Source organism: Papaver somniferum, unplaced genomic scaffold (genome assembly GCF_003573695.1).
Source record: "Papaver somniferum cultivar HN1 unplaced genomic scaffold, ASM357369v1 unplaced-scaffold_76, whole genome shotgun sequence".
Lineage (NCBI taxonomy): Eukaryota > Viridiplantae > Streptophyta > Magnoliopsida > Ranunculales > Papaveraceae > Papaver > Papaver somniferum.
The window spans coordinates 1,651,711-1,723,799 of NW_020650526.1; the positions used below are offsets into that span (position 1 = coordinate 1,651,711).

The following is a 72,089-nucleotide window of genomic DNA, read 5'->3' on the forward strand; positions in this document are numbered from 1 at the left end:
ATGGATCGTTGAATATTGATTGTTGAACCAATATTCCTTGGTTTGAGCAAATATTTATCATCTGAGCAAGTTTTTCTCATATGATGAATTGTTGAATATTTGATCGTCTGAGCAAATGTTTCTCATCTGATGGATTATTGGCAGCGTGACCAAAATATTAATTAAAGTAATGGTTGTTGAACTGAGCATAATTAATAAGATTAATGAGCATGAGGTCGTCGTAAAATTATTAAGGTTGGAATCTGGAATGATGATCCTTGGATTCAGAAACCCTAATTTGATCAATTGATGATCAATTCATGGTTCGTCAGAATTTTAACCATGGAGAGAAGGAGGGAGCGACTACATGGGACCGTGGATCAACCATATAGTGTCCATATGCTCACGTGAGCAAATATAAATAACTCCTGAAGAGTTGACGATTTGTTGGTGGAAGAATGATTAAATGTTGGCTTAATCATTTATTCAAAAATGCTCGTCTGAGCCTTAGGTGAGAAAATCTAATTAATTATGACGAGGCGAGGGACCAACCATGGAGTCATGAAACCGGACCTGGGTTGTCACGTGACTTCCCGACGATTACTTCATGAAAATCCAAAGTGTTTGGAAGAGTTTTGGACCTAATACGAGCAATTGTGCAAATTAGGTCAAAACTGTGAAAATTGATGGGACCGGCTTCCGTGAGCCAAAGATCCAATCTTGGTCGGTCAAGATAGCGTGCTCGTGTCCCCAAGGCGTCCGCATCTCAGTCCTGAGAATTTTGATATTTTCTGGCGTGCAATTGAGCATCCATTCGAGAAAATATGCCAAAATTAGGGTTTCGACGAAACTGAGGAAAACACCATGAGATGATGAAAAATAATTATAAAATAAGGAATGAGGAGGCGTGGACCGCCGTGGTCAAGGCATGGTAGGACGTTCGTGACCACGGTCCCGTGGTGCCTTTTTCTTAATTTTATAATATTTTGATGATTTTATGAAAAATTCATGAATTTTGAGAAATTTGATGAATTTAGGGAGTTTCCATGAATTGAAGGAATTTTCATGAGTTCATGGAAGCAAAATATTAAAATAATAAAAACACGGGCGTGTGGGACCATGGAGGCATGGCCGGCCGGCTATGGACCGGTCCCCACGAGTTTTTCATAATTTTTAAATATTTTTAGGTATTTTTGATGATTTGAGGGAATTTTTCCTAATTTGAGAGAAATACCATAAAATCAAGGAATTTGATGAATTCAAGGAAAAATAGGATAAATAATAATAAAATAATAAAGCAAAGGGTGTGTGGGACCTGCTAGGGCATGGTCGGCCGGATAGTGGCCCGGTCCCACAAGTTTTCATAATTTTATTTTATTTTATTTTTATATGATGATTTGTGCAAAAAATACCATGAAATCAAGGATTTTTTTCATGAAATTAGGGAAATAATAATAATAAAAAAATAATGAGGAACCGTGAGGTGTGGGGCCGGCTGGGACTAAGGCATGGACGGTTGGCCAACGGTCACACCCCATTCTTCTTTCCTTAATTTTATATTATTTTTTACGAATTTATGAAAATACCATGAAACCGAGGATTTTCCTCGAGATGAAGGAGATTTGATAAAATGAGAGAATATTCATCAAATTATAGAAAATAATAAAAATGCATTAATAATATAAAACTGGCGTGGGATTGACCGCGACACGGTCGGTCGGTCGGTCGTGTGTCCGTGTTCCCAACACCTTGGTCAATACTCGTTCGTGCGGTGACTGTTAGTGTATCGTCGTTGAATACACTTTCACCATTTGAATCGGGGCTTACTTAGAGGTAGCTCAGACGCCCGGTTGTTGATTATTTATTACTAATTGTGGAATTCAGTGGAGAATAATTCACAAAACTGAGTAATAAGATGTTTATTATTAATTCATAGGATCAGCTGAGGATTCGACTACGAAATCAGAATAATAAAGTGAGCATTACCATTCCATGGGATCGTAGATTCGACCATAGAATCGGAGTAATTAAGATTTATCTATTACCATTTATGAGACCAGTTGTGGATTCGATCATGAAATCGGAGTAATAAGATAATATAGTTATTGTTATTCTATGAGATCAAGCCGTGGATTCGATCATAGAATCAGAACAATTGTTTATTGCCATTCCGTGGGACCAGTCGTGGATTCGACCATGGATAAGATCAATTTTTATTGCTATTCCATAGGACCAGTCGTGGATTCGACAATGGAATATGAGCAATTGTTATTGTCATTCCATGAGACCAGTCGTGGATTCGACCATGGAATAGGAGCAATTGTAATTAGGAATAATTAACTTTGTGGCTCTATACTAGTAGAGCAAGCTGTCTATGAGCATTAATTATCCCAATATGATCTTGTCGGTAAGTCATATCCTTTATATAGTCAGGGTAAACTCGTTGTTTGTTCCTGAAGATGTTATCGATCTATACTAGAAGAGCAAGCTGTTTAGGAGCCGTCCATTTCGTGATACTATATAGAAATAATCACTGAAAGTATTCGGTATTCATGAGATATGCCGTTGTCCAGTCGTGAGACTACATATCTACATGTACTCTGAGAGAAAGTACTCTCCGTTGAGAATTCGATGAGAGACCCGTGTCTCAATACTCACGTCTGATTGCTGGATCGGAGCTTCGTATAATTATGAGTTTACGATTTTATCCCTTGTCGAAAATCCACCATCTACAATGGGGAAATACTTAGTGGATGACAGCTAATCTTTCCTTTATTTTCGGATATAGCTTGCGACATTCTCGCAACCTTACAAATGTTAATCTCACAAACTCTCTAATTTTCGCAGAATCATCACATCTTTCTCATGATTTTAGCTGATGTTGTTTATTATATTATTTATGAAATTATTCTGCGACGCTGTTGTGTTGTGTTATTGATAATTTAGCTGAAATATTATTGCTGCGAGATTCTGATCCTACATCTTTCCTCTTCTCATATCTTCTCTGCAAAGTAGAGAATGATGTGAGAAATGCCGCAGATGTCCCTCTCTTCATATTCTGCATTTATCACATGTATTTTTTCTTCCATCCGTTTCTTGACACATCTTCTGTAACCGCTGCTTTTTAACCGCTCATGTCTTTTCGTCTTAATGGTGTTTATTTCTTCGAGTAAAAAATCTTCCTTATATATTCTTCTTACTCTTCTTTTTACTTTCTTTTTACTTTCTCTTCTCTTTTAATTCTCTCATCTCTGCAACTCTATTGTTCTCCCGTAAATTCCGCTACTGTAGTTCTTCCTTCTTCAATCTTATTACTTTTTATTCATTCCCATACTCTATATTCAAATATGCCTCCAAGTGGTCATAAACATGAGAAAAACTTAAAAGACGTCCAAAAAGATCTTGCAGAGAAAGGTTTCACACTTTCTACCATTCCTGGTGAAAGTGCCAAATCAATTCTTTCTATTAAACTTTTTTATGATCAATATTGTGATGATCAATCAATCATAACTTCTCTAGGTAAAATTCTCGCAGGTCTCCCCATTCCTATTTACGACCCAGATATCCCTCTGTTATATGAAATTCTTGCTCATTCGGGATTTTCGCGAGCTATCTTCCAGCTGAGTGGGGATTGCATCCGTCTGATGCTAGAGTTCTCTAATCGTGGTGCTGGTAAAGGATCTCTGTACTCCAAAGAACTTAGGGATCCTAAATTCGCAGACTTAGAAATAATTGCTGAGAAATATACAGTAGCGAGCTTCTTTGAAAATTATGAATTGATCTCCATGAAGAAAGAGAATACTCGTTGGGGTATTCGTTTGAAAAGGAAAGATAACATTGATGAAGCGAAAATACTTATGCAAGATATTGATTGGCATTATGGTAAGAACACAACTTCTCGCTAATCCAAAGATGATAAATGGTGTGTTTTTCCCTTGATGCTAAGAGGGCTTTATATTGCTGGATCAAATATTCTTCCTGAGAATCTCGCTACCTATCAACCTTGGGTATTCTCTTGGCCCGAGAAGGAGAAAGAGGTATGTTTCTTCCAGTTTTGCTCACTTTGTATTTCTTTATTTGTCTTTATTCTTTTGTTCGCTGACCCTTGCGATATTCTACATATCCAAAAACTGAAAGATAGTTATAACAGGACTGGGAGGACTAGTACCTTGTTAGCTCTTCGCTCATATACAGATGAGGTAAGAAATTTTCTATTATGATTTTAAACAGTATACTGTTGCTTCCATTTCTTATTTCTATCTGTGTGTGAAGATTATTGCTGAAATAGAAGAACCTGCCGATGTTGCGAAGACTGGTGATAAAGGCAAAGGTGCTCTTCCCAGGGAAAAATCAACTACCCCTCCTTCAAAGAAAAGAAAAGTTCGTTCTTCTTCTCCTTCAAATTTTCTTCTCATGAAAATTCCGAAAGTGACAAGGATGATGAGGATAATGATGACCTTGCCGCAAATGAAGATTCTCCACCTGAATCTTCTATGGCTAAGCTCTCTGGCCTCTTTTCTGATTCTTTGCAAGGAATGGGAGATAGCCAATTTGCTAATACCTGCAAAGCTCTCGCTACAATTTGTGATGTCCCTTTACTGGATGGTGATAGTTCTCTCGCGGAGTTTCTAGATCAGTGACTCCCGACTTCTTGCATTCTCTTAATAGTCTGGTATACTTTCATCCTTTTACTTCTTCATTGTTGTAACTCAAAATATTTTGATGTATTAATATTTTTTGTATTTTCTCGCAGGCTGGAAAATATTCTTTCGCTGTTGCCTCAGATCTAGAGAGGAGACGCGAAAATCTTGAAAAGAAGAATCTTCAGTTTCGCACAAAAGATGAAGAATTGGAAGCTGAAGTCAAATGTCTTCGCGAGAAAAATAGACAACTAGAAATTGATTCTTCTTCATATAAGAACAAAATCTCTAGTCTTCTGCAAGCTAATAATCATCTTTATGGTATGTTACTTTTCTCCTTTCCCTTCATTCATTCATCCTGTTGTTTTATCTTATTTAAATGATCTTTTTTGCAGACATTTATGGTCTTTCTGATGAAGCTACCCGTCTTCGTTCATTTCCTAATGCCTTGGATAATGATACCCTTCTTGAGCATCTTAATAATTCTTTAAATAGTTTCTCAAATGATAGAATTTCATCTCTTTCTCTAGATGAACTTAGATCCAAATTTCGCCTCTTGGAAATTGACCATAGATCTAGTTTAGGCTTGGCCAACCGATTTAAACGTCTCCTCCTTAATTCTAAAGAGAAAATCAATGAGTTGAGAACCAAAATTAGCAGTCTTATAGATGATAAGGATCGTATCTCTGATCAAGGTGCTAAGGCTTTGGCGAAATTCCAAGAGACTCTTCTTGAAGTTCAACTTGAACGAGATGAGGCTAACTGCAAGAACGTCGAGCTCTGCGAAAGGGAAAACCAAATTCGTTCTCGTTTTCTTATAAGTAATGAGGATGAATTTATTTGGGTTGCGAAAATCTTAGATAATGCCAGAAAAGATTTAGGTATAAATGTTAGTCTCCAAGCTGAGCATACAGCCTTGATTAGAGATATGATTTCTGAAAGAGAAGGTTATTAACTGCTCTTCTTTACTAATCTTTTGTTTCTTATGAATTTTCATCAAGTTAATAATTGATTTTCTTTTGCTCGCAGATTCTGAAAGTAGATATCGTGAAAAGATTGAAGCACTTAAAGCTGAAAAGGAGGAACTCGCAAAGACTCTTTCTTCTCGCAACGACAAGTAAAGAATCAAATCAAGATCACTGTTGCGAATTTTAAGAATGATGCTATGTATTTTCGCAATCAAACTATCCAAATGGTTTGTGACGATCATAGTATCCCTCACTCTGATTATCCTTATCTCCTGGAAGAGATCCCACAGAATACTCCCAGTCTGATTATTTCTGATAGCGAAGCTGATGATGAAGAATCTGATGGTGATGAAGATTCTGACGCAGACGAAGAAGGGAACAAGTCTGATGAAGATAATGAAGGATCACCTAAGAAGTAGTCTTTGTTTATTTCTTTGATTCTCTGTAATACTTGTACATTTATTCCTTCTTTCTGTATATTTGTGTTTCTTTCATTTTGACTTGCATTCATTAAAACAATTCTTCCTTGCAATACAGTTAATCAAATATGACAAGCCTTAATATCCTTGCGAATAAAAAGTTTCATGACATTTGCGTCTTAAGACACTTATCAACTCCCTAATGGAGGGTGCCACCCTTATCTCCCCCTGGTTTCCCCTTCAAGGAGGCGTACTTCTACCATACAAGGTTAGCTCCTCCCATCCAGTCTTAACAACAACCAGTTGTTTTCGCAGCCTCTTATCCCTTTTACCTATAGGGCTTATGGTTACGAGACTGCACCCTAAGTGGGGTTTTCTTCAGTCCGAGTGCAGTATAAGCCAAGACTTGTCAAGAATGGCAAGGTACGCTTCAAACGCCCCTGGCACTCTTGACTCAACCGTGTACCTCGGCGCCTTGATCAGATCTGCACTCCTTGGGAGAGTCCTTATTACCTTAGTGGCCCAACCCAAGTCATATGCTTAAGCTAAGAATCTAAGGTGCCTCTCCCGGATGGGCTTTATTGACCCCAAATCTCCATGACTCAGGTTCCGGTGGCGGTGTAGCCTTTCCCTGAGTCATGCAACAGGTACCCCCTTATATGACGTACTTTAGGTCTTACATTTGCCTCTTGCGAAATTGTATTTGCGAACTAGGGTGTACGCCATAAAGGTTCGCCCCTTTCTCTTTTGTCATTTTTCTCTGATTGTCTTCTCTAAAATTTATTATCTATGCGAGAGTCTCGCATATCATCATATTGTATTTGCATTTTGCAATCTCAATTTTGTCATTCAATAAAATGTATTGTTGAGAATTTTACTTATTGCGAGAGTGTCGCAACAACTTAATCATTCATACTCTTGTTTTTATTACCTTTGCCATTCTCTGCTTCTTTATTATTTTCTGCTACTGCTTCCTTGGTAGTGGTATGTTCATCACTTTTATTCTGAGCTAGCATTAGTTTCGCAACATTTTTTCTTCTTTTCTTTCGGTTGCATCCACCATCAACCTCTCACTTTTTTGTGTCTCTTTGATTTTGTGTCGCCAATTTTCCTTCTTGTTTGCTCTTCCTTCGCAAGATTCTATCTCAGTTTCGTAAGACCTCTTTCCTTCAACCCAATCTCCCTTTATGATTCCTACACCGCTGGCGTGAGGGAATTTGATGCACTGGTGTAAAGTTGAAGCTACACCTAGAATCCCATGTAGCCAAGGTCGACCAATTAATGCATTATAGGGTGATTCTACATCAACGACACAAAATAAGATTTCAGAAGATATTCCCTTCAATGGAATTCGCATAGTAACCTCCCCTTTAGGCTTGTTAGCATTACCATTAAAACCATATATCTTATATGTTGATGGTATAAGATCATTATCTCTTCCTCCCATAGTTTTATAAGTATGATAAAATAAGATGTTCACATAGCTTCCAGTATCGATTAGAATTCTATTAATTGCCCATGAATCTTCAGCTTCATCATCCTCATCTTCTTTCGGTTTTGGATTAATTTCTAATTTTACTACCAACGGATTATCATGCACCTCTTCACCTTCGGGAATTTCTTCTGCGGTAAAAGAAATGACCTGTTTCTGCCATTCCTCTAGTGGCGAGATTTTCGCAATATTCATAATTTCTCTTTCATCGTTATCTCTTGCGAACACTGTACTCAAAACATTGTCATGAAAATCTTCGATTGTCTTATATGAATGTACGATAGAGTGACAAAATAGATTCTTTGATTTTGCACCAACTTCTATGAAGAATGTTTCCTTTTTTTTCATCGTGTTTACTTTGTGATGCTCTGTAAATGGTTGAGATTGTGGATTCCCTACCAAAAAGTGGTTTAGTTTTCCTTGATCTATCATTCTCAGAATAGTTCTTTTTACATTTCTGCAATCATTTGTTGTATGTCCATGAAAATGATGATAAGAACAAAACTCATGGCTTTTGTGGTTTGGAGGTGGTTCCGTTCTCATGTTCCATGGTGTTGGTATATTCTCCATCAAAATTATAGCTTCCCATATTTTCTCCACACTTGCATTTAGAGGTGGCATATTTATTTCTTCCCATACTACCTTGTGACCTCCTTGTCCTCTATTATAGTTTTGTCTTTGACCTCCATAAGTTTATTGTGGTTGATCGAGTCTTTGAATCTAGTTATTTCCACCATGATTGTAGAAATTTCTTTCTCTTTCATAATCCTCTTGATCTCGGCTTCCCATAGCCACTAGTTTCTGTTGATTGTTACCCGTCACCTTCTCTTGTTGTACTTGCGAAGTATTCACTACTATGTTTATTAGCTTGGGTAATAAGCTTGCATTCGCTGTTTGTGAGCTGGTTTTCGCAACTGGATATGATTCCATTTCATTTTGCCTTTCCTCTAGAGAAATGTATTCTTCTTGAAGTTCTCGCAATTCAGTCATTGTGATCGTATTTTTGACTCTGAAAATTTGGACATACAATAGGTTTGTTTCAAACATAGCATTGATAAATGATAATATAAGATATCTCTCATCTACATGGCCAGCCATTTCTCTACACATAGTTCTCCATCTTTTAGTCAGGTGCTTCAAACTTTCTCCAATCCTCTGTTTTAATCCAAACACGTCTTTTATACCAGGTCGCGAATAATTATTACTTATATATGCCCCTAGGAATGTAGTCTGCAAATGATTGAAGGATGTTATTGTATTCTTTGGTAGACCTTCGAACCATTTTAACGCCTCCCCTGTTAAGCTGGATGCGAAATATTTGCATAATACAACATCATGATTTTCCCATTGCAACATGCACCTCACGTAGGCTTTAATGTGTTGAATTGCACAAGTTTTTCCATCAAAAATGCTGGTCAATGCGGGTAAATTGCATTTAGGTGGTATTCCTCCTAATTGTACTTCCCTTGTAAATGAAGTTTTTGCAGCTTCTTCTATAGCTTCATCCAATTGTCTTCCGCCTACTTCTCCTCTATTATTTAGCATTCCTCTCATTTCTTCTAATTCTTTCAAGATTTGTTTATTTACACCTGAATTTTGATCCATTGGTCTTTTTAATTTCGCCTCTCTTCTTCTGCATTCATGTCTTTCTTCTCTCGCGAAATTTTGCATTTCTTCTTCATTATCCTCATCTCGTCTTCTTCTGCGAGTTTTTTCTTCATCTCTATATTGAATTCGCAAATGATTATGTCTCTCATTTTACCCTTCATGATTTTGTTCATTTCTTATTAATTCCATTCGCTGCCTTTCAGCCATCCTCTTTATTCTATCGTACTCTTCATTGATATTATCGTTATTCCAGTTATGTGTATGCCTTTTTTCTCGATTGTCGTGATTGTTCTGGCGAATTGTCTCTTGAAGCTCTTGTTCTTCCATTTTCGCTCTCAATCTTTCACGTTCGCAAATTCAACGTGCTTGTTCAGCATAATGTCTTTCAATTTCTTCTTCAATCGTCCATTGATTTCTTTGAGTTTCTCTTTCATGTAAAATTGTTCTTCCTTCCTCTCGATTTCTTTCGCCATCTTGGTCATTTCGTCCCTGACGTTGTAAGTTCTCTTGATTACCACCATTTTGCCCATCATCAAAAGTTTCATTTTGTGGAACATAACGATCATCATCTCTTTCTCTATTTTCGCGATATTCTTCATTAGGATTTGATATTTCTTCTTGAATATTGTTTCCAGCATTAATTGTGGGTGAGTTTCGCCTCATTTCTCTTCTAGTCGATCTTGAATATGATTTTGTAATACTTCTCGATCTTCTACCCTGTAGTCTTATATTTTCCATCCTCAATTCGTGATTTTTCCTTATTAGATTTGCATGTTCTTCTGCCTCAGCTCTTCTTTTTTCATGTATTCTTCGTCTCAACGTTTCTAACGCTCCAATTTCCTCATCTCCATGAATTATTCCTTCATCTGCTTCTTGATTTCTCTCCACCTGTCTATGGTTTCTAGTTTGTTGCTCTTCTTATACTTCTTCTGCTGAATTTGATTGCCAAGTGTATATACTCACCCTATCATAATCTGTGTTCCTCCCTTGTACTAGTGTTTGTTGAATTGGTGGTTGAATTTGATTTTCTCTATTACTTCTCATTCTAGTAGATTCTCCCATTTCACTTCTTTCTCTCCCAGCAATTCTCGTGCTTCTTCTAACAGTAGTCGGTTGTTCAGATGTATTTCTTCTTCTATCCATTTCTTCAATATTAACAAATTTCAAGAAATTATGTAAAACTCTTAATCAATCACTCTAAATCTTCACAAATCTCAATATTAATCTTCAATTTTTTCTAGAATAATCTTCAATACGTCCCTGTTTCTAGCGCCATTATGTAGTTACAGGAAATCATACACTACACCCCTCATATGATTTCATTAATACTCAACTCATTTTTAGATTTTCAATCTTAATTTTATCGATGAATCTTTGAATATTCTTACAAGAAAAGATAAAAGAATCAAGAATAACCTCTACTCTAGACTTTCTCTCTCCTATTTACTTATTTCTTTCTCAAAAAAAGATCTCTCCTCTTCTTCTCAGTTGAACGACTATTTATAGGGAAATACTTAGTGGATGACAGCTAATCTGTCCTTTATTTTTGGATATAGCTTGCGACATTCTCGCAACCTTACAAATGTTAATCTCGCAAACTCTCTAATTTTCGCAGAATCATCACATCTTTCTCATGATTTTAGCTGATGTTGTTTATTATATTATTTCTGAAATTATTCTGCGACGCTGTTGTGTTGTGTCATTGATAATTTCGGTGAAATATTATTGCTGCGAGATTCTGATCCTACAGGAAGTCTTCTATGTTTCTGAACGAATGTACAATTGAATTACAATATAGGTTCTTCGCTTTCGCGCCTACTTCAATTATAAATGTATTCTTTCCTTTCTCCTTTGAATATACATTTCCTCCCGGTGGTGGTGGTGGTAAATTCTTTGGTTGTTGTGCTAAGAAATGATCCAATTTTCCTTGTTCAATCATTCGCAATATGATTTTCCTCACATTTCTGCAATTACTTGTCGTGTGACCATGAAAGAGATATTATACACAAAATTCTCTGCTTCTCCTCCCTAGTGGTGGTTCATCTCCTACATTATGTGTGTAGATCCCCCTAAGCTAGCAGCTGACTAATCCAAGATATTAACTAAAATATAGAGGCACTAAAAATCTAAATCATAATCTTACACCCAATTCTTCAATTCAAAAACAACTAACACAACAGGTACCCAATCTCTATAACAATTCTTAAATGAATAAAACTCAATTCAATTGAGTGATCAAAGATTACCTTATTCACAAATTCGTCATATGTCAACAAAACAATCTCCACAGCTAACTTAGCTCAACCCCATTCGAAACCGAGTACCCATCAGTTCAGTACAATAATCTTCAAATCATCATTTCACCGTGAACTTCAGAATCACTTCTCAAACCCTTATTATCTATTCCAAGTTAATCTCAACTCTAAACCTCAATACACATCAAACCCGTCTCTAATCCTTACCCTAGACTCTCAATTTCATCTTCCACATCTTTTCTGAGTTTATCTTACAAACCCTAATTCTTTGATTCCTCCTCCACCACAACTAAAATTTAACAATACCCCCTTTGTGTCTTCATCTATCTATAGCTCAGTTACTTACCAATTTCCTCGTGAATTCATCATAGAACACAAAACCCTAACTTGGTTATCTCTGTTTTAACCCGTCAATCAGTAATTGACTTCCTTCATGGGTTACCACGTCACCATCTCCTTACTCATTCAAACATCCTCATCAATTTTTCTTGATTTATTCCTCTCAAGAAAAACCCTACTCTTGATTTATAGCAGCATCACTTTCTCCTTCTCCTAAAGCTCAAACAACTTCAACACCATAACAGACAGTTACTACATAATCCTTCCCCTCTTTATTCGATCTCCCAGTCACTAAATTGATTTCTCAAATCCTCACTCGACCGAAGAACAAAAGAAGCAGAGAAGAGACGAGAAAAAGAGAAAGACGAAAGAAGAAGAAAAGAAAATGAAAGAGAAATAGGAAATCCTCGACCTTATCGAATTTCTTTTGAGTTATCCAAAGAGAGTGCCCTGAGAATAAAATATGGTTGCCTTGATAGCATTTTATTATGAAATGACCATTTTACCCTTTACCTAAAATAACAAATATCTTTTTCGTCTGATGTCCGAATGACACGTTCGAGTAGTCCATTCTGCCTAACTTTTCGAGATCTATCCAACGACACTAGTCTCGTATCTAGATCGTTGTTAGATTAATTTCTATTAATTAACGTTCGTGTTAAACTAATCGATTCATTAGCGGCTAAATCGTCTCTTGACTGGTCTAATAGCGTTGACGAGCTTGAGGGTCCTTACATTCTCCCCACCTTGTACATTTTCTTCCTCGAAAATCAAACCATCCTTCTGGTCTTGAAAAACTCCCCACCTTATAGAATAATCTCATCTCTTGACTAAGCGCAAACAACATGAAACCAAACACAAACCTATATGCCTTTCTACTACTAAAATTTTTGGCTCTAGGTTCAAGTACGCTGATTTAATTTCTATCAAATAGGTAATTCTAAGTTACTTACACTGATCTTTATAATAGAAAACTATAAATTTTTGTCTCTAGGTTCCTTACGCTAATTTTATTTTATAAAATATCTAACTCTAACTTCAAGGAAGGATCCTACGAATCTTTCTAAGTGGCACTAGTACAGAAATGGCCTTTTGCAACAGTAAAGATTACAATTATAGAAATTATTTCCTACAGATAGATTATGTTGTGTCGAACAAAATAATGGTATTTTTTTAGAAAGTTGATGATGATATCACCTCCGCATATTAGGATAACATAAACGTCCAACATACATCCATTTACTGAGCATAAAGTATAAGAAAACGTTCCAATTACTGTTATTTACAAAGCTAAAAACCAAAAGGAAAACAGTTTCCAAAGCTTATGAAGGAACTCAAAAGGTTTAAACGACAACGAGATGTAAATAATATATTGGCAGACCTCAAAACTTGAACCTCTATCTAAATAACAACAACCTAATTCTGATGAAGTTCATGCAGAGTCCGAGCTGCAGATTAAGCAACCACTTCTTGCTTTGGTTTCGATGCAATTCCAGCATCTTGCTTTGGCTTCAGTACAATTACAGTTTCTTGAACTTTAGTATCAGTTACAATCTCACATTCAAGCATGGTGTTTTGCAGAGACTTCAGATTTTGATGCTCTACGAAGGATCGACCATTGGATGATGAGATGGATCCGATCTAACGGTTGAGAATGGGTATGCCAAGCCCATATCTTCTTTAAGAACAATTCTTCCTTCTTGAGCCCATTCCTAGCTTTTTGGACGTGCGCTCCATTCTTTGCGGCTTCCTTGCGTAATTCCTACCGGCTTTTCACTACTCTTCAGCTCTTTTCTGCTCCGCAAGTCATCCAGACTTTATTTATTACCTAAAAATGCAAAATTAATTAAGAAAAATATTTATTCTTGAAAACAATGAAAATACAGAATATGGGATAAAATGTAGAATTAATGCACAAAAGATGAGTTAAATGCCAACAAAAAGGGATAAATATATAATATTTGGCACTCATCAAATACCCCCAAACCTGAATTTTACTTGTCCTCAAGTAAAACAAAACTAAGGAAATCCTAACTATACCACTGTCGCTGGTCTCTCGAATGCATTTAGCGTATGCACTAAGCCTTTTAAACCACTAAGTGTCCCTAGTGGACGAGTTGAAGTCTCGTGAAGGTTTGCTTAGAACGTACCTACAAAGTTCTAGGTCAAAATATAAGCTCAGATTCCATCAAATGTGACATGTGCAAAACAGTTTAAGCTCACAGCAAAATGGAGATGTCAATCTAGCTATCAAAGGCACAATCCTAGCACTGATAACAAAAAAGACATGTGATAAGAGTGTAAAGTGTATCTACACATGTGTAAAGAAAGATCTGAAGTTATGACTACTAATCACCAAGAGATAGTTTCTCAGGCTAAGAACCAAGGTCGAAATCTAGCTAGCTGTCCGGACTTTACGAGAATTGTGAATGAGTTGGAGGTATTTCACAATTACTCGCGTTGTACATCAATGGCATACACCCTCCTTGCTTATTACAAGAAACAACAAAATGACTATTTACATGACTCTTATTTACATTGACTACTCTCTTTTATTTTTGGAACAAGAGATGATGGAATTGATAATACTTGATTTTTTTGTTTTTTCTGATATTTTTTTTTTTTTTTTGAATTATACATTTTTTTTTTTTTTTTTGAAAGGAAACACTTTTGATACAATACAAAAGGAAACAAAAGATTACATGACACTTTGCAAGAGGTAGCCCTTTTTGATGCACCCAGTTAAATTCGATGGTTGTCTTTCTTAATGTAACCTCCACCTTCTATCCCAACCAACCAAAGAACAAGCTAGTCAAGTTTCGTTCAGTATTCTAAAGTGATTGGCAATCGTAACTTCCTATCAAACACCTTGAAGATCGAGGCCATACATGTATTGGTAGATCGTGCGCGTGCAAATTTCTTATCACTATGTGAATTGTGCTAGAATCAGGGTGCCTAAATATCTAGACTAAGACTCCTAAAAAATACATATTTGCACAAGAGTCAACATTTCAAGGTAAATGAGCTCCATTTTTATGATTTTTTCAATTTTTTAATTTTTTTTGATTTTTCAATTTTTTTTTTTTTGGAATTTTTCAATTTTTTCAAAAAGAAGAAGGAGTTCGTTTTCAATTATGGCAAATTATCATGGTATCTACTCTATACCCCCAAACCTAAACTAAACATTGTCCTCAATGTTTCAAAATATGGAAAGAATTAAAATGCAACATATGGAAAGGACATGCTGAGTAGAGTAAAAGGAGAGAGAATACCCGATTTCGGCGAAAGCAGAATTAAAACTCCGTTATTCAAGGCAAAAATCCAACATATTTCAGCCGAGATCATATTGGATTAGCAAAATATATACAAAAGGAACAAAAGGGTTTTTAAGAAATTTTATCTACTGGATTATATACAAAAAATTCACCATACACTAACAATCTAAAGAGTTGAGGATCAACCCAAAAGACAAAGTGTAAGGTTTCAACAGCTTCACACATATATAACAGGAAAGAAACGCAAGTGAAACTGTGAAACAAAATGAGCTACCCCCAAACCTGGATTTTACATAAATATTTTGAAACAAAATCGCAGTTTGGGGGTTCATCATGCACAAGGTCTAGCTCAAATGAACTGTGCTAGGGACGGGCAAACATGCAATTCCAACTGTGGTTCCTCAAATGTATTATACTTAGAAGCAAAATAGTCCAAAGGACTTGGGAAGCACACAGTTCCAAACCTAGGTTGGGCATTCTCAGAAAAATTGGTTTTACAATTGGTACAAACCAAATCTAGGTTGGGTGGAAGGCCAACAGATTGTGACTCATGTAGGAGAATAGGTGCGTCATTTAATCAAATCAAAATCTCCTAAATCATCTACACATGTCACATCATGCTCACAATCATCAATCATTAGCAAGTTCACACTCAGAATCATCAACATCATCAACAAATTTATTCTCATGCATCGGCAAATCAGGAGAAATATCACAATGTGACCTAGGTAGAGAATCAGACACATCAAATATATTTTCATGCATATTAGTGTCTACAGAAGATTCAACTATTCCTATGTCATGCTCATCTTCACAGAATAATTGTACGAATCCCATGTCAATATCAAAATCATATGAATTACAATGAGTATTAGAAAAACAACATTCATGAAGGTCGAGGGCGAGAAGCCATATGTTATTGAACCAACAGGTTCCACAATATTTTCATGTTCTTCTAACAATCATCATCAATAATCATCATCATGGTAGCATGCATATTGGTCCTCATTAACAGTGGTGGTGTCATTAGTCGATTCATGTTCCTCTAAATTAGGTTCATATTCAACATTATTTACATGAATGGGACTAGACACTTCATTAGGGACAACATACATTTCCTCATGAATTTCCTCCTTTTGTAGGTGAAGCAAAATCTGATCTAAATGTGCATGAATTCGTGATGTAGATCTATCATAGTCTTGCTTGCAGAGTCTTAAAGCTTCTGTGGTGGAGTCTAAATTCATGGGAGTACAAAATTCTTCATGTTCAAATTGTGGTGAATGGTACATGTGTGCATGGTCATTAGGGTTTACAAAATATTGATCGCAACCCTCAAAGGATTGATTATGGTCCCAATGACTACCATTCTCACAATTTATGGGCATTTCATACTTGGATTTTCTCTAGATTGCCTAAAATTATGCAAAATATGACAATTCTCAACAGGGTGGTCTAAACTACCACATGCGGGACATGCATAGATTTCAGGTTGCCTAAGAAAATTAGATGTGACAGATTCCTCATGTGATTGCATTTCTAAAGCTGTGATTCGAGCTTCTATTTGATCCATAAGTGATGATTGTGTGAGTGAGGCACTAGCAAAATGTTCATTTTCACGTTGCGATGAATGATGCATGTATGAATAGTCATTAGGGTTCATGTATTGCGGCTCGGGACTTTGAAAATGTCCATAATAATTCCTATGACTATTGACATCATGGTCCGTGGAAGGTTCATAACGTGGCACATGCCCATAAGCAAGTTCTCTAAGAGTTTTATTTCCATCCCCAGGAGCAGACCAAAATCCAGACATGATTGGCTCAAAAGCTAAGTAAAAATGTACAAAGCTCAAATTTGGTTTTTAAAGGGTTTGGATTTTTGGGAAAAATTTGGTTTTGGTGGGAGACATTTGAAAATTTGGTTTTGAAATGGGAGTAAAATAAACTTTTGGTTTAAGATGGGATAAAGAAGAAAAATTTGGTTTAAAATGGGAGCAAGTAAAATTTGGTTTTGAATGGGAGAAAAGTAAATTTTTTTTTTTTTTTTTTTTTTTTTTTTTTTAAAAGAAAATAAAATTTGGTTTTTGAATGGGAGCAAGCCCACTGTTTGTTTTGTTTGCTTTGGCTCCGCTTGGTTGAAAACTTTTGGTGGAACTGAGTCCAAAATCTCGGCCTAGAATTTGGGTACTCGGCCCACTAACGAGTTCAACTAGCGTGATCGGTTACAAGCTCAGCTGGGTTTAAAAACCCAGAATACAAATACAAGTCCAAATTAAACAAGCTCACAAAAATTAAATACAAGCCCACAAATTAAACAAACAAGCCCACAAATAAATTATTACAAACCCAACAGAAAATAAGAGAAGCCCAAAAATTGGCTTTAATATTACAAGCCCACAATTAAAAAATGGAAGCCCACAATTCGGGTTCTCTTAAATGGGTTACCTTTTAAGCACAGCCCAGCTGCTCTGATATTGTTGCAAAAACCCAGTTGGGCTTTGGTTCTTTTCCTTGGTGGCGTCCCAGCAGAGGAAAAACAGGTTCAGAACAGCAGGTCCAACAGAAAATGAAGTGAAGCAGATGCAGATGCAAATGCTATGCAGTGAAATGCAAAAATAGCTAATAAAACTACAAGAAAAACACAACACCAATCCCCGGCAACGGCGCCAAAAACTTGGTGTTTTGCAGAGACTTCATATTTTGATGCTCTACGAAGGATCGACCATTGGATGATGAGATGGATCCGATCTAACGGTTGAGAATGGAGGCGGGTATGGATATAGAAAATGGGTTTGGGTAAGGGTTTTGGGCCTTGGGTATGCCAAGCCCATATCTTCTTTAAGAACAATTCTTCCTTCTTGAGCCCATTCCTAGCTTTTTGGACGTGCGCTCCATTCTTTGCGGCTTCCTTGCGTAATTCCTCCCGGCTTTTCACTACTCTTCAGCTCTTTTCTGCTCCGCAAGTCATCCAGACTTTATTTATTACCTAAAAATGCAAAATTAATTAAGAAAAATATTTATTCTTGAAAACAAGGAAAATACAGAATATGGGATAAAATGTAGAATTAATGCACAAAAGATGAGTTAAAATGCCAACAAAAAGGGATAAATATATACATTATTTGGAACTCATCAAAGCACGAGGATGCCGACTAAACATTTAAACACAATCAATCACCTGAAGCTCAAATTATTTATTATCACAGTAACCAATTTCCACAAAATATAAGGTCTTACTTTTTTTTGTGTGTCTTGGGAAAGATTGTATGTCATCATCCTGAACAAGGATGGGGCCAAGGTTTGGGATTATCCCAAATTGATACATATAAGATGGAAGCATTGCCTTGAGTTTTATCTTTCCACCCCTAACTGTGAATCTGATAATCATCAATGTAAATTTGATAAACTTCTAGATAAAATCATTGAAACCCTGGATTCTAAATTTTCTCAGATTGAAACAGAACAACAATACAGACCCAGAAAAACAAAAAATCCGATAAAAGATAGAAAGAGATAGATCTATTAAATGAATTAAAACCAACGAACATCTCAAGAATCCCGTATCATAGAAACCCATAAAAAGAACAGCTTCATCAATAATAAGACTTTTAATGTTAACTGCTTAAATTGGAACTTAAGCAGAATTTAGAAATCGATTTTACCTTGGTAAGATCGTCCACATTACTGAAATCACAAAGAACAACTTGAATCGACTTAGATCAACCAATTTTTTTCATGGTACAAAAGCTGATTCAAAAAATAATCCCCAATTTCACTTAAAACCCTAAAGTCTTTACAACAATCTTCCCTAAAACAAATTTTTTTTTTCTGAAAACCCTATAATCTTCCAAGAACATTAAATTTAATCAAATCCAAATTGAACAAGAAAAAACGAAGAAGAACAAGAATCAAACGTGAAGTAAGGGGTTTGTTTAATGAGAAACAAATTATTGTTGTTGTCATGGGTTTGCTCGAGAGATTGGATTTCGTGGAAAGGGGTTTGACTTTCAATTAAGTTTTCTGAATTTTTCAGTTTCTGGTTTAGAGGTGCAAAAGATGGAGAAGAGAAAGGCGGAGAAAAAGGTTAGGGTTGGAACGAAAAGAAATGAAGAGGTCCAATACCGAACTACACGTCACGGCTAATTAGTCGCTGGCTAATTATTGATAACCCCTTCGGCCTAGTGTTTGATTTTTCATGAAATTTTTGGTGGTAATTAAGGGCGCTAAATATTGGTGAAAGTTTTGTTGGTTGCGTTTTTTATTTTGGGAAAAATTGGAAAAAAAAAAGAAAACATTTTTTTTTGGAGAATTTTCAAAACCAAGACATAGATTAGCACGAAAAAAAAAGTTGTTCAATAATATCGAAAAGTTATACGAGGGATTCGGTGATGTTTTCTTATTTGTCAGAAGAAGATGATATATATATATATATATGCGAAAATATCTTGGGAATTAAACAAAAGATAATAATAAGATTTCTATCTCGCATTAAAGATATGGTATAAAAACGTGCATTATTTTTATTTTTGGAATTTAAATGTGTAACTAATATGCATATCTCCATCTTCCAGCAAGATTACATAAAATGCATTTTCATCTAAAAATTTAAACGTGCATTTGTTTCCTCAAAATGTTCTTTGTTTAGTTGGCCTTTTAATTCAAATTTGTTTCAAGGATACTCTTTAAGCACCCTAATCTATAATTAGCAAGTTGTAATTCACTGGTAGCATTAGCTATCTCTTCTGATTTGGTATCTTCATCTTTTTGATGAAATCATACCTTTAATAAAATTTTACCTTTCTCGAAAAAATAAAATAGATTTTAAACGTGCATTTATTTTCCTTTCGGTCCCGGTTTAAAATGTTTTAAAAAACAAGTACTTTATTTAGTTTTTTGATATTACTAATTAAAAGCAAAGTGCTAAACTTTTTGTGAACAATTGAATAAGCTTGGATATAGTTTGTGAATAATAAGTTCAAGTGAGCATGATCTTGTAAACTTGGATTAATTTGATAAGAATTAGTGAAAGCGAGAATGATCTAGTGAAATTGAGTAAAATTGGATTTGATTTGATGCAATTTGCGCATGATTAGTGAAAGTGTTAATGACCTAGTTAAATTGTATAAAATGGATGTTTATTGGAGGTTATAGGTATGCCTAGTAGATTTAAGTATGAACTGTTAGTAAAAATGAGTAAATTTGATTTTAAGATGTGCAGAATTAGTAAAAGTGAGTGCGATTTAGAGTAAAGTTGGATGTGATTAGTGGAAAACAAGTAGAGTTGAGTATGATCTAGTAAAATTGAGTAAATTTGAATATAATTTGCGAGTTGAGTATGATCTAGTAAAATTGAGTAAGCCTGGACAAAATTTGCGAATAACTAGTACAATTGAGTATGATCTAGAAAAATTCAGTAAACTTTGATAGAATTTGTGGATAATTAGTGAAAACAAGTATGATCTAGTGAAATTGAGTAAAATTTGAAAAAATTTGATACTACTGGAGTATGATATAGTGAACTCGAGTAAAATTGGATGCAACTGGTTGACCATCGGGGAAAGAGAATATGACCTAGTGAAATTGAGTAAAACTGAATTCAATCGGATGCAATTGGTGTATAACTAGTGTAGTTGAGTATGATCTAGTAAATTTGAGTAAACTTCGATGTAGCTGGTGTATAATTGTTGCAAGTTAGTATCATATAGTGAAATTGAGTAAAATCGGGTGAAATTGGTTGATCATTGGTGAAAGTGTACATGATCTTGGAATAAGTTCAATTAACGGATAACTAGAAGAGTCAAGTGTGATCTAGTAAAATCGAGTGAACCTGAAAGTATTATTAGGATAATAACTGAAAGTGAGTATGATCTAGTGATACTGAGTAATACTAGACTAAATTTAATACAATAGGTGAATAAATATTGAAAGTGATTGTGACCTAGTGAAGTTTAAAAGGATCCAACTAGATGTAGATAGTGTATAATCCTTGGAAGTGAGTATTATATAGAGAAATTGAGTAAATTAAATCGGGTGCAATTGGTGAAAGTGTACATAATCTAGTGAAATTAAGTAAAATAAGTTCTGTTAGATGTGATTAGTGGGCAACTAGTATAGTCAAGCATGCTCTAGTAAAATTGACTAAACTTGGAATGAATTTTATAATAACAACCGAAAGTGAGTATGATCTAGTGATATTAATAAAATTTAGACATTATTTGATTCAATAGGTGAATAATCGCTGAAAGGGATTGTGATCTAGTAAAGTTAAAAACAAATGGGACTCAACTAAATGTAGCTAGTGTATAATCGTTTGAAGTGAGCACCATATAGTAAAATTGAGTAAAATCGGGTGCAATTGGTTGATCATTGGTGAAAATGTACATAATCTAGTGAAATCGAGTAAAATAAGTTCAAGTAGATGTGATTGGTTGATAACTAGTAGAGTCAAGCATGATCTAGTAAAATTGAGTAAAGTTGGAAGTATCTTTAGGATAATAATTGTAAGTGAGTATGATATAGTGATATTGAGTAGAATTATACGAAATTTGATACAATAGGTGACTAATCGTTGAAAGTGATTGTGATCAAATGATGTTAAAAGAATGAGACTCAATTAGATGCAGCTAGTGTATAATCGTTCGAAGTGAGTACCATATAGTGGAATTTCGAGTAAAATTGAATGTAATTGGTTGATCATTGGTGAAAGAGTATATGATCTAGTGAAATTGAGTAAAATAGGTTCAACTAGATGAAATTCGTAGTTAACTAGTAAAGTTGAATATGGAACTTGGAAGTAATTTTAGGGTAAATAGTGAAAGTGAGTATGATTTAGTGATATTGATTAAAGTTAGACTAAATTTGATACAATAGGTGAATAACTGTCTAAAGTTATTATGATCTAGTGAAATCGAGAAACATTGGACTCAACTAGATGTGGCTAGTGTATGATTTAGTGAAGATGGGTTTTAATTTGACACAGTTAGTGAATAATTGTTATATACGAGTATGACCCGGTAAATCTGAGTAAACTTGGACCCGAGTTAGATGGAATTGGTCAAGTAGTGAAAGTAAATATGATCAAGTAAAACCGAGTATATTTGGATTCAATTGGTGGTGGTGGATAATTAACGAATGTAACCACGACTTAGTAAGGTGGTGGTGGATAATTAACGAATGTAACCACGACCTAGTAAAAATTGGACTCAATTAAAACAATACATCGTGATTTCTTATTTTAAAATGTTATGGGTATTTAACACACTTTAAGTACGGTGGTAAGCTGTTAGAACAAAATCTATAACTTTTGGATTCATTCTCATTATTCGTATATCTCTTTAATACTAGTTTTGTTGTTGTCGATGTTGTCTTACATGCTTTGATTATCTAAAAAACCTTCTAATTTTCATACACTTGTTTGCACTCTGTCGGTAGCAAAAACCTTCTTGAAAAATTTAAATTCAAATAAACAAAGACAATGATTAAAAAGTCATAAAGCTGCATTAATATTACGTGTATTTTTTAAGGGGTTGTTTGGTAACCATTATTTTAATTGATTATTAGCTTATAATCCATTATGCAGATTATAATGGATTCTATATGCGTTTGATAATCATTATAATAATTGCTTATTTTAATCATAATTGAAAAAATCCATTATTTCCATAAACAGGAAAAAGTTATTTTGAAAATTTATTATAATCAATTATTTTTTCTAAGGAACTCAAATTGAATTTTTTTCTTCTTATTTTCTCTAAACTATCAAGAGAGAGACAAAAAAACAACATAGGACTAAAAAAATATCCTAAATCATTGTTTTTTCCTCTCCTTTTGGAGATCATCATTCTAATATAATCAATTATTTGAAAAAAAGTATTTGAAAAAATTTATTTTTAAATGACTATATCAAAATCATTTATCAATTTATGATTATCTATAATCATAAATAGATAATCATAAATTTTATCAAACAAGGCCTAAGTATTTGTATTCATGTGGTTATGTTTTGACCCCATCGAATTTTCATTTACGCCAAATTTATTTAATGTCAAATTTCTCTATTTCTTAAAAAAAACATTTTTAAGGATATTTTAGAAGGATGATACCCTGTGCTAAATATATCTAGTTATACACTTGTAGAAATTTTTTTTTGGAAATTCCATGCGGGCACGTGCTTAGGCGTGCCACACTTAGAACCGCCTCTATGTCGTTCGAAACTTACCCTAACTCTAGCAGTAGCTTTACTTTCGTATCTCTTTCCCACGATCTCCGCCTTCTCTTTATGTAAAGAATAAAAACCAAGTCAATCCACAACTACTTCCCGAACGGAAGTCAGAAGAATCCCCATTTTCCTCACCTCAAACCCTAACACTAGGCAGTTGATCTTCTCTCTCAATCTCTCATAATTCTTTCATTCCATTCATGTTATGAAACCATTGAATTAAATATCTATTCATGTTAAGATCAATCAAAGTTATCTTTTCTAAACCCATATCTCATAAACTAATTCCATCCTCAGAAACCAAACCCAATCTCCAGTACTCCAGATTTCCAGGGGGTTAGTCGTGGGAGAGTTTGAGAGATTTTAATGCATTTAAATCTCTAAGGATTTAGAGAGAGTGTGAGAGAGTCTAGGCAATTTGGGGGTTTAACCCAAACTCCCCAGAAATCTCTTATTTTTTGAGAGATTTTGTCCAAACACAAAAACATCATGAAACTCCCTCAAACTCTCCCAAATTATAAACTCCCTATGACTCTAGTGTTTTACGACTAACAGGGAGTTTAAAAGATTCTAATCAAATCTCTCACCACTAACAGGGAGTTCAAGGGATTTTGAGGTAGTTTTAGAAACTCTCTATAAATCTCTCACCACTAACAGAGATTTTAAAAGATTTTGACAAACTCTCTCACGACTAACAGGGGATTTGCTAACTCCATTAAAATCTCTCAAACTTTCCCACGACTACCCCTGTTCGTATTGAACCCTAGAATATAAATTTTTTCGACATAATCTCTAGCAAACTAATCTCTTTAATCTCTGTATGACATCTTGCTGACAAGTCCAAGAAGATGAGTTTATGAGACCCTGGATTCCTTGTTTATGCTAATGATGTGAGTCTAATTTCTTACATAAAGTAAAAAAAAAATCTAGAATTCGCAATTTTCTTTTGATTTTATGAAGTTTTAAATATGGGTTTGGTTCTAATTTCAGTTTTATGATCTGAGTTTTGAGTTAGGTTACTATATTTTTCTACATCTGGTTGTATTGATTTTCTAGGGTTTATTTTTTCCTTTTTATTTTGTTTTGGTTTGTCTCTCAGTAGAATTCCATCATTTAGATATTCCTTTTGTTAGATATATAATGAGTTTGTTTGTGTTGTTTTTCTTCAGATATTGAGAAGATTAGTCCAAAGCAGAGAAGCAGGAAGAATTAGATTTTCGGGGTTCTCAAGCAGAATGGCTTGTGGTAAGCTCAATTTTTACTCAACTTATGTACCTAAAGAGGAGTCTTGTATTTTTTTTCTGGAGTATGAATTGGAAGTTCCAATACAGCCAATCAATGCTTTTTTCTTCGTCTCTTGATCTCAATTGCATATTTCGAAAAAAAAAAATGGTTAAAATGGAAGGAAAACTACTAAACATGGAGGCTTTCTCTTTTAATGTTTAAAGGTAAAACTGCTAGTATTTTGCTCTTGGTGTTTCATTGGATGTACACCAATGTTTTGGGATTTTTTACTAATCTGCAATTAGATTATCTCTGTGAAAACTGATTTTTTCCGGCAAGTTGTTTTTTAGGGCAAACAATTTTATTGGGTTCTATTAAGCAAAGATGATTGTTTGTTTTCCTTTTTCTGTTAAGAGTTTGAAGTCGTTGTCAATTGTTTGGTTAAGAGTTTGAAATCAGGGATTCATTGTATTGTAGAGTTTTTTTATTATTTGAAATCATCGTGAATTACTTGTCCGATTTTGATTGTATTATAATTTTAAATGCAGGTAGCCTGAAGATTCGCATTGCTAGAGTATGAGAGATCCATCCCTTTTATCTTTAAGTGAAATTGGTAAGTTTGTTTCTTCCTTGGCATCATATTTTGCGTTGATACCTATTTTAAAGATGAATTGGCTTTCCATGTTGCTTATGTGTTGAGACTCGTTCTAACTTAGGTCATGGAGTCTGGTTTGAAATGTCCTAATTCACAATGATATCGTGTTGGCTAATATCACAGTCAGTATGTTTTCCTAAAATCAATACTGGTACCACTTAGTGATCCTCTATATATATAGTATCTTTTGGCCTCTGTGTAGTTGCACATGTTACTTAATGTTTTTGTTTATGTTCTCTTAATTCCAGCATGAGAATATCTACAGCCAAATTACCTTGCAAAAATTTACTCATTACACTAGATTTTGTGGCGCGCTAATTTTCCCTTTTCAATGCTCATTTTCATTTGCCTTGCAAAAATTTACTCATTGTACTAGATTTTGTGGCCCTAGCCGCTAAATTTCCTTTTCCAATGCTCATTTACATTATTTTGAATTGTGTATGTGAATCCAGAGTACACTTAAAAGTTTGAGGCAGCTGACCTAAAATTTGTGGTGGGGATGAAAGTGGAAAGTACTGGAGGTACATAATCTGGTCAATAACAATAAGTACCAGCACTTTAGTCCATTATTTGATGTTATAATGTCTGGTAAACAATTTATCGTTTTTTTTGCGGATTGTAGAGCTTCTAAGTCACAATTTTTAGACGGAAGTGTAATTCCATCCCATGTTCAAATTAAGACCTGGACGGCCTTCTGCTTTAAATCTATCGCTGAAGCATGAATTTTTTTCCAGTGTGGATAGCGATTCTTGTTCTCCGGCTAGACCGTAAAATTTCATATTTTATAGTATATAGTTTAAAATCTCTCTTAACAGTAAAAATTGCACAACTGTAGGTCTTATATTATATTGCCAGCGAGCGGGGCAGTTGCAAGCGTACATTGACAAGCAGCAACATGGAAACTAGGACAGAGGTTGATTTTCTTCGGTCGTCGTCTGATACTTTTCATGGTACGCTAGTTAGAGTATGGGTCAATCTTGAAGTGCTTACATATGGTACTCTGCTTATGTTATTATAAATACTGATTAGTGGACATCTTGTTACTTGTTCATCATGCAAGTATGAATTTGGTACTTGCAGTTTCAAATCTATACGTTTTGGATTTAGGAAATATCATTAGTGCACTATAGTCAACACTAAAGGCACCTATGAAACTGGTGGATCCATAAAGTAAAATTCTGTGTAATACAGACTATACAGTTTGTTTAACTTTTCTCTTTTGCATGGGCAAGCGGCATCCTAGCGACAGTTTGGAGGAGCTCTTGCAGTGTGAGTGAGGACATGCATCTGCAGTAAACAAGACCTAGAGTAGTCACGCCCTTTCTTCTGTCCGATGCGGATGCGTTTACATGTTTTGACACTTACTGATTATATTGATGTCTTTGTTATTAACTCTAGTAGAATTCATATATCGTTGATTTGGTTCTACGTATGGATTTCTGTTTTGTAGTTTGATTCTTCACAAGACTAAACTTTGTGTTGTTGCACTTGCTCCATTCAAGGCTTACGAAGGTGATGGTTTTCCCTATGTAATTGATTTGTCATTGTTGGCTCATGTCAAGGTTTATAATCTTAATTCAAATAAAATACTATTAGTACCTTATACTTTATTCAGCATCAATAGTCTGTTCAGTTTGAACTAACACATGAACATCAGTCTCTGGTTAACCCTAGTAGTATTCCTCAACCGAGAACTTCTCCCTGTAACCAGAATCCACCTCATTTATTTTAATGCTTATATAGATTCTAATCGTGCTATTAGAATTGGTACAACTCTTCTTGATAATGCAGGAAACTTCTGGGGTGCCAAAACAATCCCAAGCACAGCATGAGATGCTCAACATGCTGAAGCCATGGCTCTTCTTGCAGCCATACTATGGGCTAGCGAGCTGGAACTACAGTTTACTTCGTACGGGACTGGAGCTATTACCAACTCTATCAATGCTTCTAAGTCTAGTGTTTAGCGGACTACTATCGTTCTGAAGATGAATGCTATGCTATTAGTGTTCAAATCAGCATAGTTAACCATTGTTATAGTGGTTTCTGTCATGTTTTTTGGATTTTTGGTGTAGTTAATGTTGATAGTATTGAATATTCGAAATAAAATAGTCTTCAGGTTTCTGTGCATGGACATGAATCAATTTATTTTGCAACATTTGATTAAGTCTTATTTGGAATAAAATTTCTGTTAATTCTGGGTAATAAATTTGCCATTATTTTTAAATATATCAAATTTGGAAAGAAAATATTGATTTTTGAATTAAGGGCGTGAGATAATGCCATTTGGATGATGGAAGATGTATCCAATTTGACGATTGAGATTTCATAATCTTTCATCAATTTTAAAACACGTTTTCGGTTAGAGATTTAGCCAAGTTTCATAGCTTTTTAAAATATAATAAAAAAATGAAGGCCTCGAGACAGTTATATTTGGATGGTGAAAGACGTATCTTTGAAATTCTATCGTATCCATTCGTTTTATCGGTGCAGATTAACACATGTGAACGGTGATAGATGCCTCAAATATCATCGGTTTAAGTTCCATTATGTTATACAAAATCTAGAACACATGGACGGTACAAGATTGCATCAAATATGGCTAAACATCACATATAGCCACACAAAAATCATATTACGCGTGTCTATAGAAGGCCAATGGCCACGCCAATAAACAAATTGCGAGTCATTAGGTAATCAATTACCACGCCAAAAACAAATTGCGTGCCCATAGATTACCAATAGCCACACCATTTATTTTTTTCCGTGTCTATAGAATAACCAGTAGCCACGCCAAAAAATAATTGTGTGATAATAGGGTAATCAATGGCCACGCCAAAAATTTTTTACTGTGTCTATAGGTAACCAATAGCCACACCATTTTTTTTTGCGTGTCTATAGGATAGCCACTAGCCACACCAAAGAAACAATTATGTGTCCATAGGATAAGCAATGGCCACGCCAAAAAAAACTTGTGTGTCTATAAAGAGACAATGGCCACGCCAAAAAGCAAATTGTGTGTCTATAGGTTACAATGACCACATGAAAACAATAAATTGAGTGTCCATAGGGTATCAATACTGAAGTTTTTGGGACACTGTATAGCAACGCCTACGAGTTTTGGCGTGTCTATTTCATGCAACTATAGACACACAAGGTAGGCGATGCTATAGAGCACCTAAAGCCACGCCATCATACCTAAAACCACGCGAGCAGAAGCCACGCCAAGTCCAAACCAAATTGGCGTGTCTAATCCCCTATGGATACGCCAATTTGGCGTGGCAAAAGGGTCAGTTTGTACTAGTATGGACTTACATCCATTGGTTTTCCAGATTAAATTACAACATACTTCTATGATTGGTCATCTCTGAATGCAGTTGCCATGTCAAGGTTGGCCAGTCCCAACAATGCCTTCCTACGAACAGAGAAAACACAACCTTCAATATTCCCCAGTGCTGGATTAACTAAGTGCAAAGTTATTACGATTAACTAAGTATTAATTTATTAAGATTAATTAGTCTCTAAACTTTTATCGTAACTGGTGTAATTCTGATAAATTTACTTCATAAAATATGTAAATAGTTTACAGCATTTCAAATAATTTAGCCATCTGAATTTATTTATTCATTTCTTTTACCAATATAAGTAATCCTAATTCAATTTTACGTCAGTTTATAATATTTGATAATTTTAAATTTACTGTAATACCATATATAAATTTTCCAAATATATTCGATTATAAATTTCCTACCTATTCGAATATTGTTATCAACTGTATTGTTATTCTCATTATTCTTAAGTTGATAGTCCAATTGATACGTTAAGCCTTAATCTTCTAAATATAATTTTACATTCACGTAAGGATTGATATAACAGATTTTTAATTATTCATCTTGAATCTGTATACTGTATCTTGTTAAAGATTGGCGTTGGTAATTTAATATGGTTTAATTTTGAATATTACTTAAAATTATAATATATCTTAATAGTCCTTTAATTTTTCCTATTAATGTGAAGTATCCTATTAATATGCTAATTTATTTTGTTTTAATTTTAATATTAATCTAAGTATCTGAATTCTATTATTACTACTTCATGTATAATTGTTTCATTATAAAGATTTACTGGATCATTTGTTAGATTAAAGACAATTTCGGTATAAAATTACTAACAAGTTGAGTATTTTTATTTTATGTATTAATCCTCGCTTCCTTAAGTCCAACACCTACTAAGTATTATATTAACAATCTAGTTCAGATACAAAACATATATTTCTAATTTGTCATTAGTTATTTATAAAATTTAACCGTATAAGCGCTATTAATTTTTCCGTAGTTATTTAATTATAATTTATTATTTTTTTGCTATATCTTTAATGAGATTTTAGTTAAGTTCAATATGATACTAATGGATAAATGCTAACACTACTTTATTAAAATTAAAATTACTATTATTATAATATTTTTATTATTAACATTGATGGTTGAACTATTATTCTAATTACTCGTACAAATATTGTTGAGTCCCAAAAATATTATTCACATTTAGGTAATTATAAATTGTTGACTCTGCGTATAACTCAGGATATTCAATAAGTTTCTATGTGACCTTCAAGATTTATCAATAGTACTAATCTCACTATCTTTACTTTTATTTTAGTATTGGATTGTCTACGTGTTCACCCTTTTTAAACTAATTATTCTCTAATCTTCATTAGCTAAAGTTTATTGGTGTACCCTACAATTTTTACTTCATTACATATACAAACAACCAAACAACCAAATCAATCAAGCAAATAAATCTTTTAATTATTGATAGCTTTTAGTGATTAAGATTTATCTCACAACACAACCCAGTTCTAAACTATTCTAGTTCACTAACTATTTTTATCTTTTCCCATATAAGATCTAATAGTGAGCTCTGATACCAATAATGTAGCGCCCCCTAAGCTAGCAGCTGAGGAATCACTATGGGAAAAATATACATCTACAACTGGAGATTTACAACACTTCGCTATACATCGTAGAAAGTCCTATGTTTTACAACTGGTTTCAAAGAAAGAGTTGTCGTATATCATCACTACCAACCCTTAGGAACAAGGGGTTGCGCTAAGAAAACAAACGACAACTCCTTTAGCAAAACTGTTGTGACGACATTTAGGTATAACAACTTTGTTTCATAAGTGTAGTGACTTAGCCTATCACAATTCTCACAAGTGTTGTTGAAGAACACAAAAATATGATAATGAAAAATACGTTAGAGGGGAGATTCGAACATGAACCTAATGCATGGATGTATAGCTCATCAACCATCCTTACAGTTCACAAGTTTAGGTTTTTTTTTTTTTTTAAAACGTATAACAACACTTATAAGTGTTGTTGAAGTTAAAATATATAATGTGGGAAAAAATTAGGTTTGGGGGATTCGACCCTGAGCCTCCTATATGGAAGTCTACACCACTAACCATACCTACACTATCACAAGTTCTGTAAAGTTGGTGGTTCTTTAATATACTATTATGACAACCCTTCATAAGCATTGTAAAACAAATATAATGCTCAAAGGCGACTGAGCCGCAAAGAGCGCGAAGCATCTCTGTAACCATATACATTCTTCTCTGTAAATAATCACATACATTCTATAAGACCACCCACTTTAACTCTGGTAATCTTCGAACCTGGGATGTTCAATTCTGATATATTTCTTCTCCAGTTCATCCGAACGAGAAACTCGGGTCTAACTCTGGTAATCTTCGAACCTGGGATGTTCAGTTATGATATATTTTTTCTCCAGTTCATCCAAATATTCCGAAGGAATTATCTTACCTGTAAATGGATGGATTCATCGTTCTTACAAAGTTTCTGACTTAGAGTAGTCAACTCTCAGCCAGGTTTCGATCTCGGAGCCTGTTTTGCGTACAATATGCAGAAATAGGGTTTGTTTAATGTTCCATAGAATATTCCGAAGGAATCTTACCTGTAAATGGATGGATTCATCATTCTTACCAAGTTTCTGACTTAGAGTAGTCAACTCGCGGCCAGGTTTCGATCTCGGAGCCTGGTTTGCATACAATATGCAGAAATAGGGTTTCTTTAAGGTTTCGTAGAATATTCCGAAGGAATCTTACCTGTAAATGGATGGATTCATTGTTTTTACCAAGTTTCTGACTTAGAGTAGTCAACTCGCGGCCAGGTTTCGATCTCGGAGCCTGGTTTGCATACAATATGCAAAAATAGGGTTTGTTTAAGGTTTCGTAGAATATTCCTAAGGAATCTTACCTGTAAATGGATGGATTCATCGTTCTTACCAAGTTTTTGATTTAGAGTAGTCAACTCGCGGCCAGGTTTCGATCTCGGAGCCTGGTTTGCATACAATATGCAGAAATAGGGTTTGTTTAAGGTTTCATAGAATATTCCGAAGGAATCTTACCTGTAAATAGATGGATTCGTCGTTCTTACCAAGTTTCTGACTTATAGTAGTCCACTTACGGCCAGGTTTCGATCTCGGAGCCAGGTTCATGCCTCGAAGTTGACGAAAGGGGTATGTTTAAGGTTTAGGGGAATATTCCAAATGAATCTTTCATGTATATGGTTGGATTCATCGTTCTTACGAAGTTTCCGACTTATAGTAGTCCACTTACGGCCAGATTTGGATCTCGGAGACAGGTTCATGCCTCCCGGAGCTTCGTGCTTCATAGTTTGTATGTCTTTATATCACATTTGAAGTTCGAATCTACACTGAGCTTCATATTTATCGATTTCGATGATGTATCCTGCTAAGTTTGAATTCAAAACCCTCCCGAAACTTTTTGGTTCATAGTTTGTACGACGGTATACCACATTTAAAGTTCGAATCGACACTGAGCTTCATTTATTGATTTAGATGATGTATCATGTTAAGTTTAAAGTCTGAACATTCATGGAGCTTCTCAGTTCATAATTTGTACGCCATTATACCACATTTGAAGTTCATGACCTGTATGATTAGTCAAAATTGCTTGATGACCTATGCGACTAGTCGAAATTCAAACCGGAAGCACAAAGAGAAAGCACAAAAGCACAAAGAAAGCACACATTCTTATTTTTTCTGTTTCGTTCCCATATATTTTTTGGAATTTTTTTTATAACCGAAGGTCGATAATAATATCTTAAATTTTTTGATATTTTTGTTGGATTTTTTTCATATCGATAGTTGATAATAAAATCGAATACACGAGTTTGAATTAACACAAAAAGAATCACACATGCTTCTCAATCCGTATGAGCATTCTAAAATGAATCTACATCGTCCCTTAATTTTTGCAATCCGTATGAGCATCCTAGAGTGAATCTAAACCGTCCAATATCTTTTATATAAATCAATTTTTTTTTCTTCTCACTTCCCCTTCGCTCATTTTCCATCACTTTTTCCTCCTCAACACAGAACAAAACCCTTACTCTAATCTCTCTAACCTTGCGCCTCCCTCAGAAAAAAACCCTAACTCAAGTCTCTAATCTCTCTAACCTTGCACGTCCCTCAGAAAATAAACCTCAAGATTTGTTTAACCGGTAATATACAAAGGAATCAGTTTCAGCTTGAAGCAGAAACCCTACATCCTCATTGTTGAACAAACGAAACCAAATCTCAAGATCTCTTCAAAAATTTCAATTAAAAGTCAAAATGGAACTCAAAATTCTTTCAATTAGATTACTTAACCAGTTTTTTTAACCAAATTTCACTAAAACCCTATTATTTCTTCAACCAAATTGAACCAATTTTTCAACCCTAGCTGTGGAATTGAATTCTGGTGGTGATAGGAAGATGATTCTGGAGCTGTTGGTGATGAATTATAAGATGGGTCTTGTTGGTCTGATGTTGAGTTAATGGGTTCGACGGATTTGAGCAAATAAAAGACTAGAAAAGATGGGTTTGATTGATTCTGATGTTCTCGGGTTTGTTGGTGGTACTGATACGGATTGATGAAGCTAAGAAGATGTAGATGCAGTTGATGTAGATGTGCCTGATTCAAGAGAGGTGGTGTTCTGATATACTGCAGGTGGTGGTGGTGACTCTGTAGTGGTTTAATTGATGAATGGTGAATGCTTAGAAGAGTGCTAGGACTTGCAGCTGAAGGATTTCAGCTGTTGATTGCTTCTATTAAAGATAGTTGTTAAGAAATGAGATCTTATGTGTTGAATCAATGGGAGATAGCTGTTGATTGCTTCTGTCGACGATGAAGCTTGAATAAGTATTGATCTCGAGCACAGTGGAGAAGAGATGCTGAGATGAATTCAGGTGGAAGAAAATGGGATCTTATGGTAAGTTTATGGAGTCATGGTTTATTTATTTGTGTATTTTTGTGGGGATTTAGGGGTTTTTTATAATCTAATTGAATGTTGGAAATGATATAGAGGTCTAATTGAATTATTTGTTTAGGGTTTTTGTTATTCAATGCTTTTAGAGATTAGGGTTCTTATCAGGATTTGAAATTGTTGAGTTCCCAGTGATGATTAACTACCGTGTTTATTCCTTCTTATTCGTGTTCAGTGACTTGTGGGTCTTTAATTGATTCTATCTACAATGGGTTTTTGACAATTTTGTTTCTTGTTTGCATACTAAGCATGATGAAATTGAAGCAATGTTTTTTAAAGAGAGAGCCATACTTGAAGCCAAGTACCAGAAGATGAAGATTGTTCAGGAAATGACTGAGATTATTCTTGGTTTACAAGGAGATGTTCCCGCGGATTCTCGAAAAGGAGTTCCTTATGTTGGTGGAAAGTAAGATTTCACATCATTTTTACTATTTCATTGCAAGAAGATCATATAATTTTATTTGGATTGACTTATTATTTTGTTTGGTGTGTTATAGCAACAAGGTTGCTGCTTGTGCAAAGCATTTCGTTGGTGATGGTGGCACAACAAAGGGTATTAACGAGAACAACACAGTGACTGACTGGCATGGACTACTCAGTATTCATATGCCTGGTTATTATAATTCAATCATCAAGGGTGTATCAACCATCATGGTTTCGTACTCAAGCTGGAACAGCGAAAAGATGCATGCTAACCGTGATCTTGTTACTAACTTCCTCAAAGACACTCTTAATTTCAGGGTAGATAGAAAACCCTCTTTGAACTAGACCAGCATTAGCTAAACTAATTTGGACCAAGAAAAATGAAGGCATGACTGACAAACTGTTGTTTCTATTGCTTGAATTATGTGTTAGGGATTCGTCATTTCCGATTGGCAAGGTATTGACAGGATTACTTCACCAGCAGGCACCAACTATACTTACTCCGTCCATTCTGGGATTAATGCCGGCATTGACATGGTATGATGGCCATTTTGACATAAAAGTTCAATGTTAGAACTACAATAAGTTACTTTGACATATTAAATGTTTTGGGTATTTCTGCAGATCATGATTCCAATGAACCACACTGATTTTATCCATGATCTAACCTACCTGGTTGGGAAGAACGTAATCCCCATGAGCAGGATTGACGATGCTGTGAAGAGAATTATGAAGGTAAAATTCATGATGGGTCTCTTTGAGATCCCTATGGCTGATCACTGCTGGTAGATGGCTTAATTTTTACTTTACCAGGGAATTCATTATATACCCTTAACTTGATTTATGTACTTTCTTATGTTTACACAAATTAACGTTCTCTTGTACCAAATGCGCATGAACTACTATCCTCAATGCAATAGCGTCTACAGTTGGCCCGAGCACTGAAATCATTTACAAAGCAAACCCTGAAGATGATTTTGTCAAGTCTGATAGCTTCTCGTATGCTATTGTTGTTATTGGCGAGCAACCATATGGGGGACAACCTTAACTTAACAATTCCTGAACCTGGTTTGAGCACTATGAAGAACGTTTGTGGCTCTATCAAGTGTGTTGTTGTTGTTATCTATGGACGACCTCTTGTGATTGAACCTTATCTATCATATGTTGATACTCTCGTAGCTGCATGGATCCCTGGAAGTGAAGGTCAAGGTGTATAAACATTGCAAGGATGCCTCAAAATACTTTAATGGGCATGGAAGATCGAGAAGATGTCAGAGGTAACCAGTTAAGAGTTAGGATGCCTCAAAATACTGTTCCAGTTGGCGACATCAATTTGTTTGAGAAAGAAGCAGATTGTTGTTGCTTATATTGTTTAGTGGTATGTTGTTTTTTATTGTTTATACTTGAACTTCTGTAGTAAGATTTTGAATATTCGTTTTGAATATAGGTGATGATGTAAAGAAGGGAACTGGGGTCCATATAGCGACTCCTTATCCTGCTAAGAAGGCTGGTAAGAGTGACAAATCAAAGCAAGAAACTCCAAAATCTGCTGCTACTCCAGTCGCTTGCAACACTTGTATCAAGTATGTTGTAATGTGCATTTAAATTAAATTCTCAGTTAGTACTGCCCCTTATGTCTTATGGTATCTGACATTTTATTTTAACTGTTTACTAGGACATTCAACTCGGAGAAGGGACTAGAATCTCATAGTAACGCAAAGCAGGCTATATCTCACCATCTTATAGTTAAAAGTCTCTTTTGTTTTTTACTTCTTTTGGAAATGTGCGAAGGTTTTATCAAATGTGATTCGGAACTCATCCATCTAAAGTGTTTTGGATTTGGGATATGTGAATGCTATTGATAGTTCATTGCAGTCTTTATAACACAATATTTTTTTTTGAGTTGCAGCCAGCTGAGGATGATGACGACGATTCTGATGTTGATCTTTTTGGAGAGGAGACAGAGGAGGAAAAGAAGGCTGCAGAAGAACGTGCAGCGGCTGTCAAAGCCTCTGACAAAAAGAAATATGTGAGTATGCTCTCTTTAAATTGTTCTTTTGAAACTAAGGAGATTAGTTCTGTGTATGGTCTTGTGGGTTTTGCTAAGAACCATATATAACTGTCATTCATTTTAACTTTTTCCTTCAGCCGGAAAGTCTTCAATTTTGTTGGATGTGAATCCATGGGATGAAGAGACAGATGTGGCAAAGCTTGAGGAAACCGTGAGGAATGTCCAGATGGAAGGCCTCTCATGGGGAATGTGTAAGTATCTTCTCTCAAATAATTGATTCTGTCAAAACATCTTACCTTCCTCTTAATGTACTTATGCTTCTCTCCTATTTCTATCACAACCAAACTTGTCGCAGTTGGATATGGTATCAAGAAGTTGCAAATTATGATATATGATATTTTTGGTCATGTAAAAAAAATCTATCATTTTATTTTCTCTAGTTGCGCAATACACTTTCATACAAGGTGATTTTGAAGTTATCTAGGTAATGCAATTGGAGTGGCATGTTAACTTGAATGAATGTAAATGTGTTACTGGCAGCTTAATGTGAATGTGAAAAATACTTTCGGCAATTCGGTTTCAGCTATAATTTTTTTTTTCAAAATTTTTTTATGCACACAACTTCTAATAAGAGTTGTATTCCATATTTCAACTACACAAACCTATGGTTGTGAAAGAATGTCTTTACGACATAATTAGGTGATGTCCAACATGGTTCTGCAACTCTAACAAGTGTCATGCAAATCTTATTCATAATAGTAATAAGAGTTGTTACATATTTCTAAAATACATATCTTAGGTTGTCTAAGATAGTCCTTCAACGTATACAAGTGTTGTGTTACATAATTCTACGATACATATCCTTTGTTGTGTAAAATAGTCCTACAACACAAGCAAGAGTTGTGTTAGGCTTTCATAAAAAAATCGAAAAAGAATCACAACTTTGGAAAAATATTGTCGAACCATGAATCACATCACCCTTTACAACTCTTAGTCAAGCATTGTAGAAAAGCTTGGACTTTCTACAATACCCCCCTTCCACAATGCATAAAATTGAGTTGTCGTAGGGGTACTACAACTCTAATCTGTAGTCGTCAATGATGATTTTTCCCGTAGTGAATCCAAGATATTAACTAAAATATAGAGGAACTAAGAATCTAAATCATAATCTTACACCCAATTCTTCAATTCAAAAACAACTAACACAACAGGTACCCAATTTCTATAACAATTCATAAATGAATAAAACTCAAATCAATAGAGTGATCAAAGATTATCTTATTCACAAATCCGTCATATGTAAACAAAACAATCTCCACAACTAACTCAGCTCAACCGCATTCGAAACCAAGTACCCATCAGTTCAATGCAATAATCTTCAAATCATCGTTTCACCGTGAACTTCAGAATCACTTCTCAAACCATAATTATCTATTCCAAGTTAATCTTCAACTCTAAACCTCAATACACATCAAACCCGTCTCTAATCCTTACCCTAGACTCTCAATTTCATCTTCCACATCTTTTCTGAGTTTATCTTACAAACCCTAATTCTTTGATTCCTCCTCCACCACAACTAAAATTTAACAATACCCCCTTTGTGTCTTCATTTATTTATAGCTCAGTTACTTACCAATTTCCTCGTGAATTCATCATAGAACACAAAACCCTAACTTGGTTATCTCTGTTTAAACCCATCAATCGGTAATTGATTTCCTTCATGGGTTACCACCGCACCATCTCGTTACTCATTCAAACATCCTCATCAATTTTTCTTGATTTATTCCTCTCAAGAACAAAACCCTACTCTTGATTTATAGCAGCATCAGTTTTTCCTTCTCCTAAAGCTCAAACAACTTCAACACCATCACAGACAGTTACTACATAATCCTTCTCCTCTTTATTCGATCTCCCAGTCACTAAATTGATTTCTCAAATCCTCACTCGACCGAAGAACAAAAGAAGCAGAGAAGAGACGAGAGAAAGAGAAAGAGGAAAGAAGAAGAAAAGAAAATGAAAGAGAAATAGAAATATAAAATCCTCGACCTTATCGAATTGCTTTTGAGTTATCCAAAGAGGGTGCACTGAGAAGAAAATCTGGTTTCCTTGATAACACTTTATTATGAAATAACCATTTTACCCTTCATCTAAAATAACAAATATCTTTTTCATCCGATGTCCGAATGACACGTTCGAGTAGTCCATTCCGCCTAACTTTTCGAGATTTATCCAACGACACTAGTCTCGTATCTAGATCGTTGTTAGATTAATTCCTATTAATTAACATTCGTGTTAAACTAATCGATTCATTAGCGGCTAAATCATCTCTTGACTGGTATAATAACGTTGCCGAGCTTGAGGGTCCTTACAATGTGGTTTTGGGATTTCTTCCATTAGAGTGACAACTTCCCATACTTTATCTACTGTAGAGTTCAGCTTCGGCAGGTTTATCTGTTCCCATAGTATCCTCCCCATAATATGGTTGTTGACCTCCTGAACTTTCTGGTGGATTATCCATTCTTTGAATCTTATTACTACCTCCATGATTTTGAAATTCTTTGTCTCTATACTCTTTGTCAAATTCTGCTTGATCTGCGCTATGCATGGCTTTTAGCTTTTGTTCCATTTCTGCAATGTTCCTTCCTTGATTTCCCTGCGACGTACTCGCAACAGCATTTGTCAGTCTTGGGAGTAAACTTGCATTTCTACCTTTTGCATCAGATACTGCAAGTGGGTATGACTCCATATCTCTTTCCTTCTCCTCAAGTGCTATGTACTCCTCTTGAAATTCGCGCAACTCTGACATTGTTATTGTATCATTTATCCTAAATATTTGTGTATATAATAAATATGTAGTGAAAAGAGCATTGATAAATGCAAGAATAAGGTGTCGCTCATCCACTCGTCTTCCCATTTCTCTACACATGGTTCTCCAGCGTGTTGTTAGATGATGCAAACTCTCATTTGTTCTTCTGCGAAGTCCGAATGCCGTCTCAATCCCTGGTCTTGACATATTATTGTTGATATATTGTCCTAAAAATACGTTCTATAAATGGTGAAATGATCCAATGGATTCTATTGGTAGTCCTTCAAACCATTTCAGAGCTTCCCCTGCCAGGCTCGCAGAAAAATATTTACACATTACTGCATCATTGTTTTCCCATCGCAATAGAGATCGGGTGTAAGATTTCACGTGTTGTATTGCACAGGCACTTCCATCAAATATGCTATTGAACGCTGGTAAATTGCACTTGGGCGATATCACTTCCCTTTGAATCTTCCTTGTAAAGGGAGTTTTCCCAGCTTCCTCCACTGCTTCCTATAGTTGTCTTCTTCCACCATTTCTTTTTGCAATCATCATTTCTCTTAATTCCGCCATTTCTTTAAGAATTTCTTCACTAAATCTTTGATATATATCTTCGCGCATAGCTCTTTTTAGTCTTGCTTGCCTCAGTCTATTCTCATGATTATTCTGACGTACTGCCTATTGTATCTCATATACTTCAGCTTCTTCTCTTCTTCTCATACGCCTTTCAATGTTCGTTTCGATCTGTGCTCTATCATGTTGTTCCTCTTCACCTGTGCGATCATTTCGATGTCTTGACATTTCTCTTTCTTGTGGTGCAACACGTCCTTGTTCTATATCATCCATGCGATGACGTTCGCTCCGCCTTACTCAATTATCATGATTATTTTGACGTAATTCTTCTTGCAATTCTCTCTATTCAATTTCTTCCCTTCTTCTTTGTCTGTCTCTTTCATTCCTCGCACGTGTAACTTCCCTTTCGCTCTCTTTCTATTGTCTCAACATTTCTCTTCCATGCAATATCATGTGTCCTTGCCTCAGATCCTCTTCTTCTCTTTCAAAATTATTATGTGTGCGACGTAGAAGTTCATGCGGATGCTCATATCGATTAGTTCCCAAATCTTGAGCTACATACCTTCTCCTTTGTTGGTCTTGTTGATTATCATCTACCTGCAAGTTTTCTTCAATGGCTTCCATGCGTTGTCTTCGCCTAGTATCTTCTTGATTAGATCGACCTTGTCTTGATGAACTCCTGCTTGATCTCGACCTTGATCGTGTGGCGCTTCTTGATATCTGTTCTTGCAATCTAATATTCTCTTCTCTTAAGTCATCATTCTGACGTATCAAATTCGCACGCTCTTCACCTTATCTTTGTCGTTCTGCAATCAATCTTTGTCTAAGTTCTGCAATTGTCATATTCTCATCATTCCCCTCAATCCTTCCTGCATTCCCAGTTCTTTGTGTTTCCTCTTCAGTTGAACTTGTTTGCGAAGTATGAATGCTCACTCTATCATAATCAATATCATTGTTCCGCTCTTGTTCACGCTGAGGTCCAATTGGATTTTCGTTTCCTTGATTTTCTCTTACTCTTTCTTCTTGTTGGTCAAGATTTGTAATTCTTCTTCTTTCAGCAATTCTATTGCTCCTTGTGGCTGTTGTTCCCTGTTCAATAGTAGATCCAAGTCTCACCATATTCAATTTCCAGATCTCACTTTTACCAAGATTCTATGAATTTACTACCAGGATTTATCACCCACAGCTGTTTCTAGCGCCCAAAAATGTAGTTGCAGGAAATCCTACAACCACATCCCAATATACATAAACAAGATTCTAAGTGATCATAAGGGAATTCTTTTATTAGTTATCAAGATTTATAATTGGTTACAAGGTATTACAATGACTTTACTTGCTCTCCAAATAAACTATCTCTCTCCTAGTTTCTTGTTTAACACACACTAAAAGATCTCCCTCTCTATGTGATGACTTCTTTCCTTTATATAGGATTCCTCATAGTGGATGACAGCTAAGAGACCCATTATTTTCAGAATCACTGCGCGTTACATTCGCTCATGTATACTCACTCATTCTCGCGCAGCTTATACTTCGGATAGATCATCACACTTTACTCGTGACTTTGCTGACATCATCCAATACGTCGCTCTAACTTTGCCATGTGCGATAGTCCTCGCTTACATCAGATAATCCTTACTTCGCATATTTATTGATATGTGCGATATTTCATTCCTACATATGAAAATTAAAAAAAAAGTTCTCCCCAGTCCAGTAACGTCATCTTTCTAAGGACATGCCAGGTATGCCTTCTTTTCCAGGGTGTTGGTTCTGGAATAATACTGTTTTATGACAATTTCCTCATATATGTAGTAATTTTATGCCCATATTGAGGATGGCGGAAAACATAAAATTGCTGACAGAAATATTAGCGTAACAAGATGGTGATTTTTACGAGTGCAATTCTAAAGGTGGTGACAAAAATAATCATTCTTTAATATACTGATTTGATAGAAGAAAAAAAAATGTGTACAAGGGGAATATTGGATGCACCTGTGAAATCAGTGATTAATGAAGCAGAAGCAAGATGGCAAGCACAACAAATTGAGAAAAAACACCGGAACCTGATCAAGAACTATAATATACTACCCCAGAGTGAACGAATAACTTCATTATTCCAACAACCAAGCCACAAAAAATAAATACCCAGCATTGTAGCCAATAGGAAAAAGTTGTTCACTATAAAACTTCTCATAGTTAAAATACTTTTAAAACCTTGCTTTTATGTCGTCTACGAGGAAGCTCGATACCATAACTCATTCTGAGATAAAGAAGATCAAGAAACCAGAAAAAAGACATTAACAAAATATGAGTGGATCTCAGTAGAAGTACCAGAAAAAAGACATTAACAATTATATATATCTCACAACACAAAGACCAGATCCGACGCACCAATACTCCCCACTCAAGCATGACAAACCTGAAACATTTACCGCTAGAGTCACCAGCAACAGATCAGACCAAGAAAGAACAAGAACACCAACCAGCGCCAAGTTTACACTGTCTGGTGTGCCTTATCGATGTAAACACTAAGTTTCCACAATGCTACATATAGGAAAGGCATTTGATAATTACAGAGAAAAGCACTGGTGTCCAATCCCAACAACTAAGTAATGTTTCCTGTACAACATATCTGATAATATGAAAACACAGAGCAACATCCACTTTCAAGTAACAAACATAATTATTAATAACATCTTCTTGTGTGAGCATTTGAGGTTTTGATTCTTTTGGGTGGAGGAAGCTGATTCTATGGTGGTGGTGTTTCGTGCTACTGTGGTGTGGGTGGAGCAAGCTGCTTCTGTAGTACTGCTTGTGTTTTCTGCTTCTGTGGTTTACCTGTGTTTATGCCACCTGCTAGTTTGCGATCTGGCGCTGGTACCCGTAAGTAAGTGAATAACTTTACTGCTCCCCAGTAAATCAAGTGAAAAATAACATAAAGCCCTATAAATGGCCAGAGGACTAGGCAACATATCCATAATAGTAGAAACTGCCAGAAGCTCAGTCTGTCTATGCATATACATGCCTTTTCTCAGCAATTGTAACAAAATCTTGTCTTACATCTGCAAAAAGAGAAAAGACAACAAACAAATAAGAGTAGAGTTATTGACGATTTGTTAAGGAGTTAGATTTTGACAACTACTGAATTAAGTAGACAAAGATATGTTATTCAAAGTCTAACCTGCATGTAATCAAACTACATCCCTTGTTGTGCTCGACATAATGATAGCAGGATGGACATCGTACCCACTTGTTGCGTTTAACATTCTCGATGAACAAAACATCATTACTATCAATGTCAATTATAGTCTCATTTCTATCAATACATTCATGATTCTCTTTCCACGGGACCATGCAATGACAACAGAAGAGCTTTTTGCAATTAGGACAGTTTGATTTAGTCACCTTATTACTACCATTAGTTCCAACACATTCATTCAAAATCAATTCAGAACAATCTCGATAAGGGCAGTAAGATCTCCCATAAGCAAACCCACCTTTTGATGACTCTAAGAGTACTGCTGACTCGCAATGAACAAGGCACCATTTCTCGAATACTTTCTCGGAGAGGATTGAACGACATGATAAAGTATCTAAACAACACTGCAGTTGGCATTAGGGCATTTGATATGTGACATGTTGTCTTGACTCACTTTTACTTGGATATATTTCGCAATGCAATCTATACAGTAGTTATGCGAACATATGGTCTCTAAGTTGTTGAATTTTGAGTTTAATGGAGCTAGTTCTACACAGATTTCACAAGTGAAAAAGCTATTATTATTATCTTCATCACAATTTCTGCTTGTTGCTTCAAGGTTAATCTCTGATATCTCGCTGAGGACCAAAGAAGTATCAGAAGAAGGGTTTTCGAGATTTTCCATTGATTCGATTGAATGAAATTCAGTCAATTCACAAGTATCATCTTAGCTTGAATCGTCAAACTATCAAAGTAAGACAGCCGAATAGTAAGAAATTAGGGCTTACCTTCATGGGTAGAGAGGAATTTACTGAGGAGACACCACTGATCTATACTCTGAAGCTCTTCGATTTACTGTTAAGCTAAAACGAACCCTGAAATTGAATAGATCTTCTTCTTCTCTTCATAAATTGAAACCCTAATCGATAATTACTGTGCCGTCATTCATCACTCAGATGAAATAGTGTTTGTGGAGAATGCGAAAAATCACCTTTACTCTTTTTATTACAGTAGAGAGAGAAATGAGGGTAAATAGAAACAATCGACTAAGGCTGATATAGTTATTCGCACTTACGATAAGCGGTGTCTTTTAAGAGTTCTAAAATAAACTACCCCTTAGTTTTTAAAATTACTACAGTATTACCTTTCTGTTATACAGTACAAAAATTTAACAGCACTTCAAAAAGGAAAACAACATTTAACAGTAAATTGGTTTTTGCACGTGATGTCAGTTTTACGAGTGGTAAGTAGAAGGTTACATATTCAGACTATTTTGAAGGTTTGGTTTAAGATAAATAAAATAAAAGCTAATAAATTTTGATTTCCCTTATCAATGAGAGATGAATTTAGGGTTTTGGATTCCACTACTTCTAATGTTTCTAAACTCAATAATGATTTTTTTGACACAATACTCCTAATTTACTCAAAACAATTTTGAACCCAATTTCATGCTTTGGAAAATATAACGTTACAAGTTCTTTTTTTTTTTATGACTCTCGTCGTTATTTTAAAACCTAATTTTCCTTCGCTTATAAAAGATCGGTTGAAACTATCAAAAACAAATATTGTGAAGCATGTAAAGAAGAGAAAATATTTAATAAATTAAAAGCACAAATATGGAGTAAATATGTCAAAGAAATTAAACATTAAATATTACTCATCAAAAATAGTTTTTTCCTCCACCCTAGCGCAGGAATTACTCCATTATTACAAAAGAGAAATAAAAACAATGAAATAAAAACTCTACTCTTTCACTCAGACTCCGGACCTCCCTTTTTCTTGTATCCACAGCATATTTATAGCTTTCAAAGGAATCCACTTTCCTTTTCTATTCACCGCTACCACATCATCAACAAATGAGAATACGCCATATGTCAAGACAATGAAAAATCCTCCAATAAGAATGTGTCACGCGTCAAATAATATAATTCTCATGCATTTACAATTTCCTTATTTGGGAATTATTTATTCTTTATTAACTCCAACCATAAAGAATAATATTCTTTCCATACTCTTTATATATTTAATTCCCATCAATTATTCCACGTAGATTTCTTATTTAACACTATTATTTTCTTCATTAAAATAAATATCACCATATATCTTTTTAATACCTTTTAAATGATGTTGACATAATGGGCTCCACACTTTCTACACTCCCATATCTAGGGGTGTGCAACGGACGGACGGTCGCGATTAGGGGTCACCTGCAACCAAACCGTCAAAGTTGCGGATTTGGAAAATTGAACTGTGATCGGCGCAATCACCCGCGGATTTGACCTCTGCGAATCAACGGATTACACGGGGCGGATACGGATAAACCGCGGATTTAGTCCCCAAAAGAAGAAAAAAAAGGTTAGCTAGACTGCTAGAGTCGAATTCACAACCGTAATTGTTATCTTGAAGTATATAAATTTCCCAGCAATTCTGTCTTCCATATGGGGTGTGTTGATTCGGTAAGGCTTGATACTGGTGCGGTAAATGCTGCGAAGGGATATATTGTTCTCATCCAAGGATCCGGTGAAGTAATTCCTAAGCTATGTGCTTTTTATAAGCGTAGCACTTACAAATATTGCAAAACAGACGAGGCCTAGTAAGAAAGTACGAGAATATTATAAGCCTCAAAGGAGAATTTTTAGGAGCCCTCCTATGCTTCTTTGATTCTGACTATTCTAATACTTATGTAGCTTGGTCTCTCCCACTTCATATCGTGGTGAGTGAACTTCAGATTTAATTATGAAAATGGAAGAAATAGTCGAACCTGGTGTTGCTATTGTAGGAATGAAATATCGCACATATCAATAAGTATGCGAAGTAAGGATTATCTGATGTAAGCGAGGACTATCGCACATGGCAAAGTTGAAGTAACGTATTGGATGATGTCAGCAAAATCACGAGTAAAGTGTGATGTTCTATGCGAAGTATAAGCTGTGCGAGAATGAGTGAGTGTACATGAGCGAATGTATCGCACAATGATTCCGAAAATAATGGATCTCTTAGTTGTCATCCACTATGAGGAATCCTATATAAAGGAAATAGGTCATCAAATAGAAGAGAGAGAGAGTTTATTTGGAGAAATTAGGAGAGAGAAAGTTTATTTGGAGAGCAAGTAAAGTTATTGTAATCCTTTGTATCCAATTTAAAACCTTGACAATTAATAAAAGAATTCATTATGATTACTTAGGTTATTATTTAGATACATTGGGGTGTGGTTGTAGGTTTTCCTGCAGCTACATTTTTGGCGCCAGAAACAGTTTTGGGTAATATATCCTGGGAGTAAATTCATAGAATCTTGGAAAAAGTAAGATCTGGAAATTGAAGATGGTGAGACTTGGATCTACTATTGAACATGGAACAACAGCCACAAGGAGCAATAGAATTGCTGAAAGAAGAAGAATTACAAATCTTGACCAACAAGAAGAAAGAGTAAGAGAAAATCAAGGAAACGAAAATCCAATTGGACCTCAGCAAGAACAAGAGCGGAACAATGATATTGATTATGATAGAGTGAGCGTTCATACTTCGCAAACAAGTTCAACTGAAGAGGAAACACAAAGAACTGGGAATGCAGAAAGGATTGAGGGCAATGATTAGAATATGACAATTGCAGAACTTAGACAAAGATTGATTGAAGAACGACAAAGAGAAGGTGAAGAGCGTACGAATTTGATACCTCAGAATGATGATTTAAGAGAATCTTAGATTGCAATAACATAGATCAAGAAGCGCTACACCATCAAGGTCGAGATCAAGCAGGAGTTCATCAAGACAAAGTCGATCTAATCAAGAAGATTCTAGGCGAAGACAACGCATGGAAGCCATTGAAGAAAACATGCAAGTAGATGATAATCAACAGGACTAACAAAGGAGAAGGGATGTGGCTCAAGATTTGGGAACTAATCGATACGAGCATCCGTGTGAACTTCTACGTCGCACACATAATAATTTTGAAAGAGAAAAAGAGGATCCGAGGCAAGACAGATGATATTGCATGGAAGAGAAATGTTGAGAGAAGAGAACGAGCGTGAAAGGGAAGCTACACGTGTGAGGAATGAAAAAGACAGACAAAGAAGAAGGGAAGAAATTTAAGAGAGAGAATTGCAAGAAGCATTACGTGAAAATAATCATGATAATCGAGTAAGGCGACGCGAACATCATTGAATGGATGATATAGAACAAGGACGGGTTGCACCACAAGAAAGAGAAATGTCAAGACATCGACATGATCGCACAGGTGAAGAGGAACGACATGATAGAGCACAGATCTAAACGAACATTGAATGGCATAGGAGAAGAAGAGAAGAAGCTGAAGAATATGAGATACGAGAGGATGTACATCAGAATAATCATGAGAATAGACTGAGGCAAGCAAGATTAAAAAGACCTATGTGCGAAGATATAGATCAAAACTTCAGTGAAGAAATTCTTAAACAAGTGGCGGAATTAAGAGAAATGATGACTGCGAAAAGAAATGGTGGAAGGAGACAACTAGAGGAAGCAGTGGAGGAAGCTGGGAAAACTCCCTTTACAAAGCAGATTCAAAGGGCAGTGATACCGTCTAAGTACAATTTACCATTCACTAGCATATTTGATGGAAGCGCATGTGCAGTACAACAAGTGAAAGCTTACACCCGATCTCTATTGCTGTGGGAAAACAATGATGCAGTAATGTGTAAATATTTTGCTGCGAGCCTGGCAGGGGAAGCTCTGAAATGGTTTGAAGGACTACCAATAGAATCCATTGGATCATTCCACCATTTACAGAACGTCTTTTTAGGACAATATATGAGCAATAATATGTCCATACCAGGAATTGAGACGGTTCGGACTTCGCAGAAGAACAAATGAGAGTTTGCGTCATCTAACAACACGTTGGAGAACCATATGTTGCAAAATGGGAAGATGAGTGGATGGGCGACACCTTATTCTTGCATTTATCAATGCTCTCTTCGCTACATATTTATTATATACATAAATCTTTAGGATAAAGGATACAATAACAATGTCGGAGTTGCGCGAATTTCAAGAGGAGTACATAGCACATGAAGAGAAACAAAGAGATATGGAGTCGTACCCAGTTGCAATACCTGATGCGAAAGGTGGAAATACAATTTTTCTCCCAAGACTGACAAATGTTATTGCGATTACATCGCAGGGACATCAAGGAAGGAATATTGCAGAAATGGAACAAAAGCTAATAGCCATGGGTAGTGCATTTCGAGCAGAATTTGACAAAGAGTATAGAGACAGACAATTTCAAAATCATGGAGGTAGTAATAAGATTCAAAGAATGGATAATCCACCAGAAAGTTCAGGGGGTCAACAACCATATTATAATAAAAGAAAAGGAACCGGAAGGATAGTATGGGAATAGATAAACCTGCCGAAGATGAACACTACAGTAGATAAAGTATGGGAAGCTGTCATTCTAATGGAAAAAATCCCAGAACCACACAATGTAGGAGATGAACTACCACCAGGGGGAGGAGCGGAGAATTTTGTGTATATCATCGCTTTCATGGTCACACGACAAGTAATTGCAGAAATGTGAGGAAAATCATATTGTGAATGATTGAGCAAGGAAAATTGGATCATTTCTTAGGAATCGCATGAATGTCCATTGGTAGTGAAATTAGGAATTAATCCGAAAGCAAAGGTAGAAGATGATGAGGAAGATGAAGCAAACACCTGGGGAATAAATAGAACATTTATAGATCCCGGAAGCTCTGTCGACATTCTATTTTATCCTACATACAAAACCATGGGTGGAAGGGACGACGAATTGATTCCTTCAATGTATAAAATTTATGGCTTCAATGGAACTGCGTACAAGCCAAAAGGCGAGGTGACAATGAGGATTCTTCTTCAGAATATGACAACAGAAATTGTATTATGTGTTGTGGATGTCGAATCACCCTATAACGCTTTTATTGGAAGACCATGGCTGCACAATATCCTGGGTGTGGCTTCGACATTTCACCAGTGCATAAAATTTTCTTTACCCCCATGATGTTGGTATTATAAGAGGAGATACAATTGAAAGTAGAAATTGTCAAGAAATTGACATTGGCAAGTGCGAAGAAAGAGAGAGTAGGCGAAGAAATTGGAAAAAGCATGTTGCAGATAGTCAAAGAGCTGAGAGGTTAATGGTGGACGCAGTATATAATGTTGGACAAACAGATAAGCAAAATACTGAAGTAGGGTTTTCTGCGAGTAATGATACTAAGAGAACCAGAAATATTACTTCTACAGAAGCAGAAAGAATGCAGAGGCAGAATTTGTGTTTTCAAGACAAAAAATAAGGGTGCGATAGTTATCGCACAGTGGAGATTGAAAGGGTTATGCGAAATAATATTATGAAAAGCATCTGCGATCTTAAGGAGATACAAAAACTGAAGGGGATAAGTGAGTAATATGAGGAATGGACATGTCTTTCTTTATGAGAAACAAGTTAATAAGAAATCTATGTACCAGAGTTGTATAAACTCAAAAAATTGAAAATGGAATAACAAATTATAATTTCATGAAATGATACTGTGTCAAGAAAAGAAAAATTAGAATCTTTATAATAAGACCTTAATAAAAGGCACCAGAAATGATAATTTTTATCAAGATAGACTAGGAATCCGGATGTGGCGTGAAACCTCGTTCACATACATGCAAGAGGCAAAAAGTAAGACCTATCGCACGTCATACTCGGACAAACCTAGAAATCATGAATCAAGGGAAAGCTATACCGACCCTGGAACTTGAGTTATGGAGATTTGGGGTGAGAATAACCGAAAATGCCAATCCGGGAGAGGTACCTTAAATTTTTAGTCTAAGATAATGATCTCAGATTAAGAGACTAAGGTGAGAAAGTCTCTCCTAAGGAGTGCAGAAACTCGATCAGGGCGCCGAGATACACGGTTGAGTCAAGAGTTCCCGGGGCGTTTAGAGCGTACCTTGCCACTCTTGACAAGTCCTGACTATGATGCACTCGGTCCGAAGATACCCCACTTAGGGTGCGGTCTCGCAACCATAAACCCCATCGGTAGTGGGATGTGAGACTGCGAAATCAACTGGTTGTTGAATTATCGGATGGGAAGAGCCATAACCTTAACCCGGTAGAGGTAAGCTTCCTTGAGGGAGCAACCAGGGGGAAGATAAGGACGACACCCTCCATTAGGGAGATGAATTGTGTCAAAAGATGTAAATGTCATGAGGCTTTTTACTCAAGGGAGTATTAAGACTTGTCATATTTATGCGATAAAAACCTAAAGAGGTAATAATACAAGAAAAAAGATAAGACGAGATCAATGGGTCGATACACTACAGTGCAAAGATCTCCTGCGATCTCGTCGTACAGAATTAAGGAAAGATAAGACCTTCACATAGGAAGGAAAAATAAGACTTTGTGAGAAACATAAAATTTTAAGCTAATTTTGTTTTGCAGGAATTCACAGAGAAAAAAGCATACTGCGAACGCATTCACACCAAATGCATGAAGAACTATAAAATAACATTAATCATACTAAGTCTATCAAGATGTGTGTCAATTAACTGATGCAATAATGGGAATGCAAATGGAATGTTATTTGCCCCATTTGATAGACTCATATATATGCGAGAGAATGATATTTTGGACGCGAATGCGAACAAAGGGAATTTATATTAAAGGAGTGAAAATGAATGCTCAAAAAGTGCATATTTCTAAGATTACATGAAAATATTCAGAAGGCAAAAAAAAAAAAAAAATTATTACAAGTGAAAATGATTAATCTTCATTTTCTTCGTCTCGCTCAGCCTCAGAACCACTTATTTCTTCATCAGATTCTTCATCTGCTCCCTCACTTTCTGAAATATCAGAAATATGTTCATTGTCAGGGATTTCTGGAAATTTATACTTTGTAAGAGGGATGTTATTCTCAACGCAGACTTTCTTAACAGCAACTTCGCGAGCACGATTAGTATCATTACTATTGTTTGAAACCATGATGGTGAAATTCTTTTTCAATTGCCGATACTTGGAGTTGCGAGCAGATAAATCTTTTTCTTCAGAAGCTAAGCGAGTTTTTAATTCTTCAATCTTCTGAAGATAATTCTTCTCCTTGTCTGCGAAATATGAATAAGCAGGTTAGGATATATAAAAAGAAGATGTCATTCCCAAAGAAAAGACAAGTATTAAAAGAGCAACATTTGACCTTCATAATTGGAAATAATGTGTTTAACCAGTGCGGAATGTACAGCTTGAAGACTCACATTTATAGATAAATCCTTTCTAACATCATTCAGAACCCTAGCAGCCCAACTAAATTCAGCTTCACTTTCTATGAGAAGCTGAGAGCGAATCAAATTTCTTTCTTCGACAAATATGTTCTTTTCGCTCAAAGCTAAATCACGTTCTTTTTGAACCTCAATAATGGATTCTTGGAATTTTTCTAGTGCTTTCGTATCCTTAAGAGCAATCTCATCTTTCTCATTAATAAGCTTATTCTTCTTCGTTTCCAAAACTTGAATTTATTCTTGGATCTCATGAAGACGACGTTTAAAGTTATTAAATGAAGTCAATAAACATCTACGGCTTTTTGTAAGAGCATCATATTTCAGTCTTAGTTCTTCCGAACTCAGATTTTCAAATCCTTGGTTGGGATAGTTATTTAAAGAAGAATTAAGGTGTTCTAAAAAGGGTTTCATCATCAGGGAGATTGGCATCCTCATCCGAAAGGTTATACAGGTCCGTGAATATAACAAAACAAGAAATGCGAATTATCGCATAAAAATAGAAGAACAAGGAAAATAAAGGCTACATACCAATGAGTTCATCATTTCTTTCTCGGTCTCTGCGAATCAAATCAGAATTGGTTGAATTCTCAGTTTTAAGCTTAACATTTTCTTTCTCAAGTTTAATAAGTCTCCTTTGGTAGTCTGATGAGATTACATAAGATAAACGGGCTCCCTGCGAGAATGAAAGAGTATTACGGTTAGGAATAAAGCAAGACTAAAGAAAAGGCAAAAGGTAAAGTTGCAAATGTTACCAAAGAGCCGATTGTGAATTGGAGGTTCGGATTTATCGCAGAGGAAGCTCCACGAAGAGATGGATCATCTAAAGTAGGAGCATCGCATATTTTAGATACAATTTCAAAGGAACGATTCAATTCTTCATTGTCAACAGCAGTGAAAAGATCTCCAGCAAAAAGATTGGATAACTCTTTCAAAGAAGAGGGAACTGATGAATACTTAGAAGCAAGGATGTCATCCTCACTAGACTCCGAACTTGAAGAAGAATTGTATGTTTTACGCTTCCTGAGAGATCATCCATTGAAGATGTCGTTTTTGACGAAGACTTAGACGTAGGCCTTTTATGAATATTCTTACCTTTACCTGAAGACTTATCACACAAAGGTTTCACCTACAAGAATAACCAAGATAAGAAACAGAGGCAACAATATTGTTAAAGTTAAAAAAAAATGTTTCTTACTTTATTATTCTGCGAAGATGATGCATTGTGTGAAGTATTGGCCCTCTTAGAAGCCTGCAAAAAGTGGGACTATTATGCGAGATTGAGAACATTTATGCGAGATTGAGAACATTTATGCGAGATTGAGAACATTTATGCGAAGCCCCCATACCAATTTCTTTGTTTCAGCTTCGGAAATTACAAATTTCCAAGGTTGGTAAGAAGAAAACTTTTCGGGAAGAAGAATATTAGAGCCATTCTCAGCTTTACCATAAATATAAGGACCCTCTAGAATAACAAGGCAATTAAGACAGCTTGAGTCATTAGATCTGCGAGCAGAACTGTTATATTTGTCATTCCAATCAACATCTCGCATGATATTATTATCTTGAACAAGGGAACTGGAAGAATAGAAAGTTGTCCCAATGAAACAATAACTCTTTGATTGTTCCATTGTTCGGAGTTGATCAAATCAAGATTGAGTTTGGATGAATAGGAAGATGATGAAGGAAGAGAAAGTGAGTAACCTCTCGAATGGAATTCGTCCTTTAATCTGTTGAATTCTGTCTCCATCTTCTTACCAGCAGGAGCCATTTTTAGAATGGGAAAAAATAAGTAAGTTATTTGGTGACAAAATCAAGATCAGTGAAAGCAGTAGCAGAGAAGATGAAACAAGAAAGTAGGAAGTAAAAAGAAGAAAGAAGAAGACGAAAGAAGACATATAAGGAAAGATTAGTCCCATTTTTCAAGATTCCATTTCATTAATGCGAGGAATAAACGGATAAAAACATGCGGTTAAAAGGACGTGTCAGATAACAAGTGGTTAGAAATACACGCGTAATTAAGGAAAACTGGAATTCCGGAGGAATGTCGACAAGATAGAATATGAAAAGATATATACATGCGATATTATAAGATGGAAATTTCTCATGTCGCTCACTTCACAATGTAAGCGAAATGAGAAGAGGCAAAAGGTAGGAATGAAATATCGTAAATATCAATAAGTATGCGAAGTAAGGATTATCTGATGTAAGTGAGGACTATCGCACATGGCAAAGTTGAAGTGACGTATTGGATGATGTCAGCAAAGTCACGAGTAATGTGTGATGTTCTATGCGAAGTATAAGCTGTGCGAGAATGAGTGAGTGTACATGAGGAATGTATCGCACAGTGATTCCGAAAATAATGGATTTCTTAGTTGTCATCCATTATGAGGAATCCTATATAAAGGGAAGAGGTCATCAAATAGAAGAAAGATCTTTTAGTGTGAGTTAGACAAGAAACTAGGAGAGAGAAAGTTTATTTGGAGAGCAAGTAAAGTCATTGTAATCCGTTGTATCCAATTATAAACCTTGACAATTAATAAAAGAATTTATTATGATTACTTAGGTTATTGTTTAGATACATTGGGGTGTGGTTGTAGGTTTTCCTGCAACTACAGCCATGTCGTTGAACACCAGAGTCTATATCTGGAATACCCATCATTAGTTCTTGGTTGCAATATGCTGCGCTTGTAAGTACTGAAAACAATGCTCCTAGCATTAGTTTTAACTTGACGGTTCATTGCAAGCATTCAAATAGATAGATAAGTAGGTTGGGCATTCCACAATTTATCCTTGAGAAAAACAAATCTCCAAACATTGACCTATAATCTTGACATCATGGCATATTTCAAATCTCACCAAAAAGAATACAAAGCTGAAAACACCTAACATAGAAAACCACGCATGAACCTCCACAGAAGAAACTTGTCTTGAAAAAATACCACCCACATCGGTGCGGGTAATCCGCGGTTTTCAAAGGACAACCGCAACCGCACCGCGTGCGGATTTGAGAATCCCACCCGTGTCCCGCCCATAAATTTTACGGTTTGGATTTCACCCGCAATTTTGCGGACGGATACGGGTGAAATCCGCGGTTCCGGACTTTTTGCACACCCCTACCCATATCCAAATAATTGGACAAATGAAATAGTTCTCCATCTTCTTCCTTTTGGGCCTAGCCCATTAAATTATAAATCACTTCATTTTCTCCATTTTACGAGTGAAATTCCACATTTTAGTCCATTGAGCTTTATTTCCCAAAAACACCTACAAATACACAAAATAGTAAAATAAATACAAAAACGAGCACTAACAATATAGAAAATTGAGACAAAGTAGACACATAAATGCGTCTATCAGCACATTCTGGTCGCCACTAAGAAGGTGGAGTTGGGAGTTGGGAGTAGTGGTGAAGCTGCGTAATTATTTTTTAATTTTTACTTTGGACCGTTAGAGCAATTCTTATGGAATGAACAAATAATAGATTTGCGCATGGATTTGTTCAGTTTGCTCCCGTTATGGACTCAACAAACATGAAAAACAGATCATGCAAACCAATAAAGTTTCTGGTTTGTTGATTGCGGTCAATCATTAACCGCGCACTTAATCTATCACCACGTGGACGAGGGAAATCCACTGGCATGTGAAGTTTAGCCGCCCGCGGATGATATATGTCCGCTCTTTGGTTTCTCTCTCTAAAAACTCGGTTATCATATTTAGGTTTTGTATTTTATTATTTGTTTTACTACTTAAATAATAAGTGGGACCCAGCCCTTTATATTGATAAAATCACTAGTGCGACCAAAAAATCAGATTTGTTGATTTTGCTCTGAATTTTTTTTTTTTTGGCTAAGATAACAGATTTTTTTCCAAAGAGAAATATTACATGTTTAGGATAAAGGCAGGCTTATCGCCTAACCATTCCCCCATTACATTATTCCTTCCGCAATGTTTTGCTGCTTTATCAGCTAAAGATATAAAAATTCTATTGACATAATCTAATCTAGAAAAAGAGAAATTGCTTAAAAGAAATTGACAGTCATCTAAGATAGTTTAACTAAACCAACACAGTTGGTTGTTATTATTTTTCAAGTGATTGCGTTCTTGGCATCACTGCGAATGCAGAAACTGCGAATGCCTTTATCTTTCATCCATTTGATTCCTTCTAGTATGACAATGTACTCTGCTTCTTCAGCTAATCTTGCTACTCCTTTGATGAGTTTGTATCCTTCGAAGGTCCCTTTCATATCAGTTAAAACAAGCCCAGAACCTGCTTCATTAGTATCTTTATCAACGCTTGCATCACAATAGAGAATACAACATAAATCAGGCAGGCCATTGTTGTTTGGGGCCTGAATAGGAGCAGGTGTAATAGCTGCTTGGTTATGAGCCACAGGGATTCCACAATCTATGTCATCCAACAGTTTTATCGTGTGGTTGGCAGTGTTAATAGGTGTAACAGTTTTATTTTGGAAAATCCAAAATCACCTATCCTTCCATATGCACCAAGATGTAACGAATATCACCTGCTTAGTTGCTAAACTATGATTACTCTTCAGCCAATCATCAAACCATCTTCTTATGTCAATATCAGCTTCTTCCTCTTCTCCAAAAGAAACAAAGTGACCAAAAGGAGTGTTTGCCCAGACAGATTCTGCATACGGACAGAGTAAAAGTAAATGTTCAACTGTTTTAGCTGAATTTGTATCACACAAGCAACACGGATCAGTTTGGGTTATATATTGCATGAGTCTAGCATTAGTTGGGAGAATGTTTTCTATACATTTCCATATAAAAAGTTATATTTTTGGTAGGGTTGGGAAGTTCCAAAGAGCTTTGTATGTAGGTTGACTAGGATGAGGGTTTTGTATGAATTCTAGCTCACCTGCAAGAGCCTTATAAGTTGTTTTCACTGAGAAATCACCATTTTGGTATGCAACCATACCAATATGTCATTCCCATTGAGAGGAATTCTGATCCTAAGAATCCTTTGAGCATTTTCTACAGTGAAGAAGTTATTGATAAGTTCTATATTCCAAATCCTAATATTAGCTACAATGAAATCAGCAACAAACATGTTAGGTCTTGGGTAAGTGTGACAAAGTGGAAAAGATGTATCTCATATCCAATTGTCCGTGAATGCATGAATACTAAGACCATTTCGAACTTCCCAAATAGAGTTATCCCTGATGATTTCTAGACCAACTTCTATACCCTTCCATAACCAAGATGAATCTAATGGTTTCTTAGCATGCAAAGGATGACAATTCTTGAAATACTTACATTCCAAGATTTTGACCCACAACTCACTCGGCGAGTGAATTAGAGCCCAGGCAGGTTTGGCAAGCATTGCTCTATTAAAAATTTTGCTCTGATTTACTATAGTCCAAAAACGTATTTGTTCATCCACGTGGCTCAACAAAAAAAAATATATTTGTTGATTGCCATAAGTCCTTAAGGTTTATAATCGAAACATTCGCGACTGCGAGTGTCTTCTTCAAATATGAAAGCACACAGTCAATAATTGTCAAGGTAAAAAATTAATCTGCCGCTTGCCAATTTTAACTCCACAACTAGCACGGTCGAAACCCTTCTCGTCGACCTAGTGCTTCAAATTTTCAAAGAATTGCTGCCCCAGCTGCCGATTGTGCCTAATATTTTGGTTGTACGTTTTCGTGTTCGAAATAACAAAAGTCAACAAGGTCAAAAATACAAACCCTTTCTATTATACTTGTCAAACCCTGTAATAAGAGCAACTAAAGTTGGCAAGGTGTTTTCCATTTCCTTGTCCCATTTTGTCCATTATTACGAGGGCTATTAATACTCGGCAACATTTGAGTTTAACTTCTGCAGAGAAACGACAAGATAATTTACTCGATATTGTTAATTCCGTGACATATGATTATGTAAACTTATTATGCTTACCTAGTTACTTTTACTAATTTAAGCATGATATGGATTTGAGCTTAGTTAGAGCACTTCCTATGGATTCAACAAAATAAGGATTCGTTGATTTTGATCCCACTATGGACTCAACAAATAAGAAAAATGGATGTACAAATCAACAAGTTTGTTGGTTGGTTGAGTGAGATGGAGCATGTAGCGCGCGCGACGTAAGACTGGGCGAGCTTGGCACCAATGCTGGCGTTTGAGTCAAAGACGCTAGCGCTTGTGGCAAAACCGCCCGTTAGTATTTCACACGACAACGTCTGTATTAGAATCTCCAGCATTTGACACAAAAGCGCCAACGGCTATATCTGGAGGGCGGTAAATCCTTGTCATCCAACGGTTAAAATTTTAATTTCTATAAATACTCTTCATTTTAAATCCAAATTCACATTCACACATCTAGTATTCTTTACTCTTCTTCTCTGAGCTTAAAAAAATTCTTCAACTTCAACAAATTTTTCAATTCTTGAATATGTCTCGGCCCTTGTTAGTTCGGCGAGCTCCGTATAATAAAGAATAAGATGAATTTATTTGAAAAAACTATGTTTTTTTTATTTACTCAGCTTGTTTCAGCAAACTATTCATGAGCGAATATATGGACGGTTATTCACGACAGGTTCTGCAGTGACACCCGTAATCCGCGTCGTCGTGCTATATGCGACATAGAAAATCGTTTTCGTACAATTAAAAAAGAAGTAAGTGAGTTTGTATCTTTATTCATACAAGCCAATCGACATAGACTAAGATGTGAAATTGATGCTGAGATGGTAACAAGATCTTTGGCTGAATGGCGAAGATGGAAAAATGTGGCTTTTCCTTTCGAAAAATGTTTCGAAATCCTTAAGGTGTTGAACAGTTTCAACCCCTTCTTTGTAGTTGTTGTTCCACCTAGTACTTCACTAGTACAAATATTCACATTGGCCACCGTTAATAATCATCGTGTCCATAGGCTTTTGGTCATGGATTTTTTTCACTCCAAAAATGTGGCATCAGGTGCCGTGACAAAGAGGTACATTTATGGCTACATAAACTTTGAGTGGCTATAAAATATGATTTACCATGGCCATAACTCTAAAACCGTGTTTATATGGTACTCATTAATTTATTTGTAGTTAAGCATTTTAACTATCACCATGGCCATAAAATCCTTATAGACACACAATTTGATTATATGTGACTAAAATTTACCTTAAAGTCACGTAAATTTTATTTTAGGCGTGACCTTTGTCATCAATTGGACACGCAAAATTCATTTTAAGGTAAACTTTAGTCACATATAATCAAATTGTGTGTTTATCATGGCCAATCCATGAGTTGCAGCCACTCTAATATTTCTTAACCGTAGCCATCTCTATCATTTGGACACACAAAAAATAATTTAACATGGCCAATACATGACTTGTAGCCACGCTTAATCTATAATACCATGGCCATCCATATTTTTGGACACGTGATAAATATTTTACGTGACCAATTAATAAGTTATGGCTACCAAAAATTTGTAGCATCGTGGCTAAAAGCTTACCAAAGACAATGCAGCTGTTGTTCACCTTTCGGACACAAGGGATCTGATAAAACATGGCGCTAGATATCTTAAAGTCACACAAAACAAATTCAATGTGGAAAATATTTAGCTTTCAGCCACATGTATTGGTTTTCAGCCACTGGAAAATTAGAATTTTCAAAGCTCTGTTAATTCGTTAGACATGGTTCTAAATCCAAATGGTGGTCGTAGTTTATATTCAACCACAAGAAGGCAGTATTGGCCACTTATATGATTCTTTAAGAACCATTTACATTATTAATCATTGATACAAATTAATCACTATTAAAAATGATCCAAAATACTTTTTATTAATTATATGAGATACATCACATGTGTTTGATCAGTTAAGCAAAAATCCACTGAAGATTCAACAAGTAAAAACTTATACAATGAAACTTTATAGTACCACGAGCCTGCAGTCTTCATTCACTTGATACTCCTCAGTATTCTGCAGTTCCCCATCATGCAGATCCGAAGCTTTAGAAATCTTCTTAGACTTAAGGTTGTCATCATGCTTATCTTCTTAGTCGTTTTAATAATTAAGCTTCAAAATTAGTCCATTCTCTTGCCATCTTCATGAAATCAAATTATAACTCATTAGTATGTTAGTGTTCTACTAAAGAATAAGTGTCAGAACCTACTTTGGAACAGTTGGTGCTGTCAAAACCAACACTGACTACTGGTACCCCAGAAAGGTGGTTCCTTAAAGACAAAAGGTTGGGATAGCTGGGCCTAAGGTAATATGAAGAAGAAAAAAAACTGTTACTACGGAGTGCACTGCTAAACTGCTGAAACTGATAGATTAGAATGATATTCTTTGCTGTTAAGCAAAAATAAGAACAAAAGTTCTTCATTTTGTTCAATTTACTGGCATTACCCTGTTACATCATCACATACTACCTAATGGGTACGAGGTAAGGATATGGGAAGAAACAAAAACATTTCCACCTGAAAACGACAAACTCTATCATAAATGAAGTATCAATCTTGAAAAAATGCTAAGACACAATTACAGTTACATGGGATTCAATAAACCTTTAGGATAGAGCTTTGTCAGTTTTGACAATTAGATTCAACAAACCTCGAGTTGTTGCAATCAGTTCTGGAGGAACATAATGTAACCTTAATGACAACTCTTCGGAGCTCAGGTCTTTAAAAATCTAATGACAAAATTTCAGAATATACAAGTCAGAACATATATGGTTTCATGTTCTTTTCTTCCCTTTCGAGTTTTATGGTTAAAAACATGAATATCCAACACCATGATCAAATTCAACTTCATAGTGATCAAATTTAAGTTTAACTCTCGACTGTTCTGTATACCTAAAGGATAAATCAGTTACCTTTTGCCTGATTTCTAATGTTTGAGTCGGTGACAGATATTCTACAGCAATCCCTTTCCCCTTAGTTCCATGACTTGATTTTCCTATTAAAACATGACAGGAAGCCAAAACAAACCTTCATAGATAGAAGAGACATTGTATGCATACTATCAAAGATCTCAAAGGAATTCAAAAGGGTAATATAAACGGTTATAACTGCTAACACAGATGAAATGACCTCTTCTGCAAGCTTTAAATTGTTATAGCCAACATAAATGCATAAACATGGCAAAATGCTTTCACCTATTAGTGAAGAAACAACAAGACCAATTCCTGATTTTGAGAGCGTCGTCATCTGGTAACACATGGACTTCCCCCCTCCAGTTGGAAAAAAGAATCTTATCCTACAATAAATTGAGATAACTAAAAAATATAAATGCATGTTTAGAAGAAAATACAGGCACAACATGACATGATATTGAATACTCAAGGTGCGTGTCGGTATAACACAACGTGATGAAATGGAATTTCAATCTATAAGCTTACATCACTATTCTGAATCGTAACTCAAACTTTTGTAGTTTAATCGCCACAATGAGTCATGCAACTTGAAAAAAAAAATAGATGACCTTTGACAAGAAATCTGTAACTTTACATGGAAGATGATCATTGACATTAAACCCATATCTTTTGACTAAAAACAAATGAACTAGACAGTCATGTATATCCAATCTCCTATTGTACCGAAACAGAATTCAGGAGTCCAATTTTGGGACAGAGGAATACTCACAACAGGGGTCAAGACAGGGCACAACATCCTTATTCCGGGGATCCTTCCATAGCGTGTGGATATCCCAATTCTTATTTGCAACATTCAACTAGTGAAAACATAAAAGAAGGATGACTGCTTTGTGAACAATCATATGCTATCCTTTATGAATTGGTGGTATCATTGGCTTTTACTGCAAACATTAGATTGGCACAGAAAAATAGAGACAATTTGAGAATAGGGACGAGTGAATCCTTGAGTCCAGTTTAACTCACTTCCATAATGCCCGATTTCGTGCTGCTGCAAATCAAAAATACAACAAATAGATTCGATCAACAAGAGAAAGTACTGATTGAGATCAAAAATAGGGGTTCTGTATCCAAAAAAAAATGAATAAATCTCAAAATAAAAACCTAAAGACAAACCAACCATTGAATTGAACCATAACCCTGATTTTGGAAATATGCAGAAGAATAGACAATCAGTATAAATCAGAACCCTAAATAGAAATCAATTCATAGAAGAAAACAAAGATGGGGCTTTAAGTTTGGTCTATTGGTGAAGACGGACCTTCATTTTCCTGGACGATAGAAGACATTTCAGAGAGAGTGAAGAGACGAGGAATCACGCTGTTGGTAGAGAGTGAGCGACACAGTGAGAGAATATGGTTGTGCAATGGTTTTTTCTTCCCCCTTGAATGAGCGGAGGTAACGAGAAAGAGATGCCGGAGAGGAGAGTGAGGTGAGAGAAATTTCTTTTTTAGGGTTTTGATAAATGCTTGGACGGGCAGATTTTTTTGTTTTTGTTTTTACTATGCTAAAGCAGGAGCCACACCTCTTTCCAAATCCAGCCAATTTGATAGGTCCCACTGCCACACCCAACCCCGCCAAACCCAGTTACATTTATATACACAAATTTTTGCGGTGGGGATTGGGTCCCTAAACCCGTGATTTCCTCCTCACTAGAATTGATGGGATACCACTGAGCTATGCCCTTGGACCCAAAAATAAGAAATGAAAGAGGTGGCATTTGAGCTCATGACATCTGGAATTATGGGTGCCCATGGTTCGGTTTGGTTTGATTCTCTGCCAAACCCAAGGACCAAACCAATATCAATTATAGGAAACCAAAAGACAAACCAAACCATGTTCGGTTTAGAATATTAGAAACCAAAACCATCCACCGGTTTCTTTGGTTTTTCTAAGTTTTTTGTTTTTTTTGAATAGACTTTCATTTTTAACTCGTAAATCAAATTTGTAAAGCAAATTATCAAAATTAGATATATTTTGAGTTATAATTTCTTTATTTATGGGTATACTCATTATAATCATATATATAATTTAATATTATAGACATCTTTAATAATATTTTCTTTATTTATGGATACACTCATCTAAGTGTAAATATATTATACTATGATGGAAAGTTCGGTACATATTATTATGGTTTTTGTCGGTTTTTTTGGTTCTAACTCTCAGTTTTTTATGTAGTTTGGTTTTTTTGGATTTTTGGTTCTTTTATGGCACCAAACCAAAACCAACCACCTAGAATCGGTTTTATCGGTTTTTAAGTTTCTGGGTTTTTGATATTTTCTGGTCTCAGATTTTCTTGTTTTTTTGTCGGTTTGGACCATTTCGGTCCGGGTAGAAAACCGAACCATGGGAAGCCCTATCTGGAATGCAAGCGCTTAACCACTGAGCCATGCGCTGATTGTTTCTCATTTGAGGTTTAGTCACACAGATTATAAAAGTTTTTGAACAACAAATATTTGTCTTGGAGCTTTCATACGGATTAAGATAATGGTAGAAAAGCATGAGGATCCGTGTAAATCACCAAGCGTATCCAATGAGATTGAATGTATCTCAAAATCGAATGAATTTTTCTTTGAATCGATCATAAATGCATTTCGAAGTTAAATGAAAATAAACACGAATAGTATGAGTGTGAATGCATTTGAATAATAAAGGATTTACATGGGTTGGCCTGATTGGTAAAAGGCACGGGGATACGGAATGAACTAGGTAACTTTTACTTGATCTCAAATATACGAAGTTGGTAGTAGTTTTGTATAGTGTTTTAATTATGAGAGTATTTAACAATGGACTAGGTCTTAGGGTTATTTTGCATTTGCGGTTCCCTCGCTAGCAAAATCTTGTGTTGTGTAATTCACTTTACTTCCGCATTATTTAGCTTGTCTTTATAATTAAAGTACATACATTTGACGTTAATCATCACTTGGTCGGATCATCTCTGTTAGTTCAATCTGAACTAAACTTGTTCTAAGTGGACACCTTGTTGAAATAAACCTTTAGTGATTTTTGCTTAAAGAAGACGTTACAAGGTGGGTCTTCAATAGGTTGTATCTGGAAAGATTGTAGTGTACTTGTTTACCATCGTCATTTTACTGGATAGTTATTTGGAGTATGATTTGTGGATAATCAGTCAAAGTAAGTGTTATTTAGTGATTGTGAAACAAAATTGAGAGTAATATTAGATAGAATTAAATGGAATCAGGTGGATACTCTGTCATATTGAGTATGATCAAATGACTTTAAGTATGATTTGATGAAATTGAGTAAAACTGAATTAGATTTGTGGATAACCAGTGATCTCGGAGAAAGTTAAGTATAATTGGATTGAATTAGACTGAATTGGGTAGATAACCGGTTATAATAAGTATGATGTAGTGATTCTTAGTATAGTTTGATGGAGTGGAGTAAAGTTGAGCAAAATTGGGTTAAATTTGTGGAGAATCAGTAAAACTAAGGGTTATTATAACTGATTAGCCACCAAATCCCCTATTATTCAGTCTAATTGTACTCATTTGTATATCACGGTCACTGGATAACTCAGATTTTGGCTAATCATCCACAAATTTAAGGATTTGATTACAAATCCACCGAACATTATTAGATTCAGATTATTTGAGGAACAAGTTCTTGCTAGTGTTTCTTAATTTAAATATATTTGTTTTGGTATAAAAAATACAAAAAACATCAAAGAAATCCGAGTTAGGTTGGATTTAGATTGCATCCAGTTGATCATAGTAGGAAATACCAATTGGTCCTAAGAATAATATATTAGTATTAGTTTGGTCAAGTTGACCCAGTCAACTGTCTGTTTGGTCCTTTTTAAAAATATAAATTGTTGTTTGGTCCAAAAAATTATTGTTTGGTCCTAGGGTGGACAATATCCACGCGGGATGATGTCATCAACGATGTCACAGTCCTTTGATAGTGGCAAAAGTACCCTTTTTTCTCTCTCTTAATAAAAATAAATAAATAAAAACTTAAAACTTAAATATCTTTTGAACCATATGTCCAAAAATGATAAATTTTACATATTCGGAAAGCTTTCGACGATAACTTTCCAACGAGTACCGTTGTCGCTATGTTTCGGAGCTTTTAATTTTTGCCTTATTTTTTAGCTATAAAATAAATTATTATACGAGTTCATTCTACAAAATGAACTACTTTAATGAACTATTATACGAGTTCATTCTACAAAATCAACTACTTTAATGAACTATCATGCTATTTAGTTCATTCCAAAAACTCTTTGGATTAAATAACATACGAGTTCATTCTACAAAATGAACTACCATACGACTTCAGTCTACAAAATGAACTGGTATAATGAATTATTATTACGAGTTCATTATACAATATGAACACCTATCACGGGTTCATTCTACAATATGAACTACCGTTTACAGTTCATTTTATAAAATGAACTATCCTAATGAACAACTATTACGAGTTCATTCTACAATATGAACTACCATTCTTAATTACTATTACAAGTTCATTTTACAACATGAATTATCAATCCTACAATATGAACAACTATTATGAGTTCATTCGAAATTAAGAACATCTATCACGAGTTCAATCTTCAATATGAACTATAATAATGAACTACCATTGCGACTTCATTCTTCAAATTGAACAATTACTATGAGTTTATTCTACAAAATAAATTGCTATTGTATATGAGTTCATTCTACGAAATGAACTGTTAGAACTAGAATGAACTACCATGTTATAAAATAGTGTTCATTCTCGAATATGAACTACTATTATACCGAAATTTTTTTAAAAAGCTCTGAAACATAGCGACAATGGTACTCGTTGGAAAGCTATCGTTGAGGACTTTCCGAATATATAAAATTTATTAATTTTTGACTTGTATTTTGAGAGATATTTAATTTTTAAACTTTTATCTATTAAGGTTACGAGGAGAGAGAAATTAGTAGAGAAAATAAAGAAGAGAGAGAAAACCAGAAAAATGATTCGGGTGAGGAGGAAAGAAAATAAGAGAAAAAGGTACTTTAGATATTTTAATATTTTTAAATAATCATGTACCAAATGGAAAGGTGATTTTTGAAAGGACCAAATAGACATGGGATCACCTAAAAAAGGACTGAACCATATTTTTCCCTTGAACTAATGTTACTTTATTTCATCGGATCATATTCACTTCGATCTCACTCAACTGCACCCCCAATCTCGTTTGATGCTTAAATATTTACATTTTCATTCAACTACTAACTTTATTACGAACTTCATCCAGTCACACACCAATCCTATTGGATATTTATAGTGATTTATTCATTGACGGGCCTCATCTGATCTCACTAGGTGTCATTACTCATTAGTCATACACCGGCCTGTAAGAAATCACAACCATAGATCACATAATCATCAATCTGGTCTTCTCTAGAAAAAAAAATCAATCTCCATAAAGAAATACAATCTATGTGTAGTGTTTATCTCGACCAATAGAAAATCAAAATCTTTAATCGAAACGAATATAAATGCAAGCAACAAAAAAAGACCATAAAAAAAGTACAATATGCATGTGGTGTTTTTCTCAACCAATAGAAAAATCAGAATCATTAATCGAATGAATGTAAATCCAAACACGAAAACTCATACGGATTACCAATTTATATTTTGTACAAAGGAGGGAAGATTGCGATCTCCATGGGCGGAACAACGAAGTTTTGGCGCACTATTTCCCCCTAAAATTTCAGTAATTTTTCTTTTCCCTCAAAACCCGAACCACATCTTATCATATTCCTTTTCTCTGTTACTCTTTTTCTCTTTCCAAACTCGAACCCGCCGAGAAAACCCAGACCAGAACTTCACCACTTTTATCGTTCACCACCAAAATATGATAAATCAACGAAATCAGAAAACTCGACCCGAGTAGTATCTCTCAACAAAATCAGAAAACAATACCTCTCTAAGTGGTTAAATCAACCATAAATCAAAACCTATCTGGTAATTTGAGATTTCCTCTTATTAAGTTATTGATTTTCCTGAGATTTTGAAGATGGAGAAAAGATGATATATCGAGCAGTATGTGTGGGATGAGGCCTACTTGTGGAAACACGGTTTTGATCAAATCATCCGCAGGTGCGTACCTAATTCTGAATTTCAATCTATTCTTACTTTAGTCATACATATGCATGCGGCGGTCACTTTGGTTCTAAAAGTACCGCTTTCAAAGTACTTGAAAGTGGATTTTATTGGACTACCCTATTTAAGGATGCATATATTTTTTGCAAATCTTGTGATATATGTCAAAGAACGGGCAATCTAGATGCTCGAAATCAAATGTCACTCACACCAATTCTTGTTGTTGAAGTATTTGATGTGTGGGGAATTGATTTTATGGGTCCTTTTGTCAATTCTAATGGAAAATTTTATATACTTCTTACTGTGGATTATGTTTCTAAATGGGTGGAAGCTAAAGCCACCCCTACTAATGATTCTCAAGTTTTTTTGTGAGTTTGTGGAGGAATATATTTTTTCTAGACATGGTACACCAAGAGTGGTTATCAGTAACGGAGGCTCACATTTCCAGAAGTCCTTCCATGCTTTACTCAAGAAGTACAACATAATACACAAGGTTGGTACGCCGTATGACCCACAAACTAGTGGGCAAGCCGAAATCTCAGACCGTGAGATTAAGTCAATTCTTGAGAAAACCATAAACACTACAAGGAAAGATTGGGCTTATAGGCTTAATGACGCGTTATGGGCATATAGAACGACATATAAAACACCGATTGGTATGTCTCCATATCGGTTGGTTTATGGCAAAGCTTGTCATCTTCCGGTTGAACTTCAACACAAGGCATATTGGGTGATAAAGATGTGCAACATGGATTATGATAAATGCGGGGGAACAAAGGAAGTTACAACTTAATGAGATAGAGGAGATATGTAATGATGCTTACGAGAGTTCTCGTATTTACAAGGATAAGACGAAACTTTTCCATGACAAGATGATTTCTAGGAAGAATTTTGTTGTGGGGGAAAAGTTCTTTTATTTTATTCTCGTCTTAAACTGTTTCCTGGTAAGCTAAGGTCCAGATGGATTGGACCATATGTTGTTACTAATGTTTATTCTCATGGTGCAGTTGAAATTTCTAGTCTTAGATATGGAACAAATTTAAAGGTGAACGGCCATAGATTGAAGCCATATTATGAAAGCATTGCTTATGTGGATATGGATGTGCAAGAATTTCGTGATTATCTCCCTCTGGAGGAGTAATTGACGGAATGTCAAGTCGGGCTGAGGACATTAAACTAAGCGCTAAATGGGAGGCAACCCATTTGTTTTGAATATCTATCCTTTTGGTTTTAATTTTATTAGTTTTGCATATCATATCTTGCATTCCCATCTTAGATTTTACGAGTCCTATATCTATAATGAAAGTTTGGACGAATTCTCGTCAGAAAATTCTGACTGCGCACTTGTCACGAAAACAGCTCTCGAGACTTCATACGAAGTCCGATTTGAATGGTTGACCCTAAATTTTAAAGAGAACAGGCATACCTTTATTTTACAAAAATAAAATCTGAATTTGAAGTCTGTTAAATTGGAGATATAGGCCTGGACATTTGAGTTTCGGTATTTTTCCATAACTTTTTCAGATTGCATGTCAGTCAATCCGGAGGCCATAAAGGTCAGACCGTTTATCGAAAAGCTGTGAAACTTTGACACGTTATAGAAAAGACGTAGTTGAACAACTTCCGTTAAGGATGCTTTTCCTAGTTCCCTACCCATTTGTACAGTTTTTGATTTTTACAGTGCTGTTATGTCAGAAATCAGAATTTTCGGTTCTAAACATTGAGGACAATGTTGAGTTTAAGTGTGGGGGAGCATTTATTTTCTACTATTTGCATATACACATAATAATAATACTCTTTGATTTCTTACATTCTTGAGACTTCATCTTTTGGAGTTAATTATGAGCTACTTAGGATGACACACTAAATCCTTTTTAGGTTGAAACAGTTCTTACGGTTGTAGATTGAGTTCCACCTTATCGTTCTAAAATCCTTAAATATATACGTTCATAATTGAATGTGAAACTCAACTATGGTAGTCATTTGGAAGAGTCATCCTCTCAATTAATCATTACTGAATCACTTTCTTTTTGTTTTTGCAGTTATATGTTTCTCTAAAGTGATTTGGTGGGATCCTGATACTGCCATGGATGTTGTAGCAAGGTAATCATTGGTTGAGTTTATATAAAATCCCCATAAGACAATTGTCTTACACTCATAAAGATTGATCCGAAAAAAAAAAAAAAAAAAAAAAAACATTTATATAAGGATCCTCTTCATTATCGACACTTGGATTGAAATACGTGTGAAATGTTGTCCCTGTCTCCGTCGCCTAAGAAAGCATGGAACGCAGGATCCAAGGCAACTATCACGTATTTACTTAAAAAGAACATGCTCTTAGAGTATCTAATCATGTAGTGGATGAAAACAAAAACCATATCATCATTATATAGCAAGTCAAAAAGACTATTGATGGAGTTCTTGACACTTGGATAGCAGTATGTGTGAAACGTTGTCCCTGTCTCCGTCGCCTAAGCAAGCGTGGAACGCAGGATCCAAGGCGACTATCATGTACTTGCTGAAAAGGAACATGCGCTTAGAGTATTTAATCATGTGGTCGAGTTAAATGGGTGCTTCTCTCAACTATTGCGCTGTAAATATATATCCTTTGACGACATTCATATAAGTATTGTGGGTAACATCTTTCACTTTAGTAAACATTTGCACACTTCACTTTTCTATTTCCATTTTCTTATATTTCCATGTGATTTCAGTATGCGAGTGTTGTAACAAACGTTGCAACAAGTACGATGACTATCTTAGTAGAGTTTTGCAATCAGGTTGAATGTCACACGTAAGTTATTGCTTATGCGTAATGATTGGAATGTATGTGGGATGTTTGTAGCTACAGAACTTATAAAAGCTAATTATTTGGCTATTACTTTGTGTCTATCCTTAGTGTTTCTTTCAAGGCGAGAAATTGGAGCAGGTTTTGTGGGTATACCTCTTGTAAACCCTCACGAGACTATAACTCGTCCACTAGGGACACCTAGGGGTTTAAAGTCTTGTTATACATGCTAAGTGTAACCGTTTTATCAACGACATGGAGTTGTTGTATATAGGATTATTTTTATTTAGTTTTCTCGAAGACTAGAAAAATCTAAGTGTGGTGGAATTTGATAAGTGCACAATTCATATGCTTTTAGTGTCCATTCCATAATTGTTTTAGCTATTATTCTTGCATATTTTCATATTATTACTCTTGTTTTCTCTTATTTGCCTCCAATAGGTGAATCATCCAAAAAGGAGATACAAAGTGCTTAAAATAGCTAGGAAGAGAAGTATTCCAAGTATCCAAGTTCCCTAGTCCAAGAGAAGTGGAAGAAGTGCGACAAAAATGAGTAAAACGCTCAAAATCAAGAGAACGGCAAAAGACCGATCTTAACTCATTCAAATTAAGGATTTCTCATCATCATATTAAATAGAATTGAAAGATAAAAGAATGCAAAAAGAATGAGGTCATTCCGAGTTCGGATGAAGAAGTTGTGGCCAAAACAAGCTTTTATTGAATACCGAAGACAACAAAGTTCGTGGACGGGTTTCATACTTTAATTCCGAAAATTTATGCTGGAATTTGAAGTTCGAGGACTGGGTTTGCGAGCTTAGCAAGTGGAAAACGTGTATTAATACCTTGGAAAGCCTAAGGGCACGTTCGGATTCGTTATTTCGTTATTTCGGGTCGGGTTCTTGAACCAAACTAAATACTTGATGGCCAAGCAATGTAAACCTATAAATAGGTATTAGGCCTTTCACATATCATAATCTCATATTATACTTTTGTTCTTCATTAATGTTTTAGGGTTTACCCCTTTTGGAGGAAACCGGATAATTGTGTAATCATGAGAAACTAAATCCTTTGCTGATTAAGGGTGAATTCAATGTTCTAAGCGTGAAGCTTTATTAATAATACAAGTCTATTTGAGGTTTTAATCATCATCGTTTGTCTTACCGTATCTAGGATTTATGAGTGATTATTAGATTGATTTAGGATGCATACTATATTAGTCTATTGATTGTTCTATCGCTAGTAGAAGTTATGAGATAAGTAATCGTCGATTAACTCTCTACACAAGTAGAAATTGCGAGACCTTACAAAGGGATTCTGTGGAGCAATCGTGTGTGAAAACAACACCAGAAAGTAAACCTTGATCTAAGAGTTTAACTACTAGGATCAACCTAAATTCACAAAGCTTAAAGCATTCAATTGGATTACACCTTGAGTGATCTACTACTTGGTGGTTCGTTGAATAGAATCTGGTAGTCGAGAACTTCGTATCCAGTGATTGAAGGAGTTTTGGAGATAACACTGATCTAGTTGTTATTCTACGTTCGGTGATGAATGGATCTTACGAACAATAGATAAGTACTCTAATCTTGTTAACGTTTGGTAACGGCGAAGGATTTCTTAATCATCATTTTCTTCTTTATTGTCTTTCTATCTATCTTACAACCAAACCCCCCTTTGTTATTTACTTTATCTTACTGACCAAATATCCTATCAACTACACAGCTCTCTGTGGGAACGATCTCTTACTACCGCTATATTACCAGTTAATTAGTAGGAAATATCTTTATTAATTTGTTGTGCCTACGACAGCCCATGCAGACATCTGTCAATTTCCTGTAACAGGATTGTATACATGGCATTAAATGTCTTGAATAAAGAGATTACATGCCTCAATACAATTTTTTTTTTTTTTTCATTATTACATTTCATCTCTTAATTTATATCTGTACGACAAGCATCATTTATATTAAATTATGTGTATGTACAATTTGATTGATATATCTCAATCAGAATTGAATCTAAATTCATGAGGCAGAAATTTAGTATAAGATTGCTTGTATTCTTACATTACTAAGTCTGGCACTTAAGGTAATGTTTCCAACACTTACAATTCACAATGTAAAGTTTTCCTTGAAATTACCAAAGGGCAGAGAAAATTATACTCTATCAAAATGTGCTATTTTAGTAATAGAAGGAAGAGAGAATAATGCTAGCAGGAGAATGCAAAGAAGAGTGATACAGTAGCTAGGGTTGTGTCACTTGATTTTGACATTACTTTTAATCGCTTGTTAGATGGAGTAAAAGTTACTTACCAATTGTGCAATCTTTGGATCATTTACTTTTTAAATATTTTCCAGAAACGATACAGTTGTTCCATCTAGATGCACATCAGGGGAACGTATGTCTACTCTTGGCTCATCATAAAAGTGCTTATTTTATGACTTTGCATGTGTCACTTTAATGTGCCTTAAACTTCGTCATGAGGAGCTTGCAAAACTCGTGTATCTATCCACTAGGATTATTTAGTCTCATGAAGAGTTGTTTTGTTTTACCAAGAATCAATTAACTTCACTATGGTATTCTACTATTCTCCATGGAGGAATTACAGGATAAACTTTACGTAGAACTCATGTTAAATTACCCTAAAAAGGATTCATTATACTGTTTGACCAACTTACACAAAATCATAAATTAAATATGAGTTACTCCGGCTAAGCAGCCTTTCTACACCTATTTTATTACTAAATTATTGTAGTAGAAAACTAAACTGATGCGTGTGCGTCTTTTCTGATCGTTGTTTCTTTTACTCTTTTTTTATTTCACTAGATATCGTTGTTAACAAGATGTGTCAAGCAAGTTTCTTTCTCATAATCACAGTATATGTTGGGGAACATTCAATTCTTCTTATTAAGGAGGAAAATGCTTAATGTGATATTCCATTATTTTTACTTTGAGACTCAATGTAAATCATCAATGTACTAGTATCAAGGTGCATTCATCAGTAAAATCTGAAGAGAGAGAGAGAGAGTCACTGACGTGGTCAATTTCTGATATGCCATGGAAGTGTCAGTAATATCAGCGGAAGGAAGATTCGAGTGATTTTCAAGGCAACAAAGAACAAACTTCATTTTCTGACTCTGGTTTAAACATGAGTTTAGTTGATTTTACTCTCTTGAATCCAAAGGGAGGTAAGGAAGATAACCCTAGACCAGTTCTGCAGATGAATTTTTGGGAAAATCATGTTGATGATTGGTCATCTCTATTCCCAAATACGAAGAATTCGGAGGAGAATCCATTGATCTATTTCTCCTGTCCTGATGGATGGAAAGAAAGCAGTGTCTATCTTCTATGAGATTCTTCATCCGAAAGTTAAAGAATGTGAAGAACCTGCAATTGGGTATTTTATAGGTCGCAAGCTCTATTACTCAATGGTGAAAGATGCAGCAGCTAAAGTGTGGGAGGAAAATTTTAGGTATCCATTACTCTCCAGATCAACAATTCTTTTGTTTTCAATTTTTTGAATTCTGAGTGTTAACTCAACATATGATACGTGTGTAAAATAACACACGGTATCCTTTTTCTCAAGAAAGCTGTTTTAGGAA

General features: G+C 35.3%; 3 protein-coding genes and 2 long non-coding RNA genes across 10 annotated transcripts; 3 read left to right on the forward strand and 2 right to left on the reverse strand.

The window, feature by feature from the left end:
• Positions 1-23,867: 23,867 nt before the first annotated feature.
• Positions 23,868-27,264, forward strand: LOC113344332. Of its 3 annotated transcripts, none has more exons than XR_003357768.1 (6): positions 23,868-24,082; positions 24,362-24,437; positions 24,965-25,029; positions 25,524-25,592; positions 25,907-26,583; positions 26,863-27,264. It is a non-coding gene; the product is annotated as an uncharacterized LOC113344332 (long non-coding RNA). The 3 variants fall into 3 exon arrangements; XR_003357767.1 differs by lacking the exon at positions 26,863-27,264 and having other exon boundaries at positions 23,871-24,082; positions 25,907-26,021; positions 26,304-26,681; XR_003357766.1 differs by lacking the exon at positions 26,863-27,264 and having other exon boundaries at positions 23,878-24,082; positions 25,907-26,681.
• Positions 27,265-33,332: 6,068 nt separating this feature from the next.
• LOC113344365 (beta-glucosidase 1-like) lies at positions 33,333-35,059 on the forward strand. The gene is made up of 6 exons (XM_026588357.1): positions 33,333-33,365; positions 33,668-33,825; positions 33,917-34,160; positions 34,275-34,379; positions 34,467-34,577; positions 34,763-35,059. The coding sequence occupies exons 1-6, from the start codon at positions 33,333-33,335 to the stop codon at positions 35,057-35,059; spliced, it is 948 nt and encodes a 315-aa protein (XP_026444142.1).
• Positions 35,060-35,523: 464 nt separating this feature from the next.
• LOC113344325 lies at positions 35,524-36,314 on the forward strand. Of its 2 annotated transcripts, XR_003357762.1 has the most exons (4): positions 35,524-35,587; positions 35,752-35,871; positions 35,991-36,104; positions 36,209-36,234. It is a non-coding gene; the product is annotated as an uncharacterized LOC113344325 (long non-coding RNA). The 2 variants fall into 2 exon arrangements; XR_003357761.1 differs by having other exon boundaries at positions 35,991-36,314.
• Positions 36,315-42,152: 5,838 nt separating this feature from the next.
• LOC113344366 (E3 ubiquitin-protein ligase RNF144B-like) lies at positions 42,153-43,438 on the reverse strand. The gene is made up of 3 exons (XM_026588358.1): positions 42,832-43,438; positions 42,411-42,799; positions 42,153-42,291 (listed from the first exon to the last, which is right to left on the reverse strand). The coding sequence occupies exons 1-3, from the start codon at positions 43,111-43,113 to the stop codon at positions 42,261-42,263; spliced, it is 702 nt and encodes a 233-aa protein (XP_026444143.1). The 5' UTR covers positions 43,114-43,438; the 3' UTR covers positions 42,153-42,260.
• Positions 43,439-58,474: 15,036 nt separating this feature from the next.
• On the reverse strand, positions 58,475-61,058 carry LOC113344314 (ATP-dependent DNA helicase Q-like 3). Of its 3 annotated transcripts, XM_026588316.1 has the most exons (6): positions 60,847-61,058; positions 60,298-60,576; positions 59,811-59,911; positions 59,529-59,611; positions 59,267-59,345; positions 58,475-58,757 (listed from the first exon to the last, which is right to left on the reverse strand). In XM_026588316.1, exons 3-6 carry the CDS (start codon positions 59,872-59,874, stop codon positions 58,738-58,740), a joined length of 246 nt encoding a protein of 81 aa, XP_026444101.1. In that variant the 5' UTR covers positions 59,875-59,911; positions 60,298-60,576; positions 60,847-61,058; the 3' UTR covers positions 58,475-58,737. The 3 variants fall into 3 exon arrangements, 1 of the variants encoding a protein (XP_026444101.1); XR_003357750.1 differs by lacking the exon at positions 59,267-59,345; XR_003357751.1 differs by having other exon boundaries at positions 58,475-59,611; positions 60,298-60,573.
• Between the last annotated feature and the right edge of the window lie 11,031 nt (positions 61,059-72,089).

What these genes read in the sequence shown, in the direction of transcription:
- LOC113344365 (XM_026588357.1), top strand. Translation starts at nt 33,333, where the DNA reads ATGAATTCAGGTGGAAGAAAATGGGATCTTATG. An exon ending in GAAGAAAATGGGATCTTATG is followed by an intron (nt 33,366 to 33,667) that starts GTAAGTTTATGG and finishes TTGCATACTAAG; the next exon opens with CATGATGAAATTGAAGCAAT. An exon ending in GTTCCTTATGTTGGTGGAAA is followed by an intron (nt 33,826 to 33,916) that starts GTAAGATTTCAC and finishes GGTGTGTTATAG; the next exon opens with CAACAAGGTTGCTGCTTGTG.
- LOC113344366 (XM_026588358.1), bottom strand. Translation starts at nt 43,113, where the DNA reads ATGGAAAATCTCGAAAACCCTTCTTCTGATACTTCTTTGGTCCTCAGC. An exon ending in GCCCTAATGCCAACTGCAGT is followed by an intron (nt 42,800 to 42,831) that starts GTTGTTTAGATA and finishes TGTCGTTCAATC; the next exon opens with CTCTCCGAGAAAGTATTCGA. An exon ending in TGTAGTTTGATTACATGCAG is followed by an intron (nt 42,292 to 42,410) that starts GTTAGACTTTGA and finishes CTCTTTTTGCAG; the next exon opens with ATGTAAGACAAGATTTTGTT.
- LOC113344314 (XM_026588316.1), bottom strand. Translation starts at nt 59,874, where the DNA reads ATGTGTTACCAGATGACGACGCTCTCAAAATCAGGAATTGGTCTTGTT. An exon ending in TGTTGTTTCTTCACTAATAG is followed by an intron (nt 59,612 to 59,810) that starts GTGAAAGCATTT and finishes ATGTTTTAATAG; the next exon opens with GAAAATCAAGTCATGGAACT. An exon ending in CATTAGAAATCAGGCAAAAG is followed by an intron (nt 59,346 to 59,528) that starts GTAACTGATTTA and finishes TTTTGTCATTAG; the next exon opens with ATTTTTAAAGACCTGAGCTC.